This window comes from Brassica napus, chromosome C7, assembly GCF_020379485.1.
Source record: "Brassica napus cultivar Da-Ae chromosome C7, Da-Ae, whole genome shotgun sequence".
Lineage (NCBI taxonomy): Eukaryota > Viridiplantae > Streptophyta > Magnoliopsida > Brassicales > Brassicaceae > Brassica > Brassica napus.
In genome coordinates, this window is record NC_063450.1 from 23,075,830 (window position 1) to 23,146,682 (window position 70,853).

At 37.1% G+C, this 70,853-nt stretch overlaps 6 protein-coding genes, 1 long non-coding RNA gene, 1 other non-coding gene and 2 pseudogenes across 10 annotated transcripts; 5 read left to right on the top strand and 5 right to left on the bottom strand.

Annotated features, from left to right (window-relative positions):
• Positions 1-15,202: 15,202 nt before the first annotated feature.
• Positions 15,203-15,295, bottom strand: LOC125590910 (annotated as a pseudogene).
• Positions 15,296-21,074: 5,779 nt separating this feature from the next.
• Positions 21,075-22,673, top strand: LOC106424539 (WAT1-related protein At1g68170-like). The gene is made up of 3 exons (XM_022712749.1): positions 21,075-21,157; positions 21,255-21,504; positions 22,470-22,673. The coding sequence occupies exons 1-3, from the start codon at positions 21,075-21,077 to the stop codon at positions 22,671-22,673; spliced, it is 537 nt and encodes a 178-aa protein (XP_022568470.1).
• A 3,683-nt stretch (positions 22,674-26,356) lies between these two features.
• Positions 26,357-29,654, top strand: LOC106424559 (WAT1-related protein At1g25270). 3 transcript variants are annotated; one of them, XM_013865323.3, is made up of 8 exons: positions 26,357-26,875; positions 27,080-27,142; positions 27,241-27,357; positions 28,061-28,158; positions 28,261-28,316; positions 28,735-28,893; positions 29,045-29,196; positions 29,276-29,654. In XM_013865323.3, exons 1-8 carry the CDS (start codon positions 26,700-26,702, stop codon positions 29,442-29,444), a joined length of 990 nt encoding a protein of 329 aa, XP_013720777.1. In that variant the 5' UTR covers positions 26,357-26,699; the 3' UTR covers positions 29,445-29,654. The 3 variants fall into 3 exon arrangements, with proteins under 3 accessions (XP_013720777.1, XP_013720778.1, XP_013720776.1); XM_013865324.3 differs by having other exon boundaries at positions 28,061-28,128; XM_013865322.3 differs by having other exon boundaries at positions 26,358-26,875; positions 28,061-28,316.
• A 1,133-nt stretch (positions 29,655-30,787) lies between these two features.
• LOC106424562 lies at positions 30,788-31,641 on the top strand. The gene is made up of 3 exons (XR_001284898.3): positions 30,788-30,981; positions 31,053-31,103; positions 31,354-31,641. It is a non-coding gene; the product is annotated as an uncharacterized LOC106424562 (long non-coding RNA).
• Positions 31,642-31,864: 223 nt separating this feature from the next.
• LOC106424572 lies at positions 31,865-37,842 on the bottom strand. Its single transcript, XM_048763870.1, has 5 exons — positions 36,163-37,842; positions 35,696-35,890; positions 35,474-35,611; positions 35,265-35,376; positions 31,865-34,026 (listed from the first exon to the last, which is right to left on the bottom strand). Exons 2-4 carry the CDS (start codon positions 35,888-35,890, stop codon positions 35,275-35,277), a joined length of 435 nt encoding a protein of 144 aa, XP_048619827.1. The 5' UTR covers positions 36,163-37,842; the 3' UTR covers positions 31,865-34,026; positions 35,265-35,274.
• LOC125590497 (glutathione S-transferase T3-like) lies at positions 33,923-34,927 on the bottom strand. The gene is made up of 2 exons (XM_048764081.1): positions 34,243-34,927; positions 33,923-34,026 (listed from the first exon to the last, which is right to left on the bottom strand). The coding sequence occupies exons 1-2, from the start codon at positions 34,925-34,927 to the stop codon at positions 33,923-33,925; spliced, it is 789 nt and encodes a 262-aa protein (XP_048620038.1).
• A 647-nt stretch (positions 37,843-38,489) lies between the features above and the next one.
• On the top strand, positions 38,490-41,332 carry LOC106424621 (tubby-like F-box protein 10). The gene is made up of 5 exons (XM_013865384.3): positions 38,490-38,967; positions 39,438-39,848; positions 39,941-40,028; positions 40,119-40,251; positions 40,411-41,332. Exons 2-5 carry the CDS (start codon positions 39,492-39,494, stop codon positions 41,162-41,164), a joined length of 1,332 nt encoding a protein of 443 aa, XP_013720838.1. The 5' UTR covers positions 38,490-38,967; positions 39,438-39,491; the 3' UTR covers positions 41,165-41,332.
• A 151-nt stretch (positions 41,333-41,483) lies between these two features.
• Positions 41,484-45,242, bottom strand: LOC106424537 (annotated as a pseudogene).
• An 11,589-nt stretch (positions 45,243-56,831) lies between these two features.
• LOC106424536 lies at positions 56,832-65,121 on the top strand. The gene is made up of 2 exons (XM_022712748.2): positions 56,832-56,930; positions 57,069-65,121. Exon 2 carries the CDS (start codon positions 58,394-58,396, stop codon positions 64,112-64,114), a length of 5,721 nt encoding a protein of 1,906 aa, XP_022568469.2. The 5' UTR covers positions 56,832-56,930; positions 57,069-58,393; the 3' UTR covers positions 64,115-65,121.
• Positions 59,036-59,142, bottom strand: LOC125590859. Its single transcript, XR_007326861.1, has one exon. It is a non-coding gene; the product is annotated as a small nucleolar RNA R71 (small nucleolar RNA).
• Positions 65,122-70,853: the final 5,732 nt, after the last annotated feature.

Consider the following 70,853-nt stretch of genomic DNA (forward strand, 5'->3'; position numbering starts at 1 on the left):
AATCTATGCTTAAAATGTTATGTTTGACTTTGTTTTATTTAATAAATAAATTTAATCTTTTTAAAAAAAAATTATGTTTAAAAATAATTTTAATCTTTTTTAATTGTTAAGAACAAGTAAGATACCACCAATAAACCCTAGTAATTAACTGTCTCTTAGCAAAATCTCTTATCATAATTTTAATAATTAAAAAATCATTATAACTCACTTAAGAGACACTAATAAACATGCTCTTAGACAATCCAAATAACCGAATATAATAAGTACATCATTAAATATTTTATATAATTAAAAGTTATGTATATATATTTTTTGTATTTAATAATTAGTTGTCAGTATATTTTCAAATATTTGATATTTGAATATCAGTATATAGACCAAAAAGTCTTATTACATATGAATAAATGTAATTTTTAAACAAATAATAAAGCAGTATTTTTTCCAAATTTTAAATCCTAATAGGGTATTTTGGAAATTATCCCTTTTAAAAACATGTAACAATTCTAATTTATTTCACTATATTATTACTTAGACGTCTGGACTTTTATTATCTTGTAGTGTTTTTGTTATTTTTGGGGGGCCTAATGTTTTAGCAAATCAAGTTGGACCATTTATGAGTGTAAGATTAGCCAACAATTAATATAGCTGCGTTATCAGGTGTTCGTGGCTCTATAATTTTGACGTGCAGGTCACACATTCTGGTCACACATTCTATGGTTTTACTTAATATGGATGGGGTATATTTAGGCCTGGGCATAAAATCCATAATCCGAAATCCGAACCGAAAAACCCGATCCGTACCCGGTCCGAAATGTAAAAAATACCCGAATAGATCTTGTAAGGTGGTACAAAACATATTCAAACCCGAAGTGTTATTAACCGAACCCGAACGGTTAACCCGAAAAACCAAAAAAACCAAAAATCCGAAAAGATATCCGAAGAAACCGTTCCGAATGTCCAAACTAATATACAATATAATTATATGAAACATGAATATATACTTCAAATATTCAATTTCATATTTATTTTGATATGGTATCTAACAATAAGTATTTAAAATTTAAATAACTATTTTAAATACTTAATTATATATACATAAGTATATATTTCTTCTGTTTTGCTTTTAAATTTTAGATTTTATTTCGGGTATATCCGAACCGATCCGATATAACCCAAATCCGAATGATATATGGTTACTTTATGGGTTATATGATGTGATACAAAATTGACCCGAACCTGATGTGTTATATCCAAACCGACCCGTACTTGCAAATTTACTAGAATGATACCTAGGAGGTGTTATAAAAAAGAACCGAAATCTGAAAAACCCGACCCGGCGCCCAGGCCTAGGTATATTATAGGGATGTAATCGACGTGGTTGATTTTAATAGCCTGCTGATAATTGACACTGGAGGTTGATCATTCTTTGGTCTAGGTAGTAGGTTTAACTGTGATGGTTCGTGCATCATATCCAAGTACAACCCTGTAAAATGCAAACACATTCGTTGTTGATGGTCTTTTTTAACACTGATCCGACAATAGCTCTTAGCAATCCTAACCGCCATTAGCTCCCCAAATCGTCATTTTCAGAAGAGAACTAAGAACAAATCAGAAACAAAGATTCTACCAAGATATTACATCTACTCATGGAAAGTAATCTAACTAACATTGACTTATAAAAACGTAAAATGAAGAAGCAGAAATACAGAAACTCACCGGCCCGATCCTTTTATGTAACTAATGGTCCAAACTCTCTCGAGAACATACTTCATAACGTTCTCTACCCTGAAAAATATAAAATAGAAATAACAAACCAAAAGTCAAAATAAAGAAAACAAATCTACTGTGAAAATGAATACATGAAAGAATCTCATGTGTCCAAGGCGTAATTAACTTAAATACGAAAAAAAGAAACAGCATTGTTATGTCTATTGACAGAAAAAAGGTTTTAGATAGAACACTTGCAAGTCGTTGCATGTCAAATGCGAACAGTGCAATCCTCAGAACTAGTGCGTAGTTTTGGAAGCTCCGAAAGGGCACATCTCTTTCGGAGAAATCATCTCAGCATTAATTCCATGTGAGTAGGTCAAGTTGGAGTGGCAGCTGCAGTTCCTTCAACCATCCCAACAACATCAATCCCACCGTTGGTCTTAGGGGCTTCTCTGGTCACACCATGAGAAGCCTTAGTTTTCACAGCTCCAGTACCAGGGTTCTTCTATTTGCATAGACAATTAAAAAAACGGAGAACTAAATAGATTGAGCCGAGTACACATATAGACAATGGGTGGCACATACATGTCCCGCAGGGGCTGACGTCATTGTCATCGAAGATCCTTGCTATGGTAAAAGACTGATGTTTAGAAGAGAAGTTGAATAAGAACAGCTTTAACTTGAAAATGTAGGGTCTGCCTATTAAATCCTTTAGGTACTATGGCAGTGGTCTAGCCTCTGTGTCTTCAACAGATACCTCCTGTTTGCAAAAAAAATTATAGTAAGCTGTGTTGATATTTTTGGCAACAATCCTAACACATTGCCAAATGTAATGTTGAGCGATATTACCATGAGTTGTGCTGGGTTGTATCTTTATTTCAAAGTATTCTTTTTATTTATCTCTGAAACTCTTCATGGAAGGCTTGCTTTTTCATTCTCCATCCTAGTTTTGAACATCCAAACTTAGAAACCTGTTAATATCAATTATAAGCATGTAGGATATGTAAAGAAGAGAATACACATCACAATTAATTTTTAAGTTAGAAGCAACAGAGATAAATCTTATTAATTCAAAATTTTATAAGTTGGGATTTCACGTGATCACAGAATCAAATTTTTGGACACCTTCATACTTGGTGGAGGTTGAGGAAGACCCGCCATCCATGACACATTCCCTGCATGATGTTATGTTTCAGAGATTACGAACTTAGCGTGCATGATGTTATGTTTCAGAGATTACGAACTGACGCACGCTAAGTGTATAGTTGAAATTCTAACGCTTCTAAGAAAATCTGGCTGGTTAGACACTTGATCAAAATAGAAATTGGTGCCCGATGTAGCATATAGGAAGAGTAGACCTGAGAGCAAAGTATAGGAAAGCATTAATATAATTCACAATATGAGTACCTCAAACTAATTTGGACCTATCGCTAAGATGACCTTAGAGCATGTTTATCCCTATGACCCCATATGGGTTTCTTAATGTTTTTTTTAATGAATTAATTGTACTTTGATTGTACTTAAGGATCATAGTTAAGAAACTATTAGAATGTGTGCTCCAATGGTAGTTTCTTTATTAGGGGTTCTTAAAAGAAACATTTTTTAAAACATAAAATTTATTTATTAAATAAAACATAGTAAAAAAGAAAATTTTGAACATGGATTTTAAAATTTAAAAAAACAAGGATTAATAAAATAAACGAGAATAATTTGAAAGAAACATTCCGAACTCAGTTGTTATCTTCATCACGTCCAAAATTACTCTATAAATGTTCAACCAAATCAGCTTTGAGTTGTTGATGCATTTGTCTATCACGAATTCTAGTTCGAACACCCATCATATTGGTGATATTTGAAGGGATATCTTTACAATACGTGAGATCGACATGTGAAGTTCTGGTGTCTTCTCCTTGTTGAAACTCTGAAACATCAAAATGAGTGTATCCATCTCGTTCGTCTTCTACTATCATATTATGGAGTATGATAAATGCCCTCATAATCCTCCCAATTTTGGCTTTATCCCAAAAAAGTGCTGGATTTTTAACAATGGCAAATCGAGTTTGCAAGACTCCAAAAGCACGCTCGACATCTTTTCGGACAGCTTCTTGATGTTGAGCAAATAAAATCGCTTTCGGACCTTGTGGTATTGGAATAGATTGGATAAAAGTTGTCCATTTCGGATAAATACCATCGGTGAGATAGTAAGCCAAATGATACTCTATTCCATTGACAGAGAAAGTAACTTACGGAGCTTGACCTTTTATTATGTCATCAAAAACAGGTGAGCGATCAAGAACATTGATATCATTTAAGGTACCTGGAGGTCCAAAAAACGCATGTCATATCCATAAATCATACGAAGCAACCGCCTCTAACACGATTGTGGGTTTATCCGAACCACGTGAATATTGACCTTTCCGAGCGGTGGGACAATTATTCCCCTCCCAATGCATACAATCGATGCTTCCTATCATCCCGAGAAATCCATGTTGCTCACCAATATAAAGTAGACGTTGAAGATCAGCCGGTGTTGGTCTTCTTAGGTACTCATCGCAGAATAAATATATTATTCCTTCCATAAAATGTTCCACACATAACCGAGCTGTCGTTGCACCGAGTCGGAGGTATTCGTCCACAACATCAGACACATAACCATAGGCCAAGACACGAATGGCTGTTGTACACTTCTGAAGTGGAGAGAGACTAAGCCTTCTGAGAGCATCTTTCTTTTGTCGAAGAATTCAACCTCATTGGAGAGTCGATCAACAACACGCATGAACAATGATTTCTTCATTCTAAATCGTCGCCGGAATAGATTGATAGGATATATTGGAGTTTCACTGAAATAATCGTAGATCGCCTTCTTCACGATTTCTTTCGATATGAATTCGTTTTTTCCTTCTTTTCCTTTCTTCTTCTTGATCAACATAATTTATGGAAAAATTCTCGAATGTTTGATCAAAATATTGATCAAAATTTTCATCATCTACTCCCTCAAAAGTGTTATTAGAAGATGAAGCCATATATGTTTTGAAAATGTAAAAAGTGTTTTGCGGATATCTTGGTGAATTTTGAATAATTTTGTATAAGGAGAAGGAGAGAAGAAGAGAAGAAGACTTGGTGAATTCTGAATAATTTGTATAAGGAGAAGGAGAGGAGTGTTTTGATCGACATGAGTGTTTTTAAAATCTTGCGACTTGAATATACAAAATCTATAGAGTAAGAGAGAAATTGTGACTTTATATAGAGCAAGAGATAACTTGTGACTTGAATATACAAACCCATCTCGTGACACATACTTGCATAACCAAAACCCATGTCGTGACACAAACATACAAACGTGCATAACCAAAGATATCTTCTCGTGACACATACATACAAACATAACAATATAATTCTTGTGACTTGAGTAAACCGACAACATCTTGTGACTTCTCGTGACAAATTCTTGTGACTTGTCTTCCATCTCGTGACTTCTCTTGCCTCTGTCTCTATGCTTCAAATGGTCCTACAATCATATACATGTAAATGCATCAGTGACTCAAGCAAAATGCGAACATAGTTCATGTAAATGCATCAATGAACAAGGATGAATAAAGACATACAATACAAGAGGATAAATAAAACCGAGCATTTCACATTAACATGAAACAAAACATTACACATAACATGAAACAGAACATGTAAACAGAACATCTAACAGCACATGAAACAGAAACATATAACAGCACTTAAGACCAAAGACACTCGTTTTTGAACATGACATAGACACCAATTACCCAACATCTCTGTTATTAGCTTCTTCTTAAGCGCTTCTTCATATTCAGATAGTGGGTCTTTTTTTAGAAATGAGACTGCCAAGCAATCCCATCTTCGAAAGTCTCTCTTTCACTGCCAAGTCTTTTTCTTTAATAGACCACATGGTCTGAAACTCAGAGACAGCCTGGTGATCTGCGATGCTTCTCTTACCAGAGGCTCCTTTCGCTGCCTTCACACCAGGAGGACGCTTGGTTGGTTGATCACCGAGATTGGAAGTCGCTTGAGAGCTTTCTGATTGTGCTCCATCATCACACTTTCTCTTCTTCCCATTTCCATCAATCTTGGCACTAGCAACTTCACACCATTTCTGGTCATTCTTCAGCTTCTCCCAAGCATGGTGAAGATTAAATTTAATCTTATGATCATTGTAGAAGATCTCGTGTGCCGGTTTAACAGTATCAGCCTCATTCTGACCACTTATTTTATGTCTTGTTGTAGCCGCATAGGAGCCACAGAACTTGCACACAAGATCGTTCATCTTCTGCCACCTTTGCTTACACTGAATAGCCTCTCGATTGGCACCTCTTTCCACCTTTGGACTAGCTGCATAGTAATCTGCAATGCGTTTCCAGAAAGTACATGCTTTCTGCTCATTGCCCACCACAGGGTCCTTGCTGGTGTTTAACCATGCGCTAATGAGTCTTCACAGAAGCTGGAAGTTTCAGTACATTGAGTACTGAACACAGGGAGTTGTGATGATATGAGCTGGCCACCATGTGAATAGCTCGCACAAGGACATGGTTCAGGAAGGAATGGATCTTGTTGACTATTCAAAAGGTCAACAAAATTGGAGGACTGACTATATGGATTCGTAGAATCCATATCCGAAAATGGCAGAGAATATAGAAGGCAGAAGAAAAGTGTTTCAAGAGGAATAAAAGAGAAGAAGAAGATCGTGTTAGATGATGAAAAGGAAGAGAGAAATCACCCGGTTTAATAGAGGAAAAGAGAAGAAGAGGATCTTGTTAGATACGAGTCTTTTAATTGTCTTAACTCTTTGAGTTTAGTTGAGTTGAGATGAGTAGACATCTATCTAACATATTTTTTTACTACCACACAGTCCTAACGTAGCAGTAAAAGAAACATTCATCCCAAGCATTTATACTAACCATTACCTAACTCTAACAAGCATTTAACCACCTAACTACTATCCAGACAAAAGCAGTTAAGTAAAGAGTAAGAACATGAGGAGCTACACTTACCTCACCGACAGTCTTTTGTAGTGGTTGCTTCTCGAAGATATAGGAGGAGGAGCTTCAGTCGAGAGCTCAAAGAGTGTGAGGCAGGAGGAGTCCATAAAAAGCCAAAGGTCCCTGCCATAATTAACAACACAAATTGTAATCAACACTAACTATAATTAAGCTTTCAATCACCATAAACTGTAATGAATCTTACAAGTTATGTTACGACACTAACTCCATTTCGACAAGTGATGTTACAAAGAAATCTCTTAAGCAATCAACACAAACCGTAATGAATCTTACAAGTTTTGTTACAACATAGACTGCAATCGACAAGTGAAGATTACCTAACCTTTTCAGTGTATCCTCATGACTTTTTAACTAAACTATCAGACAAAAACCCACTAACCATGTAAGAAGCCTACAAATTTCGATCAAAGAACCAAGCTTTACAAAGACCCACAAAACTAAAAACCATAATCGCCTATAGTCCAAAAAAATCTAATAGATCTACGCTCTCAAATCATACAGATAACATACAGTGGAGCTTAATTAAGCAGAAGCATGCATCGAATAGTGAATTGACGATGGATGGCGCTTACCTTCATGATAGAGTCATCGGAGGAGGAGACGCCGTGAAGAGAAGACGAGAGACGCCGTGAGGAGAAGACGAGAGACGCCGTGGTAGGTTTCGATCGGTTTCTGACGGAGAAGACGAGAGAAACCGGAGGAGACACCATGAGGACCGAGACAGTCGCCGTCCGTGGTGGTTTCGATTGGTCTTCTGACGGAGAAACGACGGACGCCGGAGGAGACGACGTGAGGAGAGTCGTCGTCTGTCGCCGTTTCGATCGCTTTTTGGGGCGGAGAAGACGAGAAACCGCGAGAAATGCGTGAAAGAAAGAAAACAAAAAAAAAAAGAAAATAACAATTATAACGCTCCTATGCTTGACACGTGGTTGAAAAACCAAGTTAAAAAACGCTCCCCAAAATCCCAAATTAAGGATCGGTTATCTCCCATTTATTTAGTTTTGAATTGATTAAATGGGGAATTTCCTTTAAAAACCCACTTAGAGCCAGCGATAATCTTGGTCTTAGGCTCAACACCTAGGAGATTCATTTTGTCACGGAGGTTGGTGTGAGCATGTCAGAAACACTGAGGTACAAGCTAAAACAGGATAAAATCAAAAGCTACTTCTAAGAATCCAATTTACGTATATAAAAGGAAAAATGATTGCCAGCTACCTGATGTATCGGCCACTACATGACTAACCATGCCAACTTTAAAAATGCACACTCAATTACACGAAGTATATGGATTGCATGCGAACATCCCTAAACTATATGTTGTTATGTTACTAAAATCATTAGCTTAATATAATCTGTCGGAAACGCCACGTGGACGTCGGAGATGGTAATGGCGTGTGATTTTCCGTTTGGTTAATTGAAACCCGAGATCGACCCAATTAAAAAAAAACCCCCACCCAACCATTATTAAACAAGAGTTTTATTGGGCCACAATTGAGATTTTTGGCCCAAAAAAACCTAACCTAATATTTGGTCTCTTTCTTTCTCGCGACAAATGGGGAAAATCCCAGAATCTAGGGTTCATTCGAAATCGAGAGAGAAGAAGGGGTCCGTTTGAAACTTAAGTGACGAGGGTGAATCGACGGTGAAATCGCGTTAAAATGAGGTATGTGGTCGATATCATAGATTGTTTTGTTCTTTTTTTTTTTTTTAACGTGTGTTTTGTTTGAAATTTGTTGCAGTCAAAAGGCTTCACCATCGGTGAAAGTCAATTGTCATCATTCTGGAGTTTTCAAAAAGATAGGAGACAACTTGGAATTTGTTGATGGAGAGCTAGTTGTGCTTGAAGTAGATTCTGGTTATGTCTTCACTTCTTTGATGTCGAAGCTGATTGAGAGAAGAATCTTTATTGGCAAAATGCGGTTCAAGCTCCCGTATGAAAGTCTTGAAGATTGTAAACCTTTGTGGGAAAAAGTGGAGTTTAACAAGAAGAAGTTGGGAATCGCAGGTCGATGGTATATGGAAGTTGATCTCTACATTGAAAAGGATGTTACAGGAAGAGAAACAGAAGCAAGCATACCTGAGAAGGAAACAGAACCAAGCGAACATGAAAAAGAAAGAGAAGACAGTGTACCTGAACAGGATAAAGAGACGATCATTGAAGAGCGTCATGGAGATGCGACCATTGAAGAGCGTCATGAAGATGCGATCATTGAAGAGCGTCATGAAGATGCTGATGGTGGCGAGGTTGGAAGTGATGATGAAATTGAAGATGCCACATATGAGGGCGAAGCATCAGATGATGAATGTATAGATTCTGAGGCAGGGTTGTCCGAGAAATCAGAATCTGATGATGATGTTGAGGTAGTTGAGGAGGAGATAGAAGTTTTCAAAGATGTCAACTATGAAGAACAAATTCCAGATGAGGATGAACAATACACTACCACTGATGACTCATCAGGTGACGAAGAAGAACAAGCTGAGCGGTTGGTGAAAAGAAATATGCCTGATGGGTTTTTTAGTCTAAGACAATTGTTCAATACTGGTGAGGAGTTTAAAGAGAATGTTATTCGATACATTCTGAAGACGAGGAGAAATGTTGTCTTCGATAGATGGGAGAAGACTAAACTCGGTGCAAAGTGTAATGAGAATGATTGTGGGTGGCGCATCTATTGTTCAGTGGAGAACCCAATAGAGAAATGGATGGTGAAAACCTATGAGGATGAGCATCAATGTCACCCTGTTGGGAGGTGTAAGCTGATCAAAAGTCCGGTAATAGCTGATATATTTCTAGAAGACATCAGACGAGATCCTGAAATGAGTGCGCCGGAAATCAAAGATGAAATGAAGAGGAGGTACAACATCATCATCTTACCTCAACAATCCCAAGTTGCTAGGAGAATGGTCTTTGATAAACTCCAAGCTGAAACTAACGAGCAGTTTGCACGGTTAAGAGATTATGAGGCTGAAATTAAGAGGTAAAGTGTGTTTCTCTTACCTTAAATGTTCATAAACTCCTAGCATAAACTAACGAGCAGTTTGCACTATATTTTTCAGAAAAAATAAAAACACCACCATGGAGATTAACACTATCAGAAGAGAGGATGGAGAGGAAATGTTCTCGCAAATCTATATTTGTTTTGAGAAGCTAAAGAGGTCATGGAAACAGAACTGCAGACCCATCATCGGCTTAGATGGTACGTTCTTAAAACACTCTGTCCAGGGGATGATTCTCACAGCAATAGGAAGGGATCCGAATAATCAGATATATCCCATAGCTTGGGTAGTAGAGTCGGCTGAGAACAATGATAACTGAGAATGGTTCATTCACAGGTTGAAGCTTGACTTGGATTTGGGTGAAGGTGACAACATTTCGATTATATCTGACATGCATAGGAGTTTGATTCATGGTGTTGCTACAGAGTTGCCCAAGGCTGAGCATCGAGCATGTGCTAGACACATCTACGCCAATCTGAAGAAATTGCATAAGTCTGACACTTTGAAGCCCCTCTTTTGGAGAGTTGCAAGCAGTTATAACGAAGGTGATTTCAAAGCAAACCTTAAAACTTTCAGAGAATTTGATCCGCAGGCGTGTGACGATCTGCTGAAGAAATATCACCGTACTTGGTGCAGAGCTTTTTTTTAGGACCGGTTGCTGTTGTGCTGATACTCACAACAATCTGACAGAGTCTTTCAATAGGACGTTGAAGGCTGCAAGGAAGAAGCCATTTGTGCAGATACTGGAGCTGATTAGGAGAGATGCGATGCAAAGAATATCGAATAGGTACCTAATAGCTTGTAAGGAGATTGGAAGACACACAAAGAAAGCAACAAAGGAGATAGAGAAGTCTTGTGATGAAGCGCAACACTGTTACTCTGTCTCAAGTACTAGAGGGAAATATGGGATTGTGGAGGGGACAAATGGCTACTCAGTTCATCTCAATAGGCGCACCTGTGTATGCAGAAAATGGGACTTGACAGGTATCCCTTGTCGCCATGCTGTTTGTGCAATTCGAGAGAACACCGGCTTAGTTGAGGACTACATCTCAGATTACTATTTGACTGACAAGTGGAAAGAGACATATCGTAGAGGTCTGAAGCCGGTTAATGGTCCTAAGTTTTGGGAAGAAACTGGAGGAGGACGCATCTTTGCACCCCCTTATAAGCGACCACCAGGTAGACCAAAAGGTAAAGCAAGGATCAAGAGTGTCCATGAATCACCTTCTAAGAAGAAGGTTGGCCGTCAAGGAAGAGAAGGACATTGTGGTCTATGTAGTGGTAAGGGACATAACTCAAGGAAGTGTCCACATGAGGTATTGTCTTGTTCCTTTTCAATCCCAAGTTGATGTAACATCTATGTTCTCGCAGTAACATTTATGTTATCGCAGTCTCAGGAGGACAGGGCGGAGAGAAGGAGTCTTAATGAGGAAGCTCAGTTGGAGGGAGAAGTTTAAGCTCAACTACAAGCTCAAGAGGAAGCAAATGATGAAGCAGAAGAAGAGGCTGAGATGGAAGCTGATTTCATGGCTCAGTTAGGAGGAGACGAAGCACACGAGGAGGCTGAAGTTCAAGATGTTTCTTCTACTGCACCACAACCAACTCAAGTGCTCCGTAGAAGCAGTCGCTTGGCTTCATTGTTGTTTGGTTGATCTTGTTTTAAAATGTTTCAAGTCTTGGGTATCATGTCTTTTTGTGTGTTTGAAGGTTTTAAAATGTTTCAACTCTCGGGTATTAGGTTCTTTTTGGATTAAATGTGTTAAGTAGTCTCTATGACTTAACATTCACTGACATTGGGTTGTATGATTTTAAACCTTCCATCTTTATAACATTAAGTCTCCTTTTGGTTGAATATGCATGAAGAAGATATAAGATAAAGAAAAAAACTTCAACTGGAAAGATTCAATACATTACATATGATCCATAACTTCAACTTCATTGATTCAAGGAAATACATTAATAAATTACATATGATAGATAAAGAAAGAAACTTCAACTAGAAAGATTCAATACATTATATCTCAATGGATATTACCTTTGCTCAACAACTTCACAAATTCATTACAAATGCTCTCTTCATCTCCATTACTACAGCCTGGTTTTTCCGGCTTCTGCTTCTCTAACTCCATACGAAGAAAATTGACAGTGGCAGTTAGTTCACTTATCCATTTTTCTTCTCACGAATTTCATCTCTTGCTTCAATCAAAGCCTTCTTTGGCCAACCATAGACTTCTTCTTTATCAAACCACTCAAAGTAAGAACAATGGTCATTCCCTCCTTCCTATTGACACAACAAAATATGTTACAACCCATCCCATTACTACTAAAACATCCAAGAATCATTTTTTCGATTTTCACCTTGTACGATTCACACCCAAAGAACTTTCGGCCAGGATTCTTGTCTGTCCAAGCCGTGAAAATCTTTGCTGGCAACCGACAAGCACACAATTTGCGACCACCATAATAACCTATATTCCTACTGTTGCTTGATGACCCTGATTTTAGATTCATCTATCGAACAACTATTCAACCACTCAAATCTCATATCACAATAAACTAAACATCGAGCATTTGGGTTCTAAGAATCTTACCTGTTTAGCTCTGTTCAATGCTGTCGCTTCACTTTAATATCTGCTGATTTTGCCCTCTGGGTTTCTGCTACAAAGAGGATGAGTTTTTCTTCGACAAAAAGGATGAGGAAGAAGCAATTGGGTCGGGTTTTTTTTAATTGGGTTAGGTCGGGTTTTCTTTTTAATTGGGTCGGGTCGGGTTCAATTGACCAAACGGAAAATCACACGCTGTTACCATCTCCGACGTCCACGTGACTGCTTCCGACAGATTAAATTAGGATAATGATGTTAGTAAAATAACAACATATAGTCCAGGGATGCTCGCATCCAATCCATATACTTCGTGTAGTTGAGTGTGCATTTTTAAAGTTGGCATGGTTAGTCATGTAGTGGCCGATACTTCGGGTAGCTTGCAATCATTGTTCCTATATAGAATGGTTTAGGTGCTACGTACCTCTCCATTTTTAGGGTCACCATTATAAACCGGACGTTCTGGGTTTCATAGTTCCATATGGTTTTTATGCCCCTTAATTCGCTAACAAAATCTGCAATTTAATGGTCAGCAGGATGTTAGTTTTGTTTTCAAATAAATTTGTAAGAGAGAAGCAGTGGTTAGGTTTGTTATGAATTGATGTCTTGCATATTTTCATTGTTTTATTCATTCATCCATGAGCATTTTCATCATATAGATTAGGATTTAGCCATGTCTAGGTTACATTTTGCATTCATTGTCCTTATTAGGTGTTGGAGTGTGCCATGGAGTGATTTGAGATGTTTGGGAGCATTGTGATCCAAAAGGGGGTGAAAGATGAGCATGGATGGAGCCTTTAGAGAAATCTTCTGTTGCTAAGATTTTGTGGAGACACATAAAATTGAGTTATCTTTCTAATGGAAGTGGTTTCAAGTCATTTGAAGATGTAATGAAGGAGTTACGACCAATTTACTAGAGGCATATCCACCATGTTCGAGCATACTGGAGCGACCTCTCAGAGCGACCTACCAAGGTCGCTCCCAGCCAGAGCGACCAGCCCAGAGAGACTATCTCAAGTCGCTCCAGACGGAGCGACCAGCCAGAGCGACTAGCTCAAGTCACTCGCGTTTTGACAGGGCGAGACACGAAGAAATGCGTCGGGAGTGACCTCTCAGAGCGACCTACCAAGGTCGCTCCCAGCCAGAGCGACCAGTCCAGAGCGACTATCTCAAGTTGCTTGCGTTTTGACGGGGCGAGAGACGAAGAAACACGTCGGGAGCGACCTCTTAGAGCGGCTATTCTAGGTCGCTCCGCGTGTTTTTCTTGGACGATTTTTATGTTACTTCAGGGGCTTTTTGGTCATTTGTTTTGTTTTTTTACATTGCCTAAACCTAAGTTAAAGACTTTAGTAAGGATTGGAGGCTGATGATCTTTTGTTCATAAGAAAAACCACCAAAAAAATCTTGGGAAAAAGGGATCTCTTTGATTCATTGATCACATGTTCTACTGTTGATTTATATTCTATTATCTGTATTTCTCTACATGATTAATCTGAAATCCAATATGGGTTTAAGAGGAATCATGAAAAGTAGTGAGTAATCACCATTTGAATTCATGGGGTAGAGAGATTAAGGGTGATTAGGTTAGTTCTAGGATGTTTTAGTGTAGATCATTCTTGTTCATTGCTATTGTTCATTGCTAGTAGAGCATTCATAATGCATCTTCTGAGTTGGCCACTCAAAAGTTGATCAATAGGCATTTCTCACCCAAAAAGTGTTTGATGAAATGCCTGAGACAACTCTCCTAGGCTTTTACTTTGCAAAGACATTTGTTGTTAAAGGTGCTAAGATAGCTAATAGACTTGTTAGTAATGATTGCTTTCACATTATTCAACCAAAGACATTTGATGTTTGAGATATGTTAGCAAATGAGCATTCATCTAGACATAGAGTTTGCTTAGAATTGTGTCTAGGCTTAAGGTCAATAGTTTGATTGATCATTTGCCATCCTTAGTTCGATACTTGATCACCCAAGGTCTAATCCCTATGCCCATGAGTTCTCTTTTCCCTTAGTCAAGAAAGTATCATTCTGTAATTACTTTCTAGTATTAGTAGTAGTTTAAAACTCTCTAAATCATTGGTTGCACTTAGATTAAGTGAGTACTTGCATTCTCAATGCTTGAAATCCCTTAGATTTGGTTCGACAATCTTTTATACTACAACATTTGTCTTAGGAGCCTTGAAAACTCCTAACATCAAATTGGCGCCATTGCCAAATTCTGAGTAGATTGAAACATTGAGATTTAGTTACTTGCTTGAGACTAAGTCATTTTAAATTTTGTTTTGTTACTGATTCTTCTTCTTCACCTACCTTTAACTTTCAGGTGTATGCACTTGAGGAGTAGGGGTCCATCAAACCTAGTTTCAATAGTAGCAGACATCAGAGCTTTAGAGAGAGAGTGTGCTAGAGCTAGAAGAGAAGAAGAGCAACAAGCCCACTTGCAGAGATTGGATATTGATATGGCAGATCCACCGCAAGGGGCAGAACACCAACCGTGGGCAGCTCGACCAATTGGTACTTATGACCGGCCCAACATTCATGGTCATAGACTGGGAATCCGAGCACCGGCTGTGGCAGCCAACAACTTTTAGGTCAAGTCAGGACTCCTCAACGTGATCGAGAACAACAAATATCATGAATTGGCTTTAGAGGACCCATTCGATCACTTGGACAGGTTCGACAGCTACTGTGGGTTGTCAAAAACCAATGGTGTGTCAGAGGATGCCTTAAAGCTGAAGTTATTCCCTTTCTCTTTGGGGGATAAGGCGCGTCAGTGGGAGAAGTCCCTACCCAGCGACTCTATCACCACTTGGGATGACTGCAAGAAAGCATTCTTGGAGAAGTTCTTCTCTACTTCAAGAACTGCTAAGCTGAGAAATGAGATCTCCAGCTTTCAACAGAAGGGCTTGGAAGGATTAAGTGAAGCCTGGGAGAGATTACAAGGCTACTCACCATGGTTTCTCTAAGGAAAGCCTGCTGAGCACATTCTACAGGGGAGCTCTTCCTAAGTACAGAGCAAGATTGGATACAGCTAGCAATGGGTTCTTCTTGGGAAGAACTGAGGAAGATGCAGAGGAGCTGGTTGACAACATGGTAAAGAGTGACGCAGTCTACAGTGGAGACCACGATAGAGGCAATAGAACATATGACAAGCTGACGAGGAAGGAGTTGAAGGCTCTACAGGATAAGATAGACATACTCATTGCTGATAAATCCACCCAAGAGCAGCTGAACTTTGTTGGTAACCCAAACCAAGATGCACCACCTGGGGTCAATGAGGTTGAGGGTTTGGAAGGTCAAGAAGAGTTGTGTTTCATCAACAACAATGGTAGTTGGTACAAGAAAGAGCCCAACTTTCAGTACAACAACTACCAACAGAAATCCTATCCTAACAACCAACAGAGTGGTTATCACCTAGGAACAACCAGCAAGGCAACTATCAGCCTCAGCAAAACCCTCCTCCTGGTTTCTCCAACAAAGGGAACCAGTCTTCTCAACAACAAGCTAATCCTTCTACCTCTACTCCTCAGGAAAGCAGCACAGATGTTCTACTGAAACAGATCTTGGAGTCTCAGACTAGAAGTGAGAAGCAGGTTAGATATGAGTTGAAGAACCTTCACTCCAAGATTGATGGAAGTTACAATGAGCTCAACAACAAGTTCAGGGCTTTGGAAAACCAGTTTGCTTCCATGACCACTCACCAGAATCGCCAGCAAGGATCTCTACCTGGAAAATCTGACCAAAAACCCAAGGAGTATTGCAATGTTGTCCTCTCTACCACTTCTTCAAGGATTGAATTGAGTAACCACAAGAAAGAGGTAGATGAAATTGAAAGATTGGTGTTTGGAACTGAGATTGAACAGGTTGAGCATCTGATTGTAGTAAGGAAGCTGACAAAATGGTTGAAGCAAATATTTTGAAGGGAGATGAACCCAGGGCTGAGAAACCAGTTGCGAAGAGAGCTGACCAGAAGCTAAAAGAGGTCAATCTAGAGGACACCACTGAGGTTGAGCAGTCACCCTATGACAAGCTCCCATTTCCACCAAGGGTTCTCACCAAAGCTCAAAAGAAGGTGATTTCCAAGTTCAGAAAAGACCTAAGTGATATTGGAGTTAAGCTTCCAGAGATCTCGGGTATGCGTGAGGCTCATGTCCAAATGATGCTCATCAAGGACATTGTAGACCACCAAGCAGAAGTAGCAGAGCTTCTCAACATTTCAACTTTGAAACTTGATCCAGCCATCACACCAAAGTCTCTCCCTAAACTAGAATCCCAAGGGAAGTTCACCTTGTCTTGCTCCCTTGGTAAGCTCACCTTTGATGATGCTCTTGTTGATTATGGTGCAAGTGTGAATGTGATCTCAATGGAGATGGTGAAGAGTCTTGAGATTGAACACATGGAGCCAGATACTTCCTCTCTCACGTTTGGGGATTCTTCTTCTACTACCCCTATTGGTCTCATCAAGGATTTCCCTTTGAAGATTGGATCTTGCACCATCCCTATAGACCTCACTGTCTTGAAGATGGCAACTGAGAAGAGAGTTCCATTGATCTTGGGCACACCATTCCTTACTACTGTGGGTGCTTGCATCGATTTTGCCAACAAGAAGATCATACTCCTCAATGTGAACAAAGCTGTCTCTTACCCAATTCAGTCTCCACTGGATGTTGAGTATTGTGGAACCATCACTTGTGGAGACCCCTCCATTGAGAAGATCAAGGATGCAGTGGTTGTTAGTGAGAAAGAAAGTCTTGATGGAGAGTCCTCTAAAGAGATGTGTGATGAGCACTTGAAAAGTGCTAAAAAGGAGGAGGTGAGTCGAGCCACAAAGGCTGCTCATGACAAGAAAGCCACAAGGACTCATCAACTCCAAGATGATCCAATCAAGCTTCAAGAGCCTCTCTCTCAGGTCCTCACCATCACTCTTGAAGGTGAGAAGGATCCTCCTTCTCCACTTTCCACTTGAGGTACCACTCCACCACCATTCCATTGTATATACCATTTCCTTTCTGTATTTTAGCTTCATCTTTGGGTATCTCTCCTACACTTGACAACACAGAGACTGTGTGACTTAAGTCTGAGGGAGGTACCAAGTATTTGATCATGTTTGCTTTGATGTTGTTTCATTGAGTCATGCATTGCATACCTATTTGCATATAAAAAAAAAAATCATTTAGTTTGCATCATTTACATTTCTAGGAGAGTCTAGAGCATATAGGTTGCATTCACTTGCATTGGGAGCAATGATTTTAAATGCGTTGTAAAAAACACTACTTTGCACCTGAGTAGCTTATGCACCTCTCAAAAAGACTTGTATGCTTCGAGCCTTGAAAACTCTTCCTGAAACTTGTTGATTGTTGAAACTCAGTCTTTGAAGCCAACTACAACCTTATTTGAACTGAACGAACTTAATGCATCTTGCTCATGGTCCCTTGTGTACTGAATCATGGATATACACACTTGAGTTGTCACATCCTTTATGCCAATCTTTTTGACAACCTCTAGTGGTAGACCTCTCCCCAAAATACCTTCCTCCTTTTAAGCCTTCATTGATTGATGAGTGAGGCCTTTTTCGGAAAGTCTTACATGCACATAATGTTGAGAGTATCGGGAACGACAATGCTTGATCTTCATTCTTGCTAGATTAGGCACATTATTGTCTAGCCATAAGATGGGGGTGAGTGTTGTAAAGGTTGATTTGGGAGTATGAGAAAGTTGAACGAAAAGAGTGAACTCTTGTGCTTAATTGATTAGTCTTTATGGGATAAGTAGAGAAACTTCTAGCTCAATTTGTGAAAAGTCTTGGCCCCCCCCAAAAAAAAAAAAAGAGAAAGAATAAAGAAAGGGGGCTAGGAAAATTAGTATGAGCTAAGAGGTGTTCAAAAAGTGTAAGAAATCCCTTGTAAAAAAAAAAAAAAAAGAAAAAGAGTTTTATGTTGGGAAATGCTTTTGAAGTCCTTGGGTGAGAGATGTGAGTTGGGTTTGGAATGGGGAAATGAATGTGTATCATATATGTTTGGGAAAAGGGTAGAACAATGGAGATTGAGCATTGTATGCATGAGTTGATTCCTTTCTAAGATTATTATGTGCAATGTCAAAACTACTTGTCTTGAGAGTATACCACCTTAAATATCATATATCTTGAACCCCTTGACTCACTTGATTAAAAAGCCTCCCCTTACCCAAATGATTTGGACCAATTGACCATTTGCAAGAATTCACTTGATGCTATGCTTAATGAACTTGAGAGTTGGATGATTTGCATGTGTGAATGCATGATGATGAGTGTATTGATGAAAAAAGTTGAGATATGCCTAAAGAAGCTAGAGTATAATAAGAGAGGGTGTACTAATGCTGAATTTAGATGTTGATTTGAGTGCTTTGTGTGTTTCTTTTGGCTATGAGCTCCCACCTTCAAACCTCTCTCCCTATGAGTTCTAGAAAGTTCACTTGAGGACAAGTAAAAGAATAAGTTTGGGGGAGTTGATGTCTTGCATATTTTCATTGTTTTATCCATTCATCCATGAGCATTTTCATCATATAGATTAGGATTTAGCCATGTCTAGGTTGCATTTTGCATTCATTGTCCTTATTAGGTGTTGGAGTGTGCCATGGAGTGATTTGAGATGTTTGGGAGCATTGTGATCCAAAAGGGGGTGAAAGATGAGCATGGATGGAGCCTTTAGAGAAATCTTCTGTTGCTAAGATTTTGTGGAGACACATAAAATTGAGTTAGCTTTCTAATGGAAGTGGTTTCAAGTCATTTGAAGATGTAATGAAGGAGTTACGACCAATTTACTAGAGGCATATCCACCATGTTCGAGCATCCTGGAGCGACCTCTCAGAGCGACCTACCAAGGTCGCTCCCAGCCAGAGCGACCAGCCCAGAGCGACTATTTCAAGTCGCTCCAGACGGAGCGACCAGCTAGAGCGACTAGCTCAAGTCGCTCGCGTTTTGACGGGGCGAGACACGAAGAAACGCGTCGGGAGCGACCTCCTGGAGCGGCTATGCTAGGTCGCTCCGCGTGTTTTGCTTGGACAATTTTTATGTTATTTCAGGGGCCTTTTGGTCATTTGTTTTGTTGTTTTACATTGCCTAAACCTAAGTTAAAGACTTTAGTAAGCCATTGGAGGCTGATTATCTTATGTTCTGAAGAAAAACCACCAAAAACCTTGGAAAATGGGATCTCTTTGATTCATTGATCACATGTTCTACTGTTGATTTATATTCTATTATCTGTATTTTCTCTAAATGATTAATCTGAAATCCAATATGGGTTTAAGAGGAATCATGGAGATTAGTGAGTAATCACCTTTTGAATTCATGGGTTAGGGAGATTAAGGGTGATTAGGTTAGTTCTAGGATGTTTTAGTGGAGATCATTCTTGTTCCTTGCTAGTAGAGTATTCATAATACATCTTCTGAGTTGGCCACTCAAAAGTTGATCAATAGGCATTTCCCACCCAAAAGGTGTTTGATGAAATGCCTGAGACAACTCTCCTAGGTTTTTAGTATACTTTGCCAAAGACATTTGTTGTTAAAGGTGCTAAGATAGCTAATAGACTTGTTAGTAATGATTACTTTCACGTTATTCAACCAAAGACATTTGATGTTTGAGATATGTTAGCAAATGAGCATTCATCTAGACATAGAGCTTGCTTAGAATTGTGTCTAGGCTTAAGGTCGATAGTTTGATTGATCATTTGTCATCCTTAGTTCGATACTTGATCACCCAAGGTCTAATCTCTATGCCCATGAGTTCTCTTTTCCCTTAGTCAAGAAAGTATCATTCTGTAATTGCTTTCGAGTATTAGTAGTAGTTTAAAACTCATCTAAATCATTGGTTGCACTTAGATTAAGTGAGTACTTGCATTCTCAATGCTTGAAATCCCTTAGAATTGGTTCGACAATCTTTTATACTACAACATTTGTCTTAGGAGCCTTGAAAACTCTTAACATCATGAAGGTGTATATATATACCTGGTAATTCTTTTGCTCGTGCCAGTAACATCAATTGTTCATTCATGCATATCTCCGTCGGGATGGGGTTTATATTTTCGGGAATATCAACGAATATGGACTTCCGTGAACCTAACAGGCTAATATCAACGACGGCGGTCGAGAGGCAGTTGAGAGCTTGAATCGGACCAGTTTTAAAATGGGGATTGTGAAGAAGATTGTCTAACGGTTAGATTGTTCGAGAGTTTCGCGAAGGTGTATATATTTACTGAATACAATTGCAACGGACAGGAAGCTAAATGGATTCATTAACATCTATGGCGTCATGGAAAACAAACGTTGAGGGTTCCTCCGATGACATCGAGACGACACAACAAAAGTCAAGAAGTTTTTTGATAAATGAGCCAAAGCCCTATCGAAAGGACATCATATAAGCCCACATATAAGTTACGGTCTTGTGTAAACGTGAACAAATTTATTGGCCCATAAAGATTTTTGTGTACGAAAATTGTTTGTTAAAAAATTGGAAGTGTCAGGTGTCCAAAAATGCCCCTTGGTGATTGCTGAGGTGGCAGCTTGAAGAAGGAGAAAAGACAATTTTATTGTTATAGATAGCTATACATAATAGATTATATACTTTTAATATTATAAGTTTTGATAATTTTACTGCGTTAACATTAGTTATATAATTTTATTCAAAATATAAACTAATTAATTAGATGTAAAACATATGATAACATTGCAGGGGATTCATTAGGACAGAATTTATACTTCGAAAGTATGGCAGTAACGTCGGCTACATTCATGAGTGCAGTGGCTAATCTTGTACCCGCCATAACTTTTATCGTTGGCATTTTTGTTGGGTAATATACTACTTGACAACATACTAATACACATGATATCAAAGCATACATGTGTGTGTGTTTATGTATGTAACATATGTATATGTATATATCAAAGGTTGGAGAGATTAGAGTTTGGAACAGCCATAGGGAAAGCAAAAGTATTCGGGACAATAATGGGAATAGGTGGAGCGATGCTGTTCACCTTTTACAAAGGCTTTCCTATTCAGCCCTTGAAGTCCGACATTAACCTTCTTCCTGGTACTAGCACCGGCCATGTGGCTTTGCTGGCTTCTGATCACCGTGTGTTGGGAGCCTGTTTGGCCCTTGCTAGCTGCTTCTCTTATGCTATGTGGATCATTTTACAGGTGAGTAACATATGCATTTTTGTAAGGGTTTTGTGTTTCTCTGAACAATCTCAGTTCAGGATTCATGGTTATTAAAATATATATATATATATATATATACACGCATCCTCTTTCAAAAATAACATATACACACATCCAGTGATGAAAGATATGATGAAAGATACATATATATATATATATGAGTGAAACATTTCCATTACAGGCAAAGATGAGTGAAACATTTCCATGTCATTACGCAAGTACCGGCTTGATGAGCTTAATGGCCTTCTTCCAATCAACTATCTATGCATTGTGCGTGGAGAGGGATTGGTCACAATGGAAGCTCGGGTGGGACACTTTTTTTTTTTTTTTTTAAAGGGCCTTCAAACCTCTTTGTATTTATTTTTACCAAATGAATGTTTGGAACTAACAATATTAGGGAACAGTGGGAACAGCATTAGTAGTGACACTAATTACAGTTAGTTCTAGGCTAAGGGGTCCACTCTTTGCAGCCATCTTCAACCCCCTCTTGCTCGTGATTGTCGCCTTGGTTGGTGTTTTTTTATTGGACGAAAAGCTTTACTTAGGAAGGTAAAATGCAATAAGTTTTGAGGATTTATAAATATATACTCCTTCTGTTTTCTAATATAAGTCGTTTTAAAATTATGCACATAGATTAAAAAAACCATTAATTTTTTATATTTTCTAAACAAAAACATCATTAATTATTTACCTAACCACAAATCAACTAATACTAAAACATAAGGTATATTATCATTGGTCATATAACATTAAGCGTTAATAAATTTTACATAGAAAACTGAAAATATCATATAATTTGGAACATAAAAATTTTTCTAAAACGAATTATATTAAAAAACTGAGGGAGTATATTATTATTTATATACTAACATTTTTCTCAAAATTTTTGTGTGCCGGGGGCAATATTGATTGTATGTGGTCTATATGCTGTGTTATGGGGAAAGCACAATGAGATGAAGAAAAGGATAAATGAAGTAGTTCCATCTAACGAAAACGAAGCACAAAAATCAGTTGAGATTATCGTTGTCAGTGGTAGCAACCGGATCTCTTCTATAGAAATGAAAATGACGGAAAATGGTACTATAAGTGAAAGGAAGGACGGTGTATGCGTCGACAGAGAAGAACGGACGCTGGCGGATCCAAGATGATATTTTACTGGGATCAATATATCAAAACAAATTATTAGTAAAAATAATATAAATATAAAAATGAGTAAATCGTAAAATGTTATATGCATACTATTTTTCAAATTCATAGTATTTCAAATATTCATATTTTAAATCTAAGAACAATAAACAAAATCTTAAGTTTAATAGCATATATAAAATTAAAAACCTACATAACTAAAATCAACAAATTTCTTATCTTTAATTATATATGAAAATTATATAATAATTAAATGTATGATTGATTAAGTTTTTTTTTTGGTAATTAAAACCGGGATCAAACATAAATTTTCTTAACTACTTACAGTTTTCACACAAAAAAGTTTGTTACAAGTAAAAAAGAATTTAATGTCTTAGTGAAGTTACCGCTTACCTTAAACTACTTATAATGGGCATGTTGAATTTTTGCTCACAATGAACTTGTTGAAAGAAAAAAATTGATTACGTAGATTCACTTCAATTGAGAACTTGTCAACTAGTTGAAAGTTAAAAATGTGAGGCCATAAATGATACTTCTTCCGTTTCATAATACATGATGTTTTACTTTAATGCACAAAGATTAAGAAAATTATTTTTTTCTAAAAAATAGTTCTAAAAATATAATTTAAAAATTATTCAACCAATTACATAAATGACTACAATATCTAATTGGCTGCTCAGTTTCCAATAAAGTTAAAAATAACATAAAAATATCGAAACATCATCTATTATAAAACATCAAAAATCTTTTAAAATATCATCTATTCTGAAACGGAGGGAGTACATGTTAACAGCTGAAGAAATGTATACATAACAATAAAATTATAATTTGAACTCATTCATTCTATAAAAAAAATTTTTAAAAATTATACCAAAGTTCATGATTTTTTTGGTAATCTATAAATAGATTTGGATACAGAAAATATCATATTTCATTATAATGTTATATTACCTCTTAAACCACTATTTTGTGTTTTAATTTATTTTAAAAAAAATTGTATGTGATTTAAAATGTTTATTGTTTGTGAATTGAATCTATTGCACTAATTAAATTATGTTTTTTTTTAACTTTTGTGTGTTTATATCGTATGTATTTGAAATTTCATAACTTTATTTTTGATAATATTAATTTTGATTTTATTTTAAAAAATAGGTATGAATATAAATTAAATATAAAATAAAAATTATGAAAACTACGTTATATTAGTTTTTAAGTTAACTATAATCATATTTATAAATTATAAATTATATTATAGAATATGAATTATAAATAGTGATGTATATTGTTAAATTTTATTAAATAAAACCATTATAAATGTTAAAAAGAAATAGATATTGAACAAGTAAGTGGGAAAAAAAATGATATGAAATGTTAAAAAAATGTTAAATATACAAAACCGTTGTACATGGTCTTATTATTAGATCCAACTCTCATGATGTCAAAAAAGAAGAAGATCAAACTCTAACGCAAACGTGAAATCAAGGATAGTCTTTAGATTCTAAGGGATCTATACAATTTAATAAAAATAAATTGTTTTTATGAATTTGAAGATTTATATTTATGTAAAGAGAAATATTATCGGATAGTTCTATAATGTTTTTGTCATAAATATATTAAATAAAGATCACAAATAACCGAAATAAGTTTTATTGAATAGATGAAAGACACTTATATCTTTAGGTTTGATTAATTTATATTTAAGGTTTAGATTTGAGGGGTGGGATTTGAGAAATAAGCTTTAGAATTTTAAATAATAATAATAATAATTAAGATTTTTAAAATAATTTCAAATTTTTGTTTTCAAAACAAAATTTCAATTTTTAAAGTAAAAAATTAAAGTCAATAAAATTCGAAAATAACTTTTGATTCGACTTTTTTTTAAACTTTTTATTATTTATTTAGATATCTTTTTATATTTAGATATCTATAAAGTAAAGATATAATTATATTTTATATTTATAATGAAATTTTTGTTATTTTTCTTGTGTATTCGTTTAGTCAAAATAACTCTTTGGGTACGACTGGTGACCATTCTGAAAACAAGAAAAAAGAAAAGAAAATGAACGTAAAGGAATAAAATTTTAGGAATAAAAAAAAATTGTTGTTCCTTCTCAAATTTAACAAGGAATACTTTTATTCTTTATTTCTCTACAAAAAAAGGAATGGCAGGGAATGAAAAGAAAAATTTATTCCTCGTGAATGGTGATTATTTTTTGGAACTTTACGGAATACATTCTTCCTCGTCGTTCCCTAGTCACCATTCATATCCAAATTGTAAAATTGTTTAGAAGATTTTCCCTAATGTAAATTGTTTCTTATATTTTAAAAATCATATATCAATATTTCAGTTCACTATGTCTAAGACCAAATTTGACCCAATTCTATCTAGGGCTGGACATTTTTTCTGTTAATTTTTATTTGATTCGTTTCATTTCGATTCGATCCAAAAATCCGTTTATCAGTAAGTCGTTGAATCAAAGAAAATATTAAAAATAAATATTCGTTAAAAAAATTAAATCACAAATACTAAAAAATTTATAGTCGGATTCTAATCCGCTCTAACCTTTATACAAATAGATGTATATGTACAGTTTAATATAGAAATTTAAATGTATAATTTTATATTATTATCGTTTTAACATATAATTTTGTTTAATTTAATTTATAAAATTACTTATATAAGTATTAAATTAAGAAAATAAGTCTTTATAAAATAAGTCTTTAGAGTAAAAAATAGGGTGAACTGATGGTTCGATATAAGGATTGTCTAAAATTTATATAACATGAAACCAAACAAATAATAATAGTTTTTGGTCTATAACCGAAAAATAAAAAACTTCGAGAATTTTAACCGAACAAACCAAAATGAATATGAATATTATATTTTTAGCAGATTAAAAACCAAAAAAATCAACCCAAAACCGAACTGATATCCAAACATAATGTCTTCTTATCTGAAAAAAATAACAAAATTAATAATTTCATCTTGCACAAGGCGTGAATTACTACTTAATGTGCTTTTATTATTGGATAATGCCACTTGCGCTCCAAGTAAACCATTGGATCTGATGATCTATCATCTGCTATAAAACAGTTGTGCAAGTTAAATGAAAGATATTGGACAAAAAATGAAAGAGAGAATCCACAAACAAAATTTTCAAATCTGGATCTTTACCAAGTGTACATCGCTATACGCATGTTGCTTATTAACATTAATAACAGAGTTTGTGTCTGGTAAGACACCTAACAAAAGCACGGAGAGCATGCTTAGCACGTGTCAGCACCAACCAAAAATGGTGCTTACATTTATATCTTTATTAAATTTACAACTAAAGTAAAAAAAAAAAATTAATAGCACTTGCTATGTTGTTACAATATCATTTTGGCTAAAGTAGTAAAACGCATTACCATTAGCATACGAATGTTCGCGGCGCCAGTGTACATGTCTCGTAAGTATTTTGTTTCTTTTCTCAAATAAAGAGAAATAAAGACGCTTCTACCAAAGAAAACAAAGATGCTTTTGCTATTTTCTTGAGATCTCGTGGATGTCTATTAATTAACACGATAATAAATAGTTTCTTCTATTGACAAAAAAAAGTTCCTTCTTTTTTCTTTTTGTTTTGTTTTTTTTTTTGCATAACCGCTTCAATAGCATAATATATTTTCCCCTTTCCTCATGTATTTGCATTGTAGTAGATAATCTATATTTTCACACTCAATAAGCCTTTAAGGTTTTACCCTTAACAATTTTGCTACTTCTTTTTTGGTGCAACAACTTTGCTACTTTGTTCACCAGTTTCCATAAACAAGCACTTGAATTTCACATTTTCTTATATCATTTACTTTTTTCATGGTCTCTAAAACTGAAGTGGAGCACAATGAAAAAGGTATAGTGGTATTTCAAAGACGAAGATAACTTGGCAGATAAATAAAGCTGATCAAGGGATTTATTATAGCAGCACCGGATTGTTAATGGTTTGAGTGGGCATCAAAGTAAAATATAGAAAAATTTAGGGTGAACTGGAGAAATGTTGGAAGAAGTGAAGGCTGTAATTGCAATGCTTGTGGTCCAGTTTATTTTCGCAGGAATGTTCATTTTGTTTAAGTTAACGGCCCACGATGGTACAAATCTCAGAATCCTAGTGGCTTATCGTCTCTCCTTCGCTACCCTTTTCATGTTTCCCCTCGCCCTCATCTTCCAAAGGTTAAACCATTTTTTTATGTGCATTATGTTAATCGTATATAACCTTATCTATGCATAACCCATATTAAACCACTTGTTGGGACAAGTGAAGAAAAGAAAATACATCTTCGAATGAACATGTTGGAACCGGCATCCAACATATATTAATTACTTACTCAGATGTTATTGTAATTAAACGTTTTGTTTTGGTTTCCATGTGATCAGGAAGAAGCGACCGGAATTTACACGGAGACTGGTCTTATTAGCATTTCTTTCGGGGTTGCTTGGGTACTCAAAACTATATCTTGTCACTTGACGATCATAAAATATAATTTATATACATGAAATTTAGGGGATTATGTATTTCATTTTTGGCTGCTTTACAGAGCGGCTATACCAAATATTCTCTATTTGCCGGGCCTGGTTCGTACATCAGCTACATTTTCGACTGCAGCCAGTATCCTTAGTCCGGTGATCACTTTGTTATTGTCATTGGCTTTTAGGTAAGGCACATTGAACGCTCTATATATCATACCTTTGTAGAAAGAGTATGATCTATTCATTTGGTTGCACAAATTATACATTTGTCGTATATAAACTTTTTTGGTTATATATGTGAAGATATATGTGTTCTCATTTTTTTGTCGAACCAGTACAGTTCTGTGTTTCTACAGTTTTCATATAATTTTTGATTTCGTACTATAAAAGAAGTCAAACTAACAGAAGATACACCAAGTAATAAATGTTACATATACAAAAAAAAATTAAAAAAAAAATAAAAAAAAAAAAATAAATGTTGCATATGTTGATCTTCAAAAACATTATTTCTTCGATCGGGCATGTTCTTAGGAAAAATGAGATGATCAAACAATGCCCGGTAATTCATTTGTTTTACTTGTAAATTACACCATTAGTTGTAAGTAGATACTAATTACTATGCATGACATGAGTTATTATAAATTTGTTTTACAAAATATCATCTATTTTAAAGATAAAATAAAAAATAGAGTTAAAGACATCAGTCTTCTATTTTTAACTTAAGACATCAAACTTTCCGCGTGCAAAATTTTATTTTTGGCAAAGCATATATAAATGAATTAAACTGAAGAAAATTAATCAAGGGTTAGTTCATTTGCACGAGAAATCGCAAGCTAATGATGCTTTTCATGCTGATAAGCTCGGATGCTTTTCATTATGATATAACAGGATGGATACTCTACGGCTGGGATCAAACGAAGGGAGAGCTAAGCTTCTGGGTACACTTCTTGGTGTTGGTGGGGCTCTCCTCTTTGTATTCTATAAAGGTTTTGAGCTTCATATTTGGTCAACACACGTTGACTTACTTAAAAGCTCTGGTCAATCCTCTGGCCCTGCCACTGAGAACCAACACCACATCTCAATTTCAGGGGTTCTTATGGTTTTTGGCTGTAACGTTTCCGTCTCTCTTTGGTTACTATTGCAGGCAAGGGCTACATTTTTCATCAAACATTACTTCAAAATAAATATTATATATACAGTATTTATGTATATGTTACTTCAAATAAGAACATCAAAGAAGTGAGCCTTGGAAATCTTATTTGAAGTAATGTTTGCGTTTCAAAATTTAAGAGAATCATATTACCTCCTAGACATTTATATACATATATATATCTACAACTAAAGATATTTTTTTTACCAAAAAAAAAACTAAAACGAAGGATATATTCTTTGTAAAGTAATACACATACACATTTTTCTGTACCCATATCGTCATTTATAAATTTATGTTTAATTCTTATTTATAATTGGATTTAAAATGGTGACGAAAAATCTAACAATCTGGTTCATGTTTTGGGTGTTGAAAAGATGTTTCAAGAAACATAAAATGTGTTTTCTTACAGGCAAAAATAAGCAAGGAATTTGGAGGACATTGTTGGAACATAAGTCTGATGAATGCGACGGGAAGCTTGGTGTGTATGGTTGTTGCTCTCTGTTCGGAACATAACTGGAATCAATGGCGATTAGGGTGGAACATTAGCCTGCTTACTACGGTTTATTCGGTGAAAAAACAATATACCTAATGATTTAGTATCATTTAAACATAAGTCTAAACGCACATATATATATATATATATATATATATATTATATATATGTATGTATATAAAATGTGTGTTTGATACAAGTTTTAAAATGTTACCACAACGTGTAGGGAGTCGTGGTTTCAGGGCTAGTCATGCCTCTTGTTGCTTGGTGCATTGAAAAAAAGGGACCGTTATATGTTACGGTGTTTAGCCCTATAAGGCTGGTGATCGTTGCCCTAGTCGGATCATTTGCGTTAGAGGAAACGCTTTATTTGGGAAGGTACACCAAACTTATGATTTTGTGTATGGTATATGTAATATGTGAATGTCACTCTGTGCTAATTTTTCAAAACTTACAGTTTAATTGGTGCAATAATAATGGTGGGAGGAGTATACCTAGTGGTGTGGTGTAAAATGAAGGAAAAGAAGAGTGTCTCTACGACAACGGACCACGGTGAGACAAATAAGAATATCAAAGAAGTGAGCCTTGGAAATCTCTCAGCAGTAAATAACAGAGATATCCCGTGATTCAACCATATCGCTGTTTGTTTACAAAAAAAAAAAAAAAAAACCATATGGCTGCATCATAAAAAAAGTCCTTCGTCGAAATAAAAAAATATATATATATATATACGAGACTTAAAATCCATAAGCCTCTGCTTTTGTTTCTAATACAATTCTCATCCTTGGCATAGCTTTGGCTCCCATTCAAATGAAATTGCCTTCTTGAACTCTCAATACCCGACCTATACCACGTTGTCTTCTTTCCTTAGGCCAGACCACGTCCACGTTACATTTTAAAACAGTTTGGTGGTAGTTGCTTCCATTTTATATTATCTTTTCTGCAAGGTTAATTTTTTCTTTTTGTATACCCCTTCTGAATTAAAATGTATAATGTTTTAGGTGAAAACATAAAAGTAAAAAGTTACTTTTACCTAAAAAGCATCACTAAAAATATGAATTAAAAATAATTAATTCAACGCATTATAAAATTCATTATGAAATATAATGGGCAAATCTCCAAAATAGCACATTTCTAAGTTTATATCACAAAAATAACACTCAAAAACTAAAATGACCAAAATAGCACATTTCTAACTTTATCCTTTGAAAATTTTAATTTTTTTATTTTTCAAAATTTGAAATCTTATCCCCAAAACCTCATTTCTCAACTCTAAACCCTAAACCCTAAACCCTAAACCATAAACCCTAAACCCTAAACCATAAACCCTAAACCCTAAACCCTAAACTTTAAACCCTAAACCCTAAAATCTAAACCCTAAACCCTAAACTCTAAACCCTAAACCCTAAACCCTAAATCCTAAACCCCACCTTTTAACTCTAAACCCTAAGTTTGTGACTTTTGATAAAACATTAAGTGCTATTTTTGTGACTTTTGATCTTGAGTGCTAGTTTGGGAACATAAACTTGATTTAGTGCTATTTTTGTCTTTTTCTCAAATATAATTGACTGTACAATTTTCAATAGAATTAGAGTTATCTAGAAAGTTGAAAACATGTCATATTTTTTAACATAAAACATTCTTAAACATCTTGATCATTTGCTTCTGATCTTTTCACCCACTCCTCTTGATCCTCCTTGCCTTCCATAAAGTTTCATCTTATATAGGATTGTTTATCTCTCTTTTAGTGAATTTGATCATGTTATTCATGGGCGAAGGTGTATCAATTGGTCGTAGGTTGATTGTTGCCTGTAACTAGAAGTCCAAACTAAAAAGAGCAGTAGCTAAAATTTATGCCAAAATATTTCAACGTATAAGGTGTACGGAAAAACACTAGGAGAGAATCATGACACGTGCAAATAAACTATCGGTCAAGCCTGGCAACGGAGACATTTTTATATATACCCACTAACCCACATACAAAAGAGAAACAAGAAAAGAGAGAAGAAATTGAGAGATATAGAACGATGAAGACGCAAGTGACTATACTAGCGGCTCTTATGATTCTGGTGGCTTTGTCTTCCACCTTGGATATGGTGACGGTAACAGAGGCTCAAGTAAACTGCATCGACAGTTGCACCACCGGCTGCGTCAAGCCCACCCGTGAGTATTTTCTTCTTAGTCTCCCATACCATCCATTTAGGTAAATCATTTTTAATATTTTATACTTCCAGCAAAAGAGACGATCCGATGCCACCACGAATGCGACAAAAAGTGCAGCCGAGGTAAAGTTACTAAAGTATATTGTAAAACTCTCTACCGGACCGGTTGGTGATACCTCTTTCATCACTAACCGGTTGGTTAAGGTTGTAGGATGCGTTCTAGTCTACCATGTAACTTATCAGTATTTTCTATCCATGAAGCTAATTAATACCGTGTTTGTCTACTATGATCGTGAGTTAATGTTTTTGTTTTGCAACTGAATGAACCAAAGGGGGACTCGGACCTGACATTGATGTACTTTTGTAATTGCAGGTGGTAAAGGAGGAAGTGAGACTGGCGCTTAAACTTTATTTTCACTAAGATCCACAAAGATACAACTGTGTTGTAATCTTATCTTTATAATCCTATTCCTATCTTTCTAAAACGTATTATGCATATTGTAAGTTGTAACCAATAAATCAAGTGGTTGTAGTTCATCGTTGTGTTAAAATGGTAAAGGATTTGTCCTATAGATCAAATCCCCCCCACCAACTGTGGACCTCTTGGCTTTCTATATAGTCTATGTAAACGCTTTAAAGGAAGATTATTCAGTTTTCTACATGCATCTGGGTTCTGAATTTTAACATCTAATTTAGCTCGGTTATTAAAACATAAAAAATAACAGCTACAATGTTTAATTGAGAGCTAGTTCCTACTTGTATTAACTTAATTGTAGCCAGTTTGCAATACAACTTGAGAGCATCTGCATCAATGAACTCCGAGAGGGGGTTCATAAGAATTTTTTAATATTTTTTTGGTAGGACCATGAATAGTGATGAACATCTATCTATTGTGCTTCTGCATTGGTGAACCTGAAGAAGAGGTTCATAAGAATAAAATAATAATATATATATATATTTTTAAGTTTTCAATATATTGACAATACATGAATAAAATATAATAATTTTTAAAATATTTTAAAAGTTTTTATTCAATACATTAAGAATATTCATGAACATACAAAGATTATTCATCTACATTACCAAACTTTTTCAATACATTTTCAACTAAATCAGCTTTCAAACGATCATGTTTCTCTGAATCTCGAACTTCATTGCGAATGCCTAACCTATTACCGATATTAAAATTTTTTCTCCTTTTCACCTTGGAACTTCTGTTTGACTCTCCTGACTCGAACTCAGATGTATCAATTTGAGTGTATCCGTCTCGTTCGTTCTCTACTATCATATTGTGCAATATGACACAAGTTCTCATAATCCTTCCTATTTTTTCCTTGTCCCATAGTAGAGCTGGGGTTTTAACTATTGCAAACCTTGATTGCAATACTCCAAAAGCCCGTTTGACATATTTTCTGGTGGATTCTTGACGTTCAGCAAATAGCTCTGCTTTAGGACCTTGAGGAAGTGGGATGGATTGGATAAATGTTGACCAATTTGAATAAATTCCGTCAGTAAGGTAGTAGGCCATACAATAAGTGTGGTTGTTGACCTTGAACTTAACTTTAGGTGCTCGACCTTGTAAAATGTCATTAAAAACTGGTGACCGATCAAGAACATTGATATCGTTGAGGGTACCTGGTAATCCGAAAAATGTGTGCCATATCCAAAGATCTTGTGATGCCACAGCTTCTAAGACAATTGTCTTTCCTGAACCACGTGTGTACTGACCTTTCCAAGCCGTTGGGCAGTTTTTCCACTCCCAATGCATACAATCGATGCTGCCTATCATCCCTGGAAACCCGCGTACCTCTCAAACATCGAGTAATCGTTGAAGATCATCCTCATTAGGTCTTCTTAGATACTCATCTCTAAACAATTGTATTATCCCATTAGTGAAATTTTCCAAACATAAACGTGATGTACTTTCACCAAGTCGGAGATATTCGTCATATGTATCTCCCGATTGACCATATGTCAGCATACGTATAGCTGCCGTACACTTTTGAAGTGCAAATAGCCCGTACCTTCCGTGAGCATTTCTTCTTTGCTGAAAGTATGGAACTTCACTACTTAGGCGATCGACAATGCGAAGGAACAATGGCTTGTTCATTCAAAAACGCCGCCTAAACATTTCCGGTGGGTATGAAGGATTTTCCTTGAAATAGTCGTTCAATAGTTGATTGTGTCCAAGTTCCTGATTTCTTTCGATATAAGCTCGTCTCTTCGGGTTGTTGGCTTGACCATCAACTATTGAGTCGATGAAATTATCAACTACTTGGTCAACCATTTCTTCTAAAGCTTCATCTACTTCATCACTTGATGAGGAAGACATTGTTGAAGCAATTTATTTCTCTTTCCTTCCTACAAAAGGCAAAAGGGGGTTTGTAAACTTTAAAACTTGTAAGAACTTATGGATATGTAAAAAACAGTGAAGACAAGTTTTGAACTAACCTCTATGGATTGGTTGATGACAAGAAGAAGTGATCGTAATGTTGACAAGAATCAAAGCTAGTGTGGAGAAGATAGTGGTTGTATGAAAGTGTGGTGATAGCGAGAAGAATCGTGGTGATGGTTGAGAAGTGTATGAAAGTGTATGAAAGTGTGGTGATGGTTGAGAAGAATCAAAGCTAGTGTGGAGTGATCATAGTTTTGTGAGAAGAATCAAACAACATTTTATATATAGAGGAGTGAAAGAGGAGTTGCACAAACAGAAGTAAGAGACATAGTTTTATATATAGAGACATATTTTACATTTCCGTGAATCAAGTTGATCGGGTACATACACCCGTGAGTACAAAACGGAACCCGTGGGTACATACACCCGTGAGTAGAAAACAGAACCTGTAGGTACATACACCCATTAAAGCCAATGAAGTTAAAAGAAGTGTAGAAAGATACAAAATTCTACACTCTCCCGTGAATCAAACTGACATTACCTACTACTACAAGCATCCACCTCCTGCAACCCGTGACCTGATACCTAAAGAAACCGAGATAAAGAACAAGCATCCACGTCCACACGCATCCACCTCTTGCAACCCGTGACCTGCAAAGCAAAACAGATTCAAACATATTCAATAAACTTAAAGCAAAACATATTCAACAGATATCAAATGCCTTCAAGTTCATATAAACCATTAACCTACTCAAAAATTCAAAAAAAAATTAAACCACTGACCAAATCAAAGCATTTCAGAAATGAGTTTATTTTTTAGAGACACTTCTTGATCAGAAAGTGTATCTTCAATTTTTGCTAGCAAACGATCAAGGATTTTCTGTTTGGATATGTTATTTTTGACAACTAATATGCTCTCTATCTGATCAAAAGCTGCTTCATTCGCGTGCTTCTTGCATTTGGCTGCTTTGCTAGCCTTAACACCAGGAGGCCTAACATCTTCCTCGGCAGGCACCTCCTCCGCAGGTTCCTTCATTTTCTCCTTTGCACCATCTTTCGACAATGAGTGTGATCTCCATTTTTGATCAAACCTAAGCTCCCTCCAACAATGTTCAAGACTGAACTTGACATGATAGTCATTAAAGAAGATGTCATGGGCAGCCTTCATGACATCATTCTCATTTTGGCCACTCGCTTGCTCCTTCAAAGTGGCTTCATGGCTTCCCACAAACTTGCACACCTGCTCATTCACCCTTCCCCACCTCTGCTTACATTGACTCCACTCCCTAGGAACGGAGCCAATGAGCAGAGGGCTAGCATTTACATACTCCTCTATTCGCTTCCAAAACTTAGCTGCCTTCTGCTCATTACTCATGATTGGATCCTTGCTGGTGTTCAACCAAGCACTGATCAGCACAACGTCTTCTTTGGTTGTCCACTTTCGCTTTGACGCAGGTTTAGGAACCTCAGAACACCCTAAGTCTATTGTTTGACTGCTCTGGGAAGCTAGTAGGTTAACCAACCCGGGAGAGTTAAGGGAAAAAGGATCCATTTTGATTTTCGATAAATGGGTTTAAAATTTGGTTTGTGTTTTCAGATGTGGATTGCCTATGATTTTAAACTAGTTTTGGCTTTGAAAGGACAAAAAATTAAACATACTCTAACTACCAAACATTGATTAAAGTTAATTAGACAACTACTACTACACAGAGAGCATTCAATAAACATCAAATCAGTTTTTAAAACTCAACCATTCATTACGCAACCAACCAAAACACAACTACACGGATTTGAAACTCAACCATTCATTAACATTCATTACGCAACTACCTAGTTCAGTTCAAGTTCAACTCTACCTAGCACTCGAACTCATTAAGCTTCAGTGTTACCTTTTGTGTTTCAGTCGAAGCAGAGTTTCTCCAAGTCCGCGACCTGCACAGAGAGGTTATAAACCTGCCCAGTGAGGTTATCAACCTCCCGATTGAGGGCTTTAACCTCTGCCTGGACATGGAAACAACAATCACACTGTGTTAGTCAGTTAATAAAAAATGAAGGAAAATATTACAAATTTTTTAAAAAAATTTGGAAGTCACTTTACCTCCAGTCTCTCAATCTTATTATTGACCTCCGACACCCACTTGATCACCAGCTCAACCTCCTCCACACGCTTAGTGAGGCATTCGATATGCTCCTGGACATCAATCACCCAAGGCTGACGATAATGAAACCCATCAGCCTTGTTAACAACAAAAACACATATGAGAATCTCGTTTGAAAACAAAAATAAATGGAAAGAATTTAATTGAGAAGAAGCGCTTACCTCGTAGTTTTTGCAGGTGAAGAACCGCTTCCCAGAAAGAGTGTCGTAGCCGTCCTTCCCCCGAACCTCGTCAATGATTCTCCCACCACAGGGACACCTCGTCGGAATCTCGTATTCTGAATCAGCCACGTATCCTTGCATATTGATGAACTCCTTTTGCCTCTTTGTCTCTCTTCTCTCTTCTGCGGGATCCATCTGTACCAGAAAAAGCAAAGATTAGAACACAATCAACGGTAAATCGAAACCAGAAACTCGATTTTGAACCCTAACTACAAACCCCCAAATCGATTTCAAATCCCCGATAAACGAACCCTAAATGGAACTCGCATGACGATTTCAAGCCATAAATCGAAACCCCATATCGATTTCGAACCCTACATCGAAACCCCCAAATCGATTTTCATTAACCGAGAACGCTTTCGAGCCCAAATCGATTCAATCAAACCGTCAAAGTAGTCGATACTGACCTGAGATCGTCTAGGAGAGAGTCCGACGTCGATTAGATCGAGAAAATCTCCGGTTGTCGCGTCGCACGAGAAATCGCCTCTGAGAGAAAGAAATCCTAGCTTTTGAAAATAGAAGAGAAAATGAATCCTCTCACGCGAAACCCTATTTTTCTCGCATTCGACGCGATAACGCGTGGCCACTGCCTGTTCGACGCGTGGCTTGAACCCGTGTCATACGGGTTCACTCGCAAGAGCCGGATCACCGATTTAAACCATTTAATATTTTCTTTCTAATTTCCGGGCCTATGAACCCGAGTCCATGAACCTCTTTAAAACCGCTGATGCGGATGCTCACATCCATGTTACATCCATGTTAGATTTACGTCTAACTCACGTCTTGTCTTTTGTTTCTCCATTAGATACAATACAATCATACAACTCTAGGGTAGGCCAAGCCGAAAGGCTCATGGCCCACTTCCAAATTTACAATAGTAAGGCTCAGGGTCCATTTTAAAATATACAAATATGTATTACTTCGACAAATAGACCTAAAAATGTTTTACAGGTATTATCAAGACTTCAATTTTGTAACTAGAATTTGAGATCAAATTAAGCAACAACGTATATGACCTAGTCGTATATTTGAATGGTAGATGGCGCCTAGCTATGTTGGTCAAGGCGAGAAAATGAGTACCACCAATACGCTAAAAATAAACTGATACACCTAAACAAACTTAGGTTTTGGAATCTAAGAGCATCTTTAGTGGTGAGAAAATTTATGAGAAAAACAAAATAATGATAATTGAATTATAAAATATATAAAAAACAGCTAAACTAATACTTTTTCTGTTCCCCGAAAGTAAGATTTTCTAGATTTATTTTTTTGTTATAAAGCGTTAGATTTTCTAAAATTTTAAAGTACTTTTAGTAGTTAATGTTGAAAAGTTGTATATTTTTAAGAAATATTAATTGAAAATATTTGAATTGGTTAAATACTATTGGTTGATATTTATTAGAAAATGTATAGTAAAATAAATAATAAATTCAATTGTAAATATTTATTATAATCTTAATATGCGTGAATACTCTAGTTTTTTTTTTCTGAGAACAGAGGGAGTGTTAAGAAAATACCTTCTTAAAGAATACTCTCTCTCTTCAGTTTCCTATTGATTTTATTAGCTGAGAAACTTCTCAACAGCTCCCCGGATGCTCTAACACAATGCCTTAAATAGTAATCCAAATCGAACAAAGTTTGGCCCATAAAATACTACAGCGATCAAAGAAAAAAGGATTAGATACGTGATTTTTGGCTATGCAGAAGGATATATACGTGAGGGTCGGAAGATTTTAGACGAATTGCATAGGAGTCTTCAGAATGATCTTCGTTCTTCAAATTGCTTCTTGGATGCTGGCAGCTGGCAGCTGGCTTGACCAGTTTATGTAAACTATTTATTGGGAAAAGATCCAATATCGGTAAACCGAACTAAACCGAAACATCGTCTCAGTATATAGTTTTAGATAGACTAAACAATACCAACTCTGACAAATATTTATTTATATCCTTTAATTTGAACACTAAGATACTTATACGAAAAAATAATTAGGATATCCCTAAAAAATTTTTTGTTACAAATATAACATCTAAAAATAAAAATGATCAAAATAGCACTTAATGTTTTATCAAAAGAGATAAATATACACTTGTACCTGGTAAATTAATTTAGACATTAGGGTTTAAAGTCAAGGGGTGAGGTTTAGGATTTAGGGTTTAGGGTTTGGGGTTTAGAGTTTAGGGGTGGGGTTTAGGGTTTAGGGTTTAGAGTTAAGGGGTGGGATTTGGGGTTTAGGATTTAGAGTTAAGGGGTGGTGTTTAGGATTTAGAGTTTAAAGTTTTGAGTTTAGAGTTTAGGTTTTAGGGTTTAGAGTTGGGGAGTGAGATTTTGGAATAAGATTTTAATTTTGAAAAATAAAAAAAATTTAAATTTTTCAAAAGATAAAATGCTATTTTGGTCATTTTAATTTTTGAAAGCTATTTTTGTGACATAAACTTAGAAATGTGCTATTTTGGAGATTTGCCCTACTTATATATATATATATATTTTTTTTTTTTAAAAACACACTTATATTTTATTTTTAGACTAAGATATTATTATGTGGAGAACTATTTAAATCAACAATGTTCTGTTTTCAGTGATAAGACTCCAAGTTCAACGGTGTTTAAATCTCTCTTTAATAACAATTTGATTAAAAGTTTATAACAAACAAAAAAAAAGATGTAAAAAGTCAACATTATCGTTGGGTCTTTGCTTGATGCAAGGCGTAGGTCATGCGGCCTTGTGGACAATAATGCTTCAAAATGTCCACTTATTACAATTTTCATTCTCTCTCTCTCTCTCTCTCTCTCTTAAAGAAATACAAATATTTTAAAAAATTATCATTATAAATTCGATAATAAAATCCAGAGAAGAAGCGTTTGAGAGTATAATCCAATTAAAAAGTTAAAAACTTTTTTATTCTTTAATTATTTTCTTGCTGTCTCGTGAATGAACTATTAAAGAAAAATCAAGAAAAGCTCCTGAGTACTGGAAAAGAAGAAGAAGACTTTATCTTTCTTTTTGTGTGTGGTTCTTTGACTTTTATGGGTTCTTTTGTTTTAGTTTTAGGCTCCTACGGATCTGCTTAAATCCTTGTGATCTTGTTTCTTGTTTAGACCCAGATTCTGTTCTACTTTTGCTAAGTTTCTTGATTTGATCGGAGAAGTTTTTAAGTAGGTTTGGTGGTTCAAGATTTAAGCTTCTGGGTTATCATCACCTCCTTGTCTGAAAGGTTCATACTTTACCCTTCTCTTTCTGTCTTTTTATGTTTTTATATTCACTGAGATTATATATGCTCTAAAACCTTAAATCACAGGTTCTTGTAACAGTTTCATCTGAAAATTAACTAAAATCTTGACTTTATAGGAAGTAAATCAGATGAGTTTTTGAATAGTTTCCAGATTGAATTTATATGGTACATATGAATCCGTTTTATGTGATCTGGATATAGCATTTGGTGAATTGATGTCAGATTCTCTTTGATTAACTATTATTTTGTCATAAAGAAAAAAGGTTCATGGTTTGATTAAAAGCTGGGTATGTGGCCTAGTTTCTTTATTGGGCATGCGATATATCTTTTTCTTTCCCAAAGCTGTAGCCAGTCTTCTTTCTCTTTTGGCTCTTTTACTTTTTTTTTTATTTTTATTTCTTATTAAGGAGAGGTGACTCAGATTTGCCAGGATTTGTTTTCTTATGTAACAGCCACTGGATTCTCTTATCTCAATCTGAACAGTTCTGGTTTGTAAAGAAAGAGAAATGTCGTTTAGGAGCATTGTTCAAGATTTGAGAGATGGGCTTGGGAGCTTGTCGAGGAGGAGTTTCGATTTCAGGCTTCACCACAAAGGGAAGTCTCATGGCTCTTCGTTCCGTGAGTACTCGTCTTCTCTTGACCTCTCGCCTTTGATAGTTCAGACAAGCAGATGGGCTAATCTTCCTCCGGAGCTGCTCTTGGACGTGATCAAAAGACTAGAGGAGAGTGAGAGTAACTGGCCTGCAAGAAAACATGTCGTGGCTTGTGCTTCTGTGTGTCGGTCTTGGAGAGCTATGTGCCAAGAGATCGTCCATTGTCCTGAAATCTCTGGGAAGCTCACTTTTCCAGTCTCCCTCAAACAGGTTCGCTCACTTTCGTGTCCTGTAAACATCTTGTTAAGTTCAAAACAACTAATGAAAAAAGTTTATGTTTTACTCTTGTTGATTCTTTTCAGCCAGGGCCACGTGATGCGATGATTCAGTGTTTTATCAAACGAGATAAATCAAAGCTAACCTTTCATCTTTTTCTTTGTTTAAGTCCTGGTAAGTTTTGATTGTTAGGACATAGCTATGCTTGTGTTTCGGATTCACTAAAACACAAGTTAAACTATTTTTTTTTGTTTTGTTTTTCAGCTCTAATTGTGGAGAATGGGAAGTTTCTTCTTTCAGCTAAACGGACTCGTAGAACTACTCGGACCGAGTACATTATCTCAATGGATGCTGAAAACATCTCAAGATCTAGTAACTCTTATCTCGGAAAGCTCAGGTTCTGTCTGAATCCTTGCTCTCTTAGTATGATTCTTCTGTTTTTTTTTTAATACCAGGAGGTTCGGGGCCGAAGTCTGTAATCCCCCAGGCCCGAAACTACATCATCTAATATTAGCTTAGTGTGATTCACATTCATATGTTTCTTTCTTTCTTTCAGATCAAACTTTCTTGGGACGAAGTTCTTGGTGTACGATACACAACCACCACCAGACACATCATCTTCTTCTTCAAGTGCACTTATCACCGACCGAACAAGCAGAAGCAGGTTTCACTCAAGGAGAGTATCCCCCAAAGTCCCATCTGGAAGCTACAACATTGCTCAGATCACATACGAGCTCAACGTGTTGGGCACACGCGGGCCACGGAGAATGCACTGCATCATGAACTCTATCCCAACTTCATCTCTCGAACCGGGAGGCTCGGTTCCAAACCAACCTGAGAAACTCCTCCCGCCTCCACCGCGCTCCTTTGACGACTCGTTCCGGAGCAACATCTCATTCTCCAAGTCATCATTCGACCACCGCTCCGTAGATTTCAGCAGCTCTAGATTCTCGGAAATGGGAGTGTCCTGCGAGGAAGACCAAGCAGAGACGAGTTTCAAACCGTTGGTTTTGAAGAACAAGCAGCCGAGGTGGCACGAGCAGTTGCAATGCTGGTGTCTGAATTTCCGTGGACGTGTGACAGTTGCGTCTGTTAAGAACTTCCAGCTTGTGGCCGTGAGACAGCCGCCGCCAACGCAAGTGGCAGGCAGCTCAGCACCAGCGGCTCCTCCAGAGCAAGACAAAGTGATTCTCCAGTTTGGTAAAGTGGGGAAAGATATGTTCACAATGGATTATAGGTATCCATTGTCAGCGTTTCAAGCATTTGCTATTTGCTTAAGCAGCTTTGACACCAAGCTCGCTTGTGAATAAAGAAGAAACAACACTCGTCATCTCCTTCATGCTAATCCATGTCTCTCTTTATCTATGCCTTATGGTTTCTTTTGACGAACTCATTTTGTCTTAATACTCAGTTGTTACTGTGGTGAGAACCAGACGTCTACTATTAACCTCTTTTCTATTCTAAATCATTTGAAAACATCTAGTGTTTAATCTTAACCAAGCTTACACTATTTGCTTTGAACGTACGTGATAAAACGAATGCAAACAAAGTTTCACATTGAAAGTTTAAACAAATAATATATATAGTATATAAAAAGATGTCTAAGCTAACTTTGATTAGTTTTTTTTAGAAATGAGTTCAATAGCAAATCCATGTGAACTTGTATCTTAGATTTACAGTAGACAATATCGTACTAAACAGCTTCTATCTTAGATTTACACTGGACAATATTGTGCTAAACGGTTTTGGAAGAATTAGACATGGGCTATAGAAAGCCTAACAGTAGGCTAAGTAGCCAAACCTCACATGAAAACAGTCTAATGCTCTACTGGAAAGAGAATCATTAGTAGAGAAGAATATGATATAAGCTTTAGCTCTTTGAACATAATGAGCCAAATATGTTGTACTTTTTGTGTTTCTTGCGATCTTGTTTCTCCTTGTGTTCATGACGTTGACGCCTTTGATAGTTGTTCATTCTTTCAAGAGTTTGTATAAGACTATTCAAGGAACCATCAACATCTATGATTTGGTTTCTTGCCATCAAGGTCTCTGCAAGATCAGCTGGAGTAATCATTGTCCCCTCCAACAGAGTCTTGATTTTTTCGAACAGAGGATGATGATCACCACAACGATCCAGGTAGTTCTTGTTGGAATTCATACCGGTTTATAACAATTTATAAGTCTACTTATGAATTCATTTTGCCTAGAATCTCATGTCAATACTGAAATAAATCTAGATCTTACGGTTTTGAATATACCTGGTTATTCGCAGCGGAAATATGAATAAACCAAATCGAGATTTCTAGCACTCCAAACGTCGTGCCTCTACTAGTATACACACGCACACAAACTGGATCAGAACGGGATGCTAGTGCCGTCGAGATCAAATCTCAGACAAACCTTTCGTCTCTTATTTTTTTTTTAGGGTTCTCACTTGAGCGGCCGAGAGATATCTTTTAACGTAATAATAAACATATATGTGTTGAGTTAACCTAATTACATCACGTGGTCATTACGTCAACGTAATGGGATTAGTGATCCAAATCCAATTTAGATTTAGGTCCAATACACAATACATATTTATTATTTCTATTTATCTTATAAACAGAAAATCATCAAAACTCTAATAATAGTTTAATCCAAATTAAACTTAATAATAATTTGATCCAATTTGCTTAGGTGTGTGACCCTGTAGGATCATATAATATTAGTAATGAATTCTCAATTCATAGATTATAAGCGGTTTCTAGCAAAACATTATAACCACCTAATATTATATGACGTCGAATCTCGACGTTACAACTTTAACTAGAGTAAGTACAACAGATAGATTTCAGGACATTCCCAACCGTTCTTGGCAAGAATCTTGAAGGCCTCGTAAGTGCAGTAAGACAACTCAATGCGCATATCCATTCTTCCTCTCCTTATCAAAGCCGGGTCAAGTTTCTGCAAGTGGTTTGTGGTGAAAACTATAATCCTTTCCTGCCACAAGCCGACCAAATACCATCAATGAAGTTGAGAAGCCCTGAGAGTGTCACTGAGTTTACTTCTTTGCTTTGTTCTCCATTCTTCCTCAAGTTGTCCTTCTGGATTCTATTACCGGTGAGATTCACAGAGCAATCTATGTCTCCAATCACAATAATGGACCTGCTGAATGTTGTTGTGAGCATTTTCTTCAGATCCAAGTTGTTATGTACAGATGTGAGATCGAGATCATAGATACAGTAGTTCAAAAGATTAGCCATGGCTGCTATCATGGTGGACTTACCGGTCCCTGGTGGTCCATACAGCAGGTAACCCCTTTTCCAAGCTTTCCCAATCTTCTTGTAATACTCTTTCCCGTTGATGAAGGCGATTAGGTCATCAATGATCTCTTGTTTCTTCTCTGGATCCATAGCAAATGTCTGAAAACTTGCTGGATGCTCGAAGTCATTAATCCTCCATATACTTTGCTCATTGCTCAACAGCTTCATCTTCTTGTTCTTGGTATGCAACAGTGTACCTTCTTCCACCACATATTGTATGTATGCAGTGGTTATAACACTCCTTGCTCGGCTGTGAAAAGTGAGCTGGTAAGATTTGTCTCCATTAGGACTAGTCACATTCTTCCACCAGACTTTGAAACCCTTGTACTCATCGTTCATCGTCTTGCCCTCACGTTTCAAAACAAGACCTTTGACATCCCTCACCTGGCTTGCACTGAGGCAGTTGGCCTTGTCGGTGCCTTTGGACCCAAGGTATGCGTTGATGGCTAAGTAAGCTTGGTTCAACTGTAAACCCTGGAGTTCTGGGAAGTTTATCTCCACACAGGGAGAGAAGAAGCTGGTGAAATGGTCAGAAAATCTCTGGAAAAAGGAGAACTGTTGGATGGCAGACAAAAAGAACTCTTTGGTTGCAATCTTCAAGTGGTCAGGGAGCACTCGCTGAATCGTTGCCCATATAAAGAACAAACCAGCCAAGCTTGAACCTAGACTCTCCTAGTGTATCTCCTTTCATCATCATAAAGACTTAAAGAGCAAACACCAATGCTTTTCTTTTACTTCTTTCTTATGTGTTGTGGTTCCTCATGTGGTTAGTAGCTTATTTATTGATGTAAAGAGTTGACTAAAAAGACAGAAAAATATTTATACATGATTAAGAAATAGCTGTATTTATGAAAACGTATACGAATCTTCGTATTGAAGTTTGCGAATCACCTATATATTATTTGATGTTATAAATCATGGAGTGAATTGCCATTAACCAAGACAAGAGAAGAAAGCCCGTCGGCCACATCAAGCCCAACCGCGGCCGCAAGGAGGAGAGAGAGTCGGCCAATGATCTAGCCGACTTAGAACTTAGGATGTTTTCCTTTTATATCTTTTAGTAGTTTTCTTATTTTCTGTTGGATTAAGATATGTACTCTTTCCATTTATCTTTATCTTGTAATCCTTATATAAGGAACCCCCATTGTTCATTAATAATAACACAGAAATATTCAGTCTCTAAACACTCTATTTACAACACGTTATCAGCACGATAGTCTCCAAAACCCTGAGACAAAACCTAACCTAAAATCCGTCACACATAAATCCTAAATCAGGCACAACTTAAAATCGATCTATCTCTCACACCCTGACGAACCAGACGACAGGCCACATATCAAATTGAAGCTCTTGACGAGAAAAATCCACCAGCGCAAACCGTTCGTCGATCCGATCTCAGACGCGCCCACACTCGCAGAAACAATACACGGCGCCGTCTTGATCTTTTGGAACCCTAATCCCGAAGAACCCTAAATTGTTCTTGCTTGCGTTCCAGCAAGCTTTGCCGTCTCAGCCTGATATGATCTTAGCTCAAACTATCTCTTACGTCCGTCTCAGTCTCCGCTCTCGATCCCGATCAGACGTTCAACCTCAGCCCGATTCGCGAGAGGTGCTCACCATCCGACGAACCCGACAAACCCTAACCCTAGGTGTTCCATGTTCGCGTCTGACGCTCTCAGGCTCAGCTCGTGTCCTCGTCTCAACCTCAGCTTGCGCTCAGCCCCAGCTCGCATCCCGTCCTAGCTTGCGACCCCGACTGCAAGCGTCCGTCTCCACTCGAGACCCGATAGGAACAAGACAGCTCGCGTCCGCGTCGTAGCTCGCGTCAGCGTCGCAGCTCGCGTCCGCGTCGCAGCTCGCGTCCGCGTCGCAGCTCGCGTCCGCGTCGCAGCTCGCGTCCGCGTCGCAGCTCGCGTCCGCGTCGCAGCTCGCGTCCGCGTCGCAGCTCACGTCCGAGGTTCATCCGTTCATCTTGGAGGTCCGGTTCAACCCTACAAATAAAGGTAATTCGAAATCTGAAAACAAGAATCGAATCTGGTTGTTTTGTAAAGATTGAAACCCTAAAAGATAATCTCTAAAACCAAAAGCCATAGGTTAAATAGATCAATCCCCTATGAGTAAATCGAAGCTCTATAAATTCGATCTAAACCTAAGAACGAGATTGATCCATTGATCAATTAAAATCAGAACCTTAAAAGTTTTTGAATCTCAAATCAAATCCCCTTGATCAAAGATCAAAGTTTTCGAAATCCTCTAAAACCCTAATTTTGGAAAATCGGTTTTAATTTTGATTTGAAACTTGAGTGTTTGATTGATCGCCTAGAGTTATGATTAGGATTGTTTTAAAACTTGAATTTGAATCTTGTTTAAACTAAAACCCTAATCTCGAATTTTAAAATTCCTAATGGCCTTGAAACCCTTAATCTTGATTGATATTTCTAAAGGCCTTGAAACCATAAATCTCTCATTACTTAAAGCTTGAAAGATTGATTTAAAGAATTTACATATTGAATGAGAGTTAGGTTGCTAGATTATTTAATTCTAAAACCTAATAGATATGCAACTAAGAAATATGATTGAATGCATCTAAATCCCGTTTTGTATATGGCCGTGTGGCCTAATACATTATTCATACTTGCGGCCTTGTACCCTTGATTGATTAAAAGCCGTGTGGCTTAGTGAATATCAAAGTGACCGTGTGTCCTAGTATCCGGATGATTATAAACCGGATTGCATCATGGTCCGATCCTTAAGATCGTTGTATCACATAACAATCGTGAAGCCTAAGCATCACAATGCAAAGCCGTGTGGCTTAAGCATCATAAATAGACTTATGAAATCGTGTGCACTGATTATTTAAATTGGTTGCAAGAGTTCTAAATCATAAATTGATTAAATGATTTCAGATGTCGAGATTTGAGCCTTCGGATTATGCTGCCCTAAATCTCTCTGGAGATAATTATCAAGAATGGGAAATGAACACTTCAATTACCCTGAAGTCTAGAGGACTCAGGAGATGTATCATTGAAGGCAATAATGCAATTGAAAGTGAAAAGCATAGAGCCATAACAATTATGCGCTACCATCTCACTGAGGAACTGAGAAATCAGTATGAAAATATAGAGGATCCTTGTGAACTTTGGACAAGACTAGAATCCAGATACTCAATGATATTTTGGCGAAAGACCATGAATGAATGGAAGCTTCTCAGGTTTCAAGATTTTGAATCCGTGGAAGAATATAATTCTGCTCTAATGAAAATCACCTATAGTCTTGAACTATGTGGTGAAGTGGTAACAGATGATGATTTATTATATAAAACATACTTCACATTCTATCCAAAGGTTGTACTGTTATCACATAAGGCTAAGGGTTTCACAACCTATAATGACCTATTGTCATACCTATTAGCAACTGAGCAAAGAAAGCAGAAAATTAAAGATACTATTAGTCGATTTGAGAAACTTCAGAAAAGATACATAGAGCAACGAGATAGTGAGATGAGACTTCCTAAAGCCAATAAGGCTAGAAATGATAAGGAAGAATCCAAGAAAGCCGCCTGGGAAAATATAGATTGTGAGGCCGGCTTATACATTGACTAAAGAAAGATCTCGACATGATAATTTCTATGATTTTGTGATTTGCTTTTAAACCTACTTGATGTTTCACGATTTTTATATATATATAAATAAAAGTTATGCCTGATCTTACATGAACATATAAAAGATTTTAAATAGTTGTCTAAAGGGCATTAAATCAAGTAAGAAATCATGAATGAGTATAGTAAGCATAGTAAAGAAACTATGGCTAAGGCATTGCCTTAAAAGGCATTATACACACCCAAAAGAACATGTGACCCATTGAAGTTATAATGTATGGTTTCCAAGTAGAAACAATGGGTAAGGAAGGAAATAAGTTCCTTTAGACTTTAAGAAAAAAAATAAAAAAGGCCTAAGACCTTGAAAGAAAGTGGTCGAGACTATACCTATGATCTCCACTGATTAAAACTATGCTATAAGATCAGTATGATAAGAGGCAAGAGAAGTGGTGACTATACTGATATATCCCACAAAATTTTACACTATATGGCATGATAGGATTAGCCATCCTAAAGTCTAAACTTGATGCAAATATTGAAAAGGCACAGAGTTATCCCGTAAAAGATCTCACGTTGTGAAACATGTACACAAAAGGAAACTCATTAGGCTTAATTGTCCCAAGCACCACGACCTTATAGTATGGTCATGAGGGGGAGAGAGAGGATAAACTCATGATCAATACTACAAGTTCGTGTACCACTATGGTCTAAGACCATGTTATATGGCTCGGTCATTACTCGGCCGTAGAGGCCATGATACAAACAGCCAAGCCGAAGAGGCCATTACTTGGCCGAAGAGACCATGTTATGATCGGCTGCAAAGACCATCACCTATACACGGCCATCACCTATACACGACTTGGCCACGACTTGTATACGCATAGTGCAGGCTTGGCCGCACACAAGATGTTACCTATAAAAGGTTCGGCCATGTTAGCCATTTTCTATAAGACTAAGATTCTAAAGTCTATAAGCTTGGAGACATCATGTTTTACGTGTATAGAATGATAATATGATCATATGCATCAGGCCATATAAGTGAGCATAGATATTCCCATCTCAGATTGAATACGGGTCATAAAACCAGACATACACCATCTTAAGAGATTTTGAATAAACCACCACATACATACATGTGCCGTCTAAGATGGAACCTCAGAAGAAGATTGGAAATATATAAGAATAAGACTTTCTCCACGAAATCAAAAGGACCGAGAGCCAAAACATGGGTGATCAAATAGTGGCCAGGTACGGATTGCATGAAACAATTGAATCCGAATATTAAAGGAGAAAGATTATAAGCTGGATAAAGAATGTTAAAAGTACTAATGGTTTTAACCATCATTGTCTTGGCAAAGATCCTCGGACTATACATTATGATTTAAGACGTCCAAAGAAAGATTATACAAAGCTATCTAATTGAGAAGCTAATCGAAATGCCAGACACTGACCCGAGAAATGACTAACCAGCTTAGTACCAAATGAATGTCCTAGAAGAGACATAATCAAGTTGCTATAGAGTCTATACAAGATAGACCAAGTGTTCCATAAGATAAAGGAATCTCGGATAGAAAAGAATGGTGCATAGAATACAGATCCAAGATTATAAGAGAAACCATACCAGACATTGAGAAAAGGCTGCGCAGCTACACATCTAAGGTACCAAACCATGTAGTCTTGGGACGCCAAGCTACTTGGTAATAAAGGTTCTGGATAATAAGATCTCAAATCTATAGATCATGTCTGGAACATAATGGAACCACATGAAAGTGTCGACACACACACACATTTGTATAAAAATATATAAAGTTATAGCACTTGAACATAAAGAGATGAACGAGGATCATGAACCCACGAAAGAGTACTCATACAATCATAAAGATCATAAAAGATTATATTGAAAGATAAACGTGGAGGTTCAAAGTATCTAAAGGAGCGATGAGCGTATTGGCCATATACATATACAAAAACGCCATCTGATCAACCAGTGAAATAGATGGATCTTGTGAGAAGTAAAGAAACCGTGAGAGTTGTACATGATGTAAAGGTGTTCATGTCTTCCTACTTAACAGCATTAGATTATAGCTTGTTACACAAGGTACTCACAGAAATCAAAGGAACAGATTATAAGGAGATAAACTCCTATGTGGTGGATGCTGCTACAGATTTCAAAATTGACAATGGTCTGGTCATAAGAAGGAAATTAGATACAAATGATGTAGTAAGCAGCATATGGATCACTGGATAAGATGAAAGAACAGCTTCGTTCCTAAGCTGATTCATGGACTGAAACATAAAGCAGCTGCATATAGTATGTAAAAGAAATTGATCACGCATGATCATTGATCTTGGAGTTGTATAAAAGACAATCCAATACAGTCCATATATTTGAAATTTCTTGTGATTATACTAAACCTAAAAGAGGTTAGTAGGCATAGAATAAATCTATGTGGGTGTCCGACCAAAAGCGTCCGGCCCCGGCCCTTCAAACTAAAGATGTCCGACTCTGTCTGTCTAAGGGCGTCCGGCTCTTCAGCAAAGAACGTCTGGCTCTTCTACTAGACGCGTCCGGCTTTTAAGACTAAAAGTCGTCTGGCCCTTCTTCTTGATCACGGGCCAGTAGAGACAAAAGATCAACCGGATACAAATGTATTGTAATCCATAAGCTTGTGAGAGCCGAGATCTATGACCTAATAATATATATTTCAATGTGTGATATAATCCACAGCAACAGAGGTCATGAGACACCATTAAGAGATGGATAAAGGACTACAATGTCCGAGATAGATATGGTACTGCCTAAGGCAAAGAAATCAATGTCCACATCCATAAGAGTGTTCGGCCGCAGAGCCATAATAAGAGGTCATAAACTCAAAGCAATGATCATTGATCTTGAAAACTCATGAGACAAGTAGTGAACATGTATAGACGAGGTCTATGACCCAGACATGGATCGGCCAGATCGAGACACAGGTTCATGATAACCACGTCTAGTACATTGTCCATAAGTACTTAGTTTGTCCGATCAAAGTAAAGAGTTAACAGTAGACGATCACGTCTAGACTATGGACTTATGCAAACACGATTTGCAAAGACCCAATAGTGATCCCCGAGAACAATATGGTTCACATTGTTTAGCACACATCCTTTACCGGGACACTCAATGTCAAAGGACATGAGAAACGACCTAAGAAGTCAAAGTGGTCTAATATATCACGCACCAAGATGCGTAGAATGTAGAACCTACACTGAGGTTCACATCAGGGGGAGTAGTGCGTGTTGTACTCTTTTTCCTTCATCATGGTTTTGTCCCACTGGGTTTTCCTGATAAGGTTTTAATGAGGCAACATGAAGCGTACTACAAACCCTGTATGGTTATGGCATCCAAGGGGGAGTGTTATAAATCATGGAGTGGATTGCCATTAACCAAGACAAGAGAAGAAAGCCCGTCGGCCACATCAAGCCCAACCGCGTCCGCAAGGAGGAGAGAGAGTCGGCCAATGATCTAGCCGACTTAGAACTTAGGATGTTTTCCTTTTATATGTTTTAGTAGTTTTCTTATTTCCTGTTGGATTAGGATATGTACTCTTTCCATTTATCTTTATCTTGTAATCCTTATATAAGGAACCCCCATTGTTCATTAATAATAACACAGAAATATTCAGTCTCTAAACACTCTATTTACAACATTTGAGAAGCATTACAACTTCTTTTTGTAGCCACATGTCATCACTAGAATGATTCTTAGAATCATTAGAGAAATATGTTGGTCCATCTAATTATATAATAAGCTTTTTATTAAATTAACAATAAATTCATCATTAATGTACTTTATTATTTCCTTAAATAAAATTTACGGAATTGCCTAATGTGGCTAAAGTATATATATGGCAATTAATGATTTTGAATAATAAAGATTTGATAAAAAATAGTGTATCTTCTATCATATTTGTTTTATTTTAAACTATTAAATAAATTAAACAACCACAATAACCATATAATAAAAAATTAGATTTTTATGTATATGTTATATTTTGAATTTTTACAAACGGCTATTAATTACTAAAACTGTTAAAGTCTCACATTCAAATTTTATGATCCATGGTTTAAAATTTTTGTTATGACAAAATATAAATGATTACAAAATTATAAAAGTAAAAAGTCTAATTTAATTAATTATTAAGATTAATATATATATCATTTTTAAATTAAACTATAAACCATATAAAATACAATATTTTATTTTCAAAATTTGCTTTGAACAATTTTTTTGATAAAAGTTTTAAACGATCATTGACAACTTATTTTTTTTTAAAATTATAAATTACTAAAACTATTAATCCCACAATGAAAATTTTGTTATCAGTAATTTAAATTTTTTTCTATAAAAGATACAAATGATCAAAAAAACTATATGAGTAGAAATCAACATTTAATAGACATTAATATTAAAAATATACTAAAATATATTATCTATGTTAGTATCATTTAAATTTAATTAAAAGAACGGATTCAAACATATTTTGAATACTTACAACAGAACATAAGTTATTTGGAAATAGAAAAACTTGTTTTCAAATCCGTAGTGATCTTAGTGGTAAGTATCCTCAACAAAATTTTAACTGTGATCTTGCACCAAAAAGTCAGAGAGATATGTGCAGCAGAACATTAACTAGGTTCAAAACCCACCCTTTAGCAACACTTTTAGCTTCCAAAAAAGTTGGTATCCGTGATCCACTTTGTTCCAAACGGATAATCGTTTTTTCGATTCGATCAGTAAACTTTTGGATATTTGGTGTTCCGGATATCCATAAAATCCGTATTTTTACCGGATATTCGTTCCGTAAAAAAAATAAAAATAAATTTTTGATATAAAATAATAATATTTCATTAAAAAGTTTTTAAAACTACATACTATAAAAATTAATAATTAAGTAATTTGTTTAGTGAATAAAAATATTTTAGAACTTATATAGACTTATTATATATATATATATATATAATTTTATATAATTATGTATCTATTAACGGATTGGATTTGATATCCCTTTTTAAAAATATTAGTATTTGTGTTTTGAATCGTCTTTGACGGATATTGAATTTTATTATTTGTTTTGATTAGCAAAGTTATGGATATTTAGAATTTTCGAAACGAATCGAAACAAATCACAAATCGAATAAAAATTTTCAGATATATTGCACACCCCTAGTTGGAACCTTGTAACTGCTTGCGGAATATTATTTGCTAACCAACCACCGGACTAAAGTGAAACAACATCAAAGCTTGGCGCCTATCTACTAATAATAGCAATCCTAATTAATTCCAAAAATTGTGAATTCCATTTATGTTGAAAGGTTGTGTCTTTTTAAAAAAATATCAAAAATGTTGTATCTTTTCAAAAAGTTCAATGTTGAAAGTTTGTGTCTTTTCTACAAATTCATATAAGTATCTTTTAAAAAGTGAAAAGTTGTGATTATTCTTATAAGTATTTTTTCAAAATAATTACTTTGAAATTGGAAGAATGTGACTATTAAAATTGAAGAGTTGTGACTATTCAAATAGATTTTTAAAATCTATAAATAGTCTTTGACATGCATTTCTCAAAATAAAATTTTCACTAATCGAACTAATAATAAAATGGTGAAAAAAAAGTTTTAAGCAGTTACTTGGTTACAAACTTTTAGAAGATATTCAAATGAAATGTTATAAACAAAAAATATTAGGAAGAGTTTTATGTGTTTGGATAGCTAAAAATCCAAAACGAAATAATGAAATCATTAGTCTCAATTTTCTTATACTAGATGAAAAGGTTTGTCTTCATACATACAAATTTGTTTATATCTGTTTCATGTTATTGTTGTGTCCTTCTTGTCATTGTCGCTATTGTAAAACAAACCAATAAACCCATGAATAATATATCCCAATTTAGTTTATATAAATGTTTATGTATACTACTTTATTGTTTTATTTTTCCAACACTATTTTTGTAACGTGTTCTATTAAGTTTTGTTTATCAACATACATAGATTCGTAATTCATAAATCCAGCATCTCTTAAGTATAAAAGCCATACATACAATCCAATTGAAGTTAATAAATAAATAAATATTAACATAGCATAGAAAAATAACGCTTAAAACATCACTAAACCATTAAATAAATAAAATAAGCATAGGTATATTAGTATTTGTATGTGTCCATCTTTCATATTATACTCATATTCTTAAATCTACTATAGTAACAATCACTGCTATATAAAAGAGACTAATTTTGGAGCTTCCAAGGGATGCCACATGGGCAGAAATATTCTCCACCAATAAATCTGCCAGGTCATTGCGGATTGGGCTTGGAATAAAAAAGTTAAGTTACCTTCTCAGCCCATTTAAACCATTTCGCAGCCCAATCCAGAGCCGGTCTTGATACGGTTCTTGTTATATCGTCGTTTCGATCCCGTTTCTCTTAAAAAAAAATCACTCATCCTCCCTAACCCTAATCGTCGTAGCGATTCTCTTCCTCTCCCCCAACTCCTTTCGCATAACGCCTCCGATGAGAGTGCTGGTACTTCAATGTTCTCCCATAAATCCTCCATTCAAGATCCCCACGGACCCTCCACATCCCCCCTCCGGCTCGATGATATCTAGATCCCTATTTATACCCTTATCCCTCTTCCCTCATATCGTAAAATCCATACCCTTATCATAGCAAAAACATATTTGCCTTTGTTTGAATCAGCTCTAGGACGTCGTCAACGTTTATACGAGTGGGCTTGACATCGATCAAAGCAGTACAACCATGTTTGGCAAACAATGAAGGTTGTGGATGGAGTCCACACGCCGTCTCGGATCCATTTTGTCTCGGATCCATTTGGTGATGCTTTCCAATGGCTGGAGATGTAGGAGAAACTAACGACAGATTCTTTAAGGTAAGGCCTGATTTCGTAAATATTTGGTAGGAGATCCATAGACACCGTCAAAATCTCAAAACTTTAATTGGATTTTTTTAAATGTTAATTTTAGGACTTTGTCAGGTGAAGCAGCGGTGGATCAGGAGGATAAGATAGTTGTGCCTCCAAGGAAAGAGCCTGAGGTAGAGAAGAAAAAAAAACCGGAGCATGAACATGAGTCCGAGTTTGGAGAAGAAAAAGAGAGTAAGGAGAGGAAGGAGAAATCGTTAAAGGAGATAGAGATGGGGAATGCGGCATACAAGGCTACAGTTTTACCTGATTTGCTTGGTAAGTGGTTAAGTCTAAATGTGATCATGTTTGATTGCTGTGAAGAAAGCTTACTGTTCTCTCTTTGACTCATCTCTCTATATGTGCCTTTTTGGTCTTGCAAAGGTTTTTCTCACACATTTTCAATTATCAAATTTGATTCAAATTTGATTTTTTTTTTGTCTTCTAGCTGTCTCATTAAAAGGTCAAGTCTGATACAAAAACTCACAGTTGCTGGTATCATTGGCAACTTCATTCAGATTTGACAAAGGGTTAACATAGAAGCTACACTATAATTGGTTAATGCTACGTGAAGCTATAACAAAAACACTCAGATCGTGATCATGTTCTTTACATATTAGGAACTATCAGTAGTTACCAGTCCAAAGCAACTTTTGTTGCTTACAAGCAGTGTTCTGAGAACAAAATGGATAAGGTTAATGAGATCTTAAGTTTGGCTTACATAAATGTTTTTTTTTATCATGAAATGCTTCATGTTGTTGTTATATTATAGATTTTGGCTTCTCATTTGATGTATCAAAAACTCGATGTTCCAATTCCACTTTGGAAAAAGTTATGAAAATAAACAATAATCAAAGTTTTATTGATTTCAAATGTTATGATGTATTCTTTACGTAACTTTTGCTTAAGGTATAATTTGAGATACTGTAACCTTGTCTATCGTATCACTATCACATACCAAAACATCATTTACAAATTACAACTAAATCCGCGCGCTTGCGTGGGGGCAACATCCTAGTCTATCTATCTATATAATAATAGTATAATTTTCTCTTTTCTAAGGGTGTCCACCTCAGCATTAGGTGGGTCTCACTTTGAGAAATTTTTTTTGTGTTTTAGGTTTTGAACTTTTGCGTATTGGATGCCGCGTGCATTGCTTTTATGACAGGTTGAGTTTTGCTTTTTGGATTCCACGATATTAATTTATATTGAATGGGCTGGTTGACTAATTTTTATGTTCGTTTGTGTACTAAACTTGTGGCCCAATAAGGTGAAGAATAGATATTTACACCGAAGACTCTCTCTTTCTCTTCTTTTCATTTTCAATGTAGAAATTGACCCTTTCGGTTTCGGGTTTCTATGGAGCAGTGAAACGAAAGCCTCTTCTCTTTGTTATGGTATATCAAGAGTTGATTTTGCAGTTCAACACAATCAGAAATATCAAAAGCTTCACGAAAGGAAATCAAAACCAGTGAATCTCAAGGACCCACAAATGGTAAGAGCTAAGAACGATCAACTAGAGTAACTAATGAGAATATATTCTCAATTTAAATTGAAGCTTATGTCGTATGTCGTATATGAATGTTTCTTGCAGTTGGTCGACATGTTACTCCTCGGGTTCAGGGTTTCAATTCAGTCCCCTCAACATGGGATTAGTGTTAGAACTATGATGTTTATTGATTAAGATCCACCCAACCACCCCTCTTAGATTTCACAAGTCGAAGTGCTAAGCCAATTACAATCTCTCTCAATCAAGGGTAAGCCCAAGACTCTCTAACTGACTGCTATCCTCTCTCACTTGAGTCCCCTTGTATACCAAGGCCCAAGTACAATCTCTTTATTTTCTAGTACTCGTAACAGAATAATTCCACGTCATCAAACTCTAACGGCCAACACTCTATTCTTCCTCCTCTCCCTTGTTCTCCCTTTCTCTTCTCTTCCTCACATACACTCTCTGTAGCATATCAATACCCCCGTTCACGAGTTTCAGTTTGTCCTCAAGTGAAAAAGTTGGAAAATGATGTTTCACCTCGCTAGCTTTCAACCAAGACATCTCATGATCCGAAAGATTACGCCATTTGATCAACACTTCCAAGTGGCACTCTTCATCATAACGAGTATCATGAATCTCCACTGGTTCAATAACCAACTCACCATTATCATCCAACCGAGAAGGTAACTCCGAAACTGCTGTCGTACTCCCAATCACCGGTTTAAGCTGTGATATGTGAAAGACCGGGTAAATTCGAGATGATTCAGGTAACTTCAGACGGTATGCCACCTGCCCAACTCGCCCAATCACCTCAAATGGACCGTAGTACCTCGCAGCTAACTTCTGAAACACATGACGAGCCACATAATGCTGTCGATACGGCCGCAGTTTCAGATAAACTGAAGCACCTACCTCAAACTCCAAATCACGACGATGCTTGTCAGCGCTGTTCTTCATCAGCTCTTGTGCCCGTAAGAGATTGTCCTTAATCGATCCCAACATTCTATCTCTTTCCCTGAATGCCGACTCCACTTCAAAATTTACAGTCGATCCTGATTCATATGAAAGCAAGTGAGGAAGATCGCGACCATAAACAAGCTTGAAAGGGGTACACTTTTAATTCCGTGTGATACGCCGTATTATACCACAGCTCCACCCAAGTGAAAATTTTTGCCCATGTCTTAGGATGTGTGGAAACAAAGCAACGCAGATAAGTCTCCAAACATCTATTTAAGACCTCAGACTGTCCATCTGACTCCGGATGAAACACTGTACTGAAACGCAGCTTAGTTCCCGATAACCTGAAACACTCCTTCCAAAATTTGCTAAGAAAGATTCTGTCGCGATCCGAAATAATGGACTTAGGATAGCCATGTAATCGAATAATCTCTTGAGTAAATGATGTGTTGTGATTTTGCATAGTTTTAGCTTTGTAATTTCATGTATATTCATGCATTAACCTTACATTTATTTGCATTTAGAGTCTATTGCATGTACATTTGCATCTTGTAGGTGTTGGATGAATTGTTTGGAGTTTTGGAGGTGATTAGAGCACAAAAGGAGCTTTCGAGGAGTCTTGAACAAGCATGGATGAAGGTCTTAAAGATATCTTTTGAAACTTTTCTTTTGGGAAGACATGGTAAATTGAGTTAGCTTTACAATGGAGGTGGTTTCAAGTCGTTTGGAGCTGTATTGAGGGATTTATGATCAAAATACTACACACATATCAGTATGACATTCCTAGCGGCCACCCTAGCAACATCAACAATAGCCTTCGAATTTTAAGCCTTTAGACTCATTTTTATTCACTTAAAACCTATAAAACTCATTACTATTTATTATTCTTCTTATTTTTGGTATTCTAAAGGTGTGTGCAACATGGAGAAAGTGGAGAAAACTTTAATGAGTGAGTTTTATCTCTTTAAAGCTTGCAACATGGGGGATGGGTTGTCTATCATGAGTTTGGTGGCTCTTTTGGCCTAACTTTCTCTACCTTTTCTGAAGAGGCAAGACTACTTTGGCCATATGAAGGGGCAAAAGGTGTTCTATAATGGAAGAAAGTGGAGAATAACTTTTATGAGTGTGTTTTATGCTTTATGCTTTCACATGATGGATGTGTTGTCATCCTCCTTTACTTAGGCTATAAAAGAGACTGCAAGGGGAAGGAGGAAGACACAATACACAGAGTACAATACAACAAAGAGTAGAGAGTGAAAGTTTTATAGTTTCATATTTTGTATTTTGAGAGTTTGAGAGAAAACATTTGTTCTTGGAGTGTTCTTGAAGTTTATGTTATAAAGTCTTGTTTTCCTTTAGCCATTCTCTTCATCTAATTTCTGTTTCTTGTTTTCATATATCATATCATCTTGGTTATGCTTCTATCCATCATGGGATTAAGTGTAAACAAGATGATTAGTGAGTAATCACCCTTAGGATCAATGGGTTAGGTAGATTAATGGGTGATTAGGGAAGAGTTAAGGTGTTCTAATGGTTAAATGCTTAGATTTCTATGCTTACTAAGTATTCTTAATGCTAGATTAATTTTGGCCATTTTAATCTAGATTCTAAGTGTTTGTAGGGCATCGAAAGTGTTTGCATAATGCTTGAATGGACCTAGTAAAGCTCTAGCTTGAATAACCAAGGAATTGTTGTTAGGATTGCTAGATGGTTAGTAGACTAGAACTTAATGTATGTTTGAGTGAACAAAACGAACGGAAGTTGATGTTTAGTTCATAATTGCATAAGGGTTTCTACCACGGGAGTGGATTAATCTAAATTGAATGAAATCTAGACCTATAGAAAGTTAAGATTATTTGAAGTTAGACGCCTTGATTTAGAACTATCACCTTGAAATCAATTGCCTAAATACCCATTGGTTCTTCTTTGTTATATTTGAATTAAAACTCAAGTTATTTCGCACTATTACTTGTTACAAACAAACATCATTTGATTGCACTTAGATTGAGATAAATGGCTTGCATTCTTAGTGCTTAGAATCACTAGAGATTGGATTGACATCTTAAGTACTACAACACTTAAGGATTAAACTTATCCTTTATCAAGTTTTGGCGCCGTTGCCATTCTCTAGATTGATTTTGACATTAGGATTTGGTCATTACTTGAGACTAAGTCTTATTTTTCATTTTTAAGTTACTAATTATCTATCTTCATCTCTATTTGGATGACAGGTGCATGAACTTGAGAAGCAAAGGATCAACAAATCTTGCACCAAGAGTGGACAACATCAAAGCCTTAGAAAGAGAGTTGGGAAGACAGAGAAGAGAAAGAGAAAAGCAAGCCCACTTACATAGATTGGGGCTTGAGATGGAGAGAAACCCGAATCAACCGGAAGGTGTCTATGAAGTTGATGATCATAGACAAAATGTCCAAGGAGTTCCTCCTGGAGCTGCTCAAGAGGAACATGGCCAAGGAGCTGCAAACCTTAGGCCTCAAAATCAACAACGCCTGGGAAGATCCATTGGCACTTATGATCAACCTAACATAAATGGGAATAGGTTGGGCATTAGGGCACCGCCAGTTGCCAACAACAATTTCGAGATCAAGTCAAGCCTCATCAACATGATTGAAAACAACAAGTACCATGGACTTGCCTTGGAAGACCCACTAGATCACCTTGACAGATTTGATAAGTACTGTGGCTTGTCAAAAACAAATGGAGTTTCAGAGGATGCTTTCAAGCTCAGATTGTTTCCCTTCTCTTTGGGAGACAAGGCTCACACTTGGGAGAAAAACATCTCAAGTGATACTATCACCACTTGGGATGAATGCAAGAAGGCCTTCCTCAACAAGTTCTTCTCAGCTACAAGGACTGCCAACCTTAGAAATCAGATCTCTGGTTTTCAACAAAGAGGACTTGAAGGATTTTTAGACGCATGGGAGAGATTCAGAAGCTACCTGTCTCAATGTCCCCACCATGGCTTCAACAATGAGAGCTTGCTAAGCACTTTCTACAGAGGAGTCTTGCCTAAATTCAAAAGCCAGCTTGACACTGCAAGCAATGGAAACTTCTTGGGGAGGACTGTGGAAGATGCTTTAGAACTCTTGGAGAACATGACACAGAGTGACTCTGTCTACAATGATGAATATGATAGAAGAGACAGAGGTGGTGGAGGAGAAGATATGACCACAAAGAGAGAGCTGAAAGCACTTCAAGACAAGATTGACATGCTACTATCAGAAAAGACCAAGAAAGAGGAGTTACATATGGTTGCTGAAGTTGATAGAGTAGAATGCCAAGAAGATATGTACTATGTCAATGCTCAGGGTACATGGTACAAGAAGGAGCCTGACTATCAATACCAGAACAACTACCAACAGAAACCCTTCTACAACAACCAACAGAAGCCATTCAACAACTACCAGCCAAGACCATTCTACAACAATCAGCCTAAGCCATTCTACAACAACAACCAAGGTGGTTACCAACCCAAACAGAACTTCCCTCCTGGATTCTCACCAAAACCAAGTCAACCTGCACAAGACCAAGCTGGATCATCAACACAACCTCCACAAGAGAGTAGTACTGAAGCTATGCTGAAACAATTATTGGAGGGACAAGCAAGAAGTGAGAAACAATTAGGGTATGAGCTGAAAAATCTCCACAACAAGATTGATGGGAATTACCATGATCTAAACAACAAGTTCAAAGCCTTGGAGAACCAGTTTGTCTCTATGACAGCCAGCTCAAGTCGCCAACAAGGTTCCCTACCTGGAAAGCCTGAACAAAACCCAAAGGAGACAATAAAGGCAATCACCCTAAGGAGTGGAAGAGAGTTGCCTCCTAAAGTTCTCATTAAGGATAATGAGAAACAAGGTGGGGAGGTGGTCATCAATGTAGATGATGATGTGGTGATTGTGGATGAGAAGACTAATGAGGAAATCTTGGAGAAGATAGTTGAAGCTAAGGGCAAGAGAAAGATTGGAGAGGAGAAAGTTGAGAACAAAAATGAGGCTGCTACATCAACAAAGGAGAAATTGTTCACTCCTCCTCCCTATGAGCCAAAGCTTCCCTTTCCTGGAAGATTCAAGAAGCAACTCCTAGAGAAGTACAAAGCCTTGTTTGACAAGCAAATGAGTGAAGTTCATCTCACCATGCCCATAATTGATGCATTTATGCTGGTTCCACAATACAGCAAGTTCTTGAAAGATGCTGTAGAACAAAAGAAGAAAGAGATGGAAGGGATGGTGATTCTTACTCATGAGTGCAGCGCCATTATTCAGAGACTGACTGTCCCAAGGAAGCTAGAAGACCCTGGTAGTTTCACCCTGCCATGCGCCATTGGACCTTTGACATTTGAGAGATGTCTATGTGATTTGGGAGCAAGTGTCAGCCTCATGCCACTATCCATTGCCAAGAAGCTTGGGTTTACACAATATAAAAAGTGCAAGATCTCTTTGGTGCTAGCTGATCGATCTGTCAAGCTCCCCATTGGCATCCTAGAAGATCTTCCTGTCAAGATAGGAAATTGTGAAGTGCCTACTGACTTTGTAGTGCTTGAGATGGATGAAGAGCCTAGAGATCCTTTGATCTTTGGAAGACCTTTCTTGGCAACTGCTGGAGCAATGGTGAATGTGAGAGATGGCACAATTGATCTCCACCTTGAAAAAGATCACACTCTCCATTTTGATATCAAGGAGATGATGAAGAAGCCCACAACTCAAGGAGAAATATTCTACATTGATGAGATGGATGTCTTGGCTGATGATTTCCTTGAGGAGTTAGCGATTGAGGACTCTCTTCAACATGCCCTGACCATTGAAAGAGAGACCCAAATGATTGAAAACAAGGAGAGTGATGAGCTAGTAAGAAGGCTAGATGTTCACCTTGAGGAGGATGGAGAAGATGAGTTCATGGAGTTGCCACAAGTGACTCAACATGCTGCCTCAGCAGACATTCAAGAGAACCTCCATGAAGCTGATTGGAGTGAGCTCAAGGCACCAAAAGTGGAGCTTAAACCTCTTCCCCATGGTGTAAGGTATGCTTTCCTTGGACCTAATGAGACATATCCTGTCATTGTGAGTAGTGAGCTGACTGAGAATGAATTGTCTATGCTTTTAAATGAACTTAAAAAGTATAGAAAAGCACTAGGATACTCACTTGATGACATTAAAGGAATCTCACCATCTTTGTGCATGCATAGGATACATCTAGAGGATGAATCTAAAACTTCAATTGAACACCAAAGAAGATTAAATCCTAATTTGAAAGATGTTGTTAAAAAAGAGATAATCAAATTGTTAGATGCTGGTGTGATCTATCCTATCTCTGATAGCAATTGGGTTTCACCTGTGCATGTAGTTCCTAAAAAGGGTGGCATAACAGTTGTTAAGAACGAAAATGATGAGTTAATACCAACAAGAACAATAACTGGACATAGGATGTGCATTGACTATCGAAAACTGAATGCAGCCTCTAGAAAGGATCATTTCCCTTTACCATTCATTGATCAGATGTTAGAGAGGCTAGCTAACCATCCCTATTATTGTTTCCTTGATGGATACTCTGGATTTTTCCAAATCCCTATACACCCAAATGACCAAGAGAAAACGACATTCACTTGTCCTTATGGTACCTTTGCATATCGAAGGATGCCATTTGGACTGTGCAATGCACCAGCAACATTCCAAAGAGCAATGATGTCGATTTTCTCTGATCTTATTGAGGATGTAATGGAGGTGTTTATGGATGATTTTTCTGTATACGGTTCTTCGTTTGCTACTTGTTTGTCAAATCTTTGCAGGGTATTACAGAGATGTGAGGACACTAACCTGGTGCTCAATTGGGAGAAGTGTCACTTCATGGTCAAGGAAGGGATTGTTCTTGGACACAAAGTTTCTGAGAAAGGAATTGAAGTGGACAAAGCCAAGATAGATGTCATGGTTGGTCTAGCTCCACCAAGAACAGTGAAGGATATAAGAAGCTTCCTTGGCCATGCTGGTTTCTACAGAAGGTTCATCAAAGACTTCTCCAAAATAGCTAGACCATTGACCAAGCTGCTGTGCAAGGAGATCATCTTCAACTTTGATGAAGAATGCCTAGAAGCCTTTAAGAAGCTGAAGGAGGAGCTCACCAGTGCCCCAATAGTTCAACCACCAGATTGGAGTCTACCCTTCGAAATCATGTGCGACGCCAGTGACTATGCTGTGGGGGCAGTCTTGGGGCAAAAGAAGGACAAGAAGACACATGTGATCTACTATGCTAGTAGAACACTTGATGATGCCCAAATGAAGTATGCCACAACTGAGAAGGAGCTGTTGGCAATTGTCTATGCCTTCGAGAAGTTCAGGAGCTACCTGGTAGGGTCTAAGGTCATTGTATACACTGATCATGCTGCACTACGACATCTACTAGCCAAGAAGGATGCCAAGCCAAGGCTGCTCAGATGGATATTAATACTACAAGAGTTTGATCTCGAAATCAAGGACAAGCCAGGAGTGGAGAATGGTGTAGCTGATCACCTTTCAAGATTAAGAGTGGAGTGTGGGATTCCTATTGATGAGGGACTCCCTGAAGAGCAGATTATGGCTATAGAAGCAATGGTCACAGCTTGTGAGACTGGAAGGAAGATTGAAGAAATGAAGGCAATTGATGAAACAGGCCCATGGTATGCTGATCTAGTGAACTACTTGGCATGTGGAAGGGAACCATTGAATCTGACAGGCTATGCAAGGAAGAAGTTCTTCAAGGATGTGAAGAGATACTACTGGGACGAGCCTTACCTCTACACTCTTTGCAAAGATCAAATCTATAGAAGAGTAGTAGCTCAAGAGGAGGTGGAAGGAATCCTCACACACTGCCATGGATCAGCCTATGGAGGTCACTTTGCCACCTTCAAGACTGTCTCCAAGGTGCTACAAGCAGGATTTTGGTGGCCCCATATGTTCAAAGACACACAAGAGTTTGTGTCAAGGTGTGACCCATGCCAAAGGAGAGGGAACATCACCAAGAGAAATGAGATGCCTCAAAATCCTATCTTGGAAGTGGAAGTGTTTGATGTGTGGGGCATTGACTTCATGGGACCATTCCCATCTTCCTATGGTAATGAATACATTCTTGTTGCTGTGGATTATGTCTCCAAATGGGTGGAAGCTATAGCCAGCCCAACCAATGATGCTAAGGTTGTCCTCAAGATGTTCAAGAGCATTATCTTCCCAAGGTTTGGAGTCCCAAGAGTTGTGATCAGTGATGGAGGCACCCACTTCATCAACAAACTTTTTGAGAACCTTCTTAAGAAGAATGGTGTCAAGCACAAGGTGGCAACTGCTTATCATCCCCAAACAAGTGGCCAAGTTGAGATTTCCAACAGGGAGATAAAGTCCATTTTGGAGAAGACTGTGGGGACAACAAGGAAGGATTGGTCTACAAAGCTTGATGATGCACTTTGGGCCTATAGGACTGCTTTCAAGACACCCTTGGGAACCACTCCCTTCAATCTTGTCTATGGGAAAGCTTGCCATCTGCCAGTGGAGCTTGAGTACAAGGCATTATGGGCTGTTAAGATGCTGAACTTTGACATCAAGAGTGCCAAAGAGAAAAGACTTTTCCAACTCCATGAGCTTGATGAGATTCGACTTGATGCTTTTGAGAACTCAAGGATTTACAAAGAAAAGACCAAGGCATTCCATGACAAGAAGATCCTGAAGAGGGAGTTCAACATTGGTGGTCAAGTGTTGCTCTTCAACTCTCGATTGAAGTTGTTCCCTGGAAAACTTAAGTCAAGATGGTCCGGCCCTTTCAAGATCAAAGAAGTGAGGCCATATGGAGCAATTGTGCTTTGGAACAAGACCGGTGGGGACTTTACAGTGAATGGGCAAAGAGTCAAGCTGTACATGGCGGCCACACCTGAGAAGGAAGGAACCTCGGTTCCACTTACCGATCCCAAACCAGCCTAAACCAAAAAAGGGTAGTCAAGCTAGAGACTTAAAACAAGCTCACTTGGGAGGAAGTCCCACATCTATCCCTATATATATTACTGTTTTACTTGTGTGGTTTTTCTTTTGTGTGTTTGATAAGTGTGTTTAAAATTTTCAGGTGATTCTCCACTTAATCAAAAAAGAAAGATGGCCATCCAGCAAAGCTACAAGTGTTAAAATTATTCAACTCCAAGCTAAGTGTCTCTACAACCATTGTAAATATATAGTTTTCATGTTTGTTTCTTCTAGACCTCTTCTTTCACCTTGCTCTCACACAAGAGACTGTGTGAAGTAAGTGTGGGGGGGAGAGTCTACTTATCTCACATGTTTTCTGTTTTGTTTACTTGTCATAAGCATTGCATATCCATTTGCATAGAAAATCCATAAAAATTTGCAAAATTCCAAAAATTACAAAAAAAAAAAACATTTAGTTATATCATTTGCATCTTTAGGTTTGAGTCTAGATCATATAGAATGCATAGGTAAAATCCCTACAAAGGACTCATGCAATGAACTCATTGTTGATACCCTTTTGAATCATAATAAGTAGCTTGAGCTTCTTCTGAATTTCTTGTAGACTTCGAGCCTTGAAAACTCCTCTTAAGACTCATTGAATCTTACTCTTTGAAACCAACTCCGATCTTAGTTGACTTAAATGAACTTAATGCTTCTTGCTTATGGTCTCTTGAGTACTAAATCATGGCTTTACACACACTTGAGCTTGTATAAACCGTTTTACCAATCTTTTTGACAACTCAAGTGGTAGTCCATACCCTAAACCCTTCCCTTCTTTCAAACCATCATTAATTGTTGAGTGAGGTCTTTTTGTGAAAGCTTGTCATGTGCAAAATCTTGAAAGTATTAGGAGCGACATTGATTTGTTCTCATCTCTTGCTAGCATTAGGACCTCTTTTGGGCTAGCATCTAGGATGGTGGTTGGAATGATGTGCTTTAATTATTTTGATCTTGGGGATTGAATTGGGAAAGATTATGTAAAGGAAATGAATCAAAAAGTGTGTCTAAAACAACTAAAAAAAAAAAAAAAAATTAAGAAGATAGCTCAGATTGTGTCAATAAAAACCCCAAAAAGAAAAAAAAAAAAGAATGGGGAAAAGAAAATTTTGAGCTAAGATACATAGTTGTTAAGACAAAGAAAAGAAAAGAAAAGAGTGTTCATTGGGTAAGAGATGAAAATGGGTGTATATTTGGGATTTGAGATGAAGAAAAGAAAGGGTAGAACTTAAAAATTGTCTAGGAAAAGGGTATAATGATGAGAACTGATTTATGTATGCATTAATTGCTCCTTTTCTTAGATAAATTTTGCATAATGATCAAGCTCCTATTCTTGAGTGTAAGTCACCATAGCAAAATGTATTTGGACCCTTCTCATTCTTCACATTAAGCCATTTTTTCTCACCAAACCAAATGATTTGGACCAATTGGCAATTTGCGAGAATTCACTTATGATATTTCTTATTGAATGTGAGAGTTGGTTGATTTGAGGATTCATGATAATGAGTTAAAAGATCAAAGGAATTGATAGGCCTAGAGAAGTTAGAGCTAATAAAAACATTTTGCTCTTGCTATTTGGTATGATTTTGTAAGGATATCACAACGATGGCATTGAAGAGTTTCTTAAGGTCATGAATTTCCATTTGTGTATTGAAACATCACTTCCCATGTTCTTGAAAGTTTACTTGAGGACAAGTAAAGGACTAGTGTGGGGGAGTTGATGTGTTGTGATTTTGCATAGTTTTAGCTTTGTTATTTCATATATATTCATGCATTAACCTTACATTTATTTGCATTTAGAGTCTATTGCATGTACATTTGCATCTTGTAGGTGTTGGATGAATTGTTTGGAGTTTTGGAGGTGATTAGAGCACAAAAGGAGCTTTCGAGGAGTCTTGAACCGAACGTGTGAAAGACAAGCATGGATGAAGGTCTTAAAGATATCTTTTGAAACTTGTCTTTTGGGAAGACATGGTAAATTGAGTTAGCTTTACAATGGAGGTGGTTTCAAGTCGTTTGGAGCTGTATTGAGGGATTTATGATCAAAATACTACACACATATCAGTATGACATTCCTAGCGGCCACCCTAGCAACATCAACAATAGCCTTCGAATTTTAAGCCTTTAGACTCATTTTTATTCACTTAAAACCTATAAAACTCATTACTATTCATTATTCTTCTTATTTTTGGTATTCTAAAGGTGTGTGCAACATGGAGAAAGTGGAGAAAACTTTAATGAGTGAGTTTTATCTCTTTAAAGCTTGCAACATGGGGGATGGGTTGTCTATCATGAGTTTGGTGGCTCTTTTGGCCTAACTTTCTCTACCTTTTCTGAAGAGGCAAGACTACTTTGGCCATATGAAGGGGCAAAAGGTGTTCTATAATGGAAGAAAGTGGAGAATAACTTTTATGAGTGTGTTTTATGCTTTATGCTTTCACATGATGGATGTGTTGTCATCCTCCTTTACTTAGGCTATAAAAGAGACTGCAAGGGGAAGGAGGAGGACACAATACACAGAGTACAATACAACAAAGAGTAGAGAGTGAAAGTTTTATAGTTTCATATTTTGTATTTTGAGAGTTTGAGAGAAAACATTTGTTCTTGGAGTGTTTTTGAAATTTATGTTATAAAGTCTTGTTTTCCTTTAGCCATTCTCTTCATCTAATTTTTGTTTCTTGTTTTCATATATCATATCATCTTGGTTATGCTTCTATCCATCATGGGATTAAGTGTAAACAAGATGATTAGTGAGTAATCACCCTTAGGATCAATGGGTTAGGTAGATTAATGGGTGATTAGGGAAGAGTTAAGGTGTTCTAATGGTTAAATGCTTAGATTTCTATGCTTACTAAGTATTCTTAATGCTAGATTAATTTTGGCCATTTTAATCTAGATTCTAAGTGTTTGTAGGGCATCGAAAGTGTTTGCATAATGCTTGAATGGACCTAGTAAAGCTCTAGCTTGAATAACCAAGGAATTGTTGTTAGAATTGCTAGATGGTTAGTAGACTAGAACTTAATGTATGTTTGAGTGAACAAAACGAACGGAAGTTGATGTTTAGTTCATAATTGCATAAGGGTTTCTACCACGGGAGTGGATTAATCTAAATTGAATGAAATCTAGACCTATAGAAAGTTAAGATTATTTGAAGTTAGACGCCTTGATTTAGAACTATCACCTTGAAATCAATTGCCTAAATACCCATTGGTTCTTCTTTGTTATATTTGAATTAAAACTCAAGTTATTTCGCACTATTACTTGTTACAAACAAACATCATTTGATTGCACTTAGATTGAGATAAATGGCTTGCATTCTTAGTGCTTAGAATCACTAGAGATTGGATTGACATCTTAAGTACTACAACACTTAAGGATTAAACTTATCCTTTATCAGTAAACTTGTTTGCCACGTCCACAGCGGTGAAAGGATGGCGTAATGTCAATAAATGGCCATACTTGCTGAGCCTGTCTACTACCACAAGAATCACATTAACCCCTTGTGAAGTAGGTAATCCTTCAATGAAGTCCATCGCCACATCCTCCCAAATCTGCACGGGTAACTCAATTGGCTACAATAGCCCAGCAGGAGTATGTAGCGGCTTGTAGTTGATTTTGCAAGAATGTCATGACAGTGTATGTTGATCCTGCATAAGAACTGCTCCCAACCCAATGCCTGAAGCATCTGACTCCACGATGAACAGCTTATTGAAATCCAGAAGTGCCAATACAGGAGCCGAGATCATTGCCTGCTTCCACTTATCAAATGCCCGTTGAGAAAATTCTGACCATAAAAACTGCTCCTTCTTCAGTAATTCTGTCAACGGCTTAGCAATCGATCCATAGCTCTGAACAAACTTTCTGTAATAGCCAGTGAGACCCAGAAAATCCTCGCAACTCCTTGACTGACTTTGGATTATGCCATTGTTTCACTGCTATCACTTTTTGGGGATCAGTTGAAAAACCCTTGCTTGTAATCACATGTCCCAAATAATCCACTTTCTCTTGTGCAAACGCACACTTCTTCCTGTTCGCAAACAGATGCTGCTCCACGAAAATATCCAAAACCAGCTCCAAATGCTTCACGTGGTCCTCCACTGTTTTGCTGTAAATGAGGATATCATCAAAAAATACCAGCACAAACCTCCACAAATATTGTCTGAAAAGATCATTCATCAAGGCTTGGAATGTGGCCGGAGCATTAGTGAGACCGAAAGGCATCACTAAAAACTCAAAATGAACATCATGCGTACGAAATGCAGTCTTCGCAATATCTTCTTCTTGCATTCGTATCTGATGATACCCAGCCCGCAAATCCAACTTTGAAAAGATCTTAGCTCCATGTAATTCATCCAACAGTTGATCAATCATCGAGATTGGGTACTTGTCTGGAACTGTAGCACGGTTCAATGCACGATAATCCACACATAATCGATGTGAATTATCTTTCTTCTTAACCAACAGAACCGGACTTGAATACGGACTCTGGCTCGGTCTTATCAACCCTTCCTCTAACATCCCTTTAACCATTCTCTCCATCACTTCCTTGTGTGCGTGAGGATACTTGTAAGGTCTCACATTTATCGGTTTTGAGCTATCCAACAACACAATTGCATGTTCCCGACCTCTGACTGGAGGCAACCCTACCGGTTTCTGAAATACCCTGGCATAGTGCTGCAACGTCTGAGCAATAGGTAGTGGTAACTCCTTCACTGTCTCACTCCTTTCCTCCAACGATCGTACCTCCATCTCAACTCCTTTGTGACACACCGTGTTATCTGCTGTGAATGATTTAAGAGATACGGTCTGAGCATGAAGCGTTGGATCACCTCTTAACATCACTGGTGCTCCCTCATAGACAAAAGACCATTCATTCTGCTCCCAATCCACCATACATTTGCCCAACGTTCTCAACCATTCCACTCCAAGGATAACGTCAACATTACCCAACTCCAAAACCACAAAATCTGCTTCAAAAGACATAAACGGTAACCCCACAGTCACCTTCTGACACACTCCTGTCCCCTGAACTGAGATTCCCGTTCCAAGCAAGACACGCAGATTCGTATTCTCCGTAACCTTAAGCTTGGTCTTCTGTACTGTCAAAGGTGAGATGAAATTATGAGTCACACCGCTATCTATCATGACCACCACTGAATTCTTCTATATCGCCCCCTTCAGTTTAGTTGTAGTGGAACATGACTGTCCCAAGAATGAACTCAAAGAAAGTGCCATCATCGAAGCTTCAGTATCCTCTGTTTCTTCCTCTACTTCAACTAGAGATTGATCCATTATCTCCATCTCCATTCCATTTACTACTGTCAAGACCTGGAGCATACGGTTGGGACACAAATGCTGCCTTGACCACATATTATCACAGGTGAAGCACAGTCCCAAACCCTTTTTCTCTGCTATCTGAGCTTCAGTCAATCCTAATTGCGGTCTCTGTCCTCTTGTCTCAGTCGGCTTCGCCTGCGTCGGCTTGAAAGTCCATCCTGAGCTACTCTTTCCAGAGGAAAAAGATTTGATTGACGTTGTTTTTGAATTGTCTTTCCTCTCTGCTTGTCGCTCTCTACACACCACCTTATATAAAACACTGTCTTCCATCTGATATGTTGTTGAAATCATTTCATCCAAGTCAACTGGTTTGCACATCGTTACAACTTCTCTCATTTCAGGTTTTAACCCATTCATGAATATCCCTTCGAGCTGGGTATCTGTCAGACCAGTCACCAATGATGATAGATCTTCGAAGGCATGGATATACTGAGCTGCAGTACCAGTCTGTTTAACCGCAAAGAATGGCTGACTAGGGTCCCTGAACTTCTCCTTACTGAATCGCGCTATCAGTTTCTGTTTAAACTCCATCCAGCTTCTGAAACCTCTTCGATGTGATTCACTGTTAAACCAGCTGAGTACATCCCCTGCTAAACTTACTGAGACCACGTCCAATTTAGCTCGGTCATCATAACCACCAATCCTGAAAAAACGTTCTCCAAGAGCTAGCCATCCATACGCATCACAACCATCATACACAGGTAATTCCACTCATTTCAACATCCTCTCACGGTTACCAACAATCGAGGTTCGATCTACCGCATCCTCTTTCCTAGAACTACGGCTAGGTTCCCAGTTTGCGTTATGTACCTAATAGTTAGGATGACGATACGGTGGAGGTGATTCATCGGGAACGTCGATCGCTTTAGAGAGCTACTTCTCCAGCCGCGCACACATCTTCTCGTAACACGCTTCAATCCTTGATTCAATCGAAGCTTCGATTCGCGATTCCATCTCCTTCGCGTTTTTCTCTAGTTCAAAAAAACATTCGGTGAACAGCCGATTCGTCTCGATCTGGACCGTCGACTGATCTCGTAACGTCGCCGCAAGCAAATCCAAGGTCACCGGAGGATCCGCTTGACCGTCGCCGGTGTCTTTCGTCTTCTTCGTCATCGTCGCGATGGTTCTCGATCCAGAGCGCTCACTCGCACCAATTTGTTAGAACTATATGTTTATTGATTAAGATCCACCCAACCGCCCCTCTTAGACTTTACAAGTCGAAGTGCTAAGCCAATTACAATCTCTCTCAATCAAGGGCAAGCCCAAGACTCTCTAACTGACTGCTATCCTCTCTCACTTGGGTCCCCTTATATACCTTATATACCAAGGCCCAAGTACAATCTCTTTATTCTCTAGTACTCGTAACAGA

Excerpts from the sequence above, each read along its gene's own strand:
- LOC106424621 (XM_013865384.3), top strand. The coding sequence starts at position 39,492 with ATGTCGTTTAGGAGCATTGTTCAAGATTTGAGAGATGGGCTTGGGAGC. Across the intron at positions 40,029-40,118 it reads TTTTCTTTGTTTAAGTCCTG|CTCTAATTGTGGAGAATGGG; the intron begins GTAAGTTTTGAT and ends TTTGTTTTTCAG. Across the intron at positions 40,252-40,410 it reads TCTTATCTCGGAAAGCTCAG|ATCAAACTTTCTTGGGACGA; the intron begins GTTCTGTCTGAA and ends TCTTTCTTTCAG.
- LOC106424572 (XM_048763870.1), bottom strand. The coding sequence starts at position 35,890 with ATGGATCCCGCAGAAGAGAGAAGAGAGACAAAGAGGCAAAAGGAGTTC. Across the intron at positions 35,612-35,695 it reads TCACCTGCAAAAACTACGAG|GCTGATGGGTTTCATTATCG; the intron begins GTAAGCGCTTCT and ends GTTGTTAACAAG. Across the intron at positions 35,377-35,473 it reads ATAAGATTGAGAGACTGGAG|GCAGAGGTTAAAGCCCTCAA; the intron begins GTAAAGTGACTT and ends TTCCATGTCCAG.
- LOC125590497 (XM_048764081.1), bottom strand. The coding sequence starts at position 34,927 with ATGGATCCTTTTTCCCTTAACTCTCCCGGGTTGGTTAACCTACTAGCT. Across the intron at positions 34,027-34,242 it reads CAAACAGAAAATCCTTGATC|GTCACGGGTTGCAAGAGGTG; the intron begins GTTTGCTAGCAA and ends TTTGCTTTGCAG.
- LOC106424559 (XM_013865322.3), top strand. The coding sequence starts at position 26,700 with ATGTTGGAAGAAGTGAAGGCTGTAATTGCAATGCTTGTGGTCCAGTTT. Across the intron at positions 26,876-27,079 it reads CTCGCCCTCATCTTCCAAAG|GAAGAAGCGACCGGAATTTA; the intron begins GTTAAACCATTT and ends CCATGTGATCAG. Across the intron at positions 29,197-29,275 it reads GAAACGCTTTATTTGGGAAG|TTTAATTGGTGCAATAATAA; the intron begins GTACACCAAACT and ends CAAAACTTACAG.
- LOC106424536 (XM_022712748.2), top strand. The coding sequence starts at position 58,394 with ATGAACTTGAGAAGCAAAGGATCAACAAATCTTGCACCAAGAGTGGAC.
- LOC106424539 (XM_022712749.1), top strand. The coding sequence starts at position 21,075 with ATGGCAGTAACGTCGGCTACATTCATGAGTGCAGTGGCTAATCTTGTA. Across the intron at positions 21,158-21,254 it reads ATCGTTGGCATTTTTGTTGG|GTTGGAGAGATTAGAGTTTG; the intron begins GTAATATACTAC and ends TATATATCAAAG. Across the intron at positions 21,505-22,469 it reads CTATGTGGATCATTTTACAG|CACAATGAGATGAAGAAAAG; the intron begins GTGAGTAACATA and ends TTATGGGGAAAG.